Source organism: Pituophis catenifer, unplaced genomic scaffold (assembly GCF_029215685.1).
Source record: "Pituophis catenifer annectens isolate HBS135680 unplaced genomic scaffold, rPitCat1.0.hap2 SCAF_1, whole genome shotgun sequence".
NCBI classification, from domain to species: Eukaryota; Metazoa; Chordata; class Lepidosauria; order Squamata; family Colubridae; genus Pituophis; species Pituophis catenifer.
Genome location: NW_027256881.1, coordinates 240,240,515 through 240,307,914, shown reverse-complemented (window position 1 = coordinate 240,307,914; position 67,400 = coordinate 240,240,515). Strand labels below are relative to the sequence as shown.

Genomic DNA, 67,400 nt, shown 5'->3' with positions numbered 1-67,400 from the left:
AGGAGTGCCCCAAAGAGATTATCACCTGCAAAAGGTGAAGAGGCCAATTGCCACTTGGTCTTGGCGTCAGCCTGCCACTGGCTCTGCCAGAGCAGGCAATGGGAAGCCATGGAAGAACCAATTGCCTTGGCAGCAAAACAAGAGGCATTGAGAGTGGCATCCGCCGAATATTCGAGGCAGCCATAATTTTATTGACATCCTGTTGCGCCCTGGTGTCAGAGATAGGCAAATGCTCCTGAAGCTGCCTTAGCCAAAGGATAGATGCCCTATTAAAAAAAGAAGCAGCCATAGAGGCCTTGACTGACCAAGCAGCTGCCTGGTGGGCCTTAATCAGAGAATGCTTTGAATGTTTATCTTCAGGGCAAAGCTTCTCCTCAGGTGGACCTGTCAAAATAGAGGGGGCAGAAAGAAGGCACCACAGGTCAGGGGCCAGATTGTAAAGGCGCCTGTCTGAGGTGTTGAGGTTGGGGCCCGAGATAGGGGAAGACCACTGTCTCTGGACAACATCCTTGAACAATTTGGGGGCTGGAATTTCCTCAGCCTCAAAGGTGGGTTCCTCAAACAAGGAAACTGAGGAAGCAATTCCTTCCCCAAAAGGGGTAGGTGTTGGTCGGGCAACTCCCAGGTGGGTGGTGGTCTTGGCCTTGTGCAGGAGGGAACGGAAAAGTTGGGGTTTGAATAAGCCAACAAAGGATGATTGGTCTGGGGACAGATCCTTGTCCTCAGACATATCTTGGTCTCTCAAGTCCTCCCATGCCAGAGAGTCATGACTAGATGTGGTGGCTGAAGGGGCCTGAGCCTGGGAAGGAGCCTGGTCTACTGACAAATGGGACTTTGTCTGATCTTCCTGAGCTCTAGAAAGGTCAGACACCGAGGAGGAGGTCCTCTGCTGCATTTCAGAGGCAATGTCACCAGTGGTGGATTCCAACCAGTGTTACCCCCAGTTCTCTTCGTGCACGCTTTGTGTGCAATCGCCACATGCATGCTTGCTTCACTCGCATGTGTGCCGAACTTGCAGTCCACGCAAGCGCATTAGGTTTCTGCCCAGCTGAGGTGTGTGGCAATCCACTCTGCTGCGGCTATCAGCTGGGCTAAAAAACGAGAAATAAAGAGAGGAATAATGTGGGGGTGGGCAGAAGGGCCCAGCTCCCAGTCAAAGATGTCACATCATCACCACTACCGGCTCGCTCAAACCGGGCTGAACCGGGAGCAACCCACCACTGAATGCCACGCTGAATAGCCTCCTGAATGTAGAGAGCTAGATCGGGGGAATTAGAGGCCCAGCCCTGGTCCTGTCAATGGTCCCTGAGGTGCTTGCCAATGCAACTGCTGGCTGGACCTCTTGTGGCCTTGTAAGGCCTTGTGAAGCCTCTGATAGGGGCCCAAAAAGCAATTCACTAACCCCCACCAGCCTGGAAGTTGGAGATGGCTCCCCATCAGGAGACAGAGACAGAGTAGAGGCCTGGAGGACAGGGACTGCTGTCCCTTGTGCTGTTGCTGGGGTGCTAGGGGCAGGATCCTGGCAAGGAGGGGTCAGCTCCCTCCTAGAGGCCTCTTTAATGGCCTCCTCAATGGCCCTTTCGATGGCCTTGTGGCGCTTTACATCCTCCTTCTCTGAAGCTCTACTGGGCTTCCTGGCCTTTGGAGGAGGTTGAGAACTCCTGCTCTATTTAGCTGGACTGGAATGAGAAGGGCCAGCAATCTCCTTGTCTTGTAGACTGCGTTTAGAAGGCCTATCAGACCATCTTGGAAATAATCGAGGCGGAGTAGGCCTCTAAAAGAGCACGCAGCTGGGCCAAAATGGCGGCTGGTGCACAAGCCAAAGGGAGCTGAAGCGACCCTGGAGGCTATATCTGTAAAGAAAGTTAAAAGGAATCGCTGCTGAAGCAGCTCCTGATATGCCCTGCGGCTCCCCAGCGCCTCTGCAACCCCGTCCGGGGGGGGGGGGAGGGAGGAGAGGGAAGGAGGCGATCTTACTGGATTCTAAGATTCTAAATGAATCTTTGTCATTCTTAGCTGATTGCTGGGGAGAAGCAAGCCACTGCAGCAGTGATATCTGTGCTGTGCCACTGGGAAAGTGCGAATGTGATCGCTGTGCTAACCAGCACTCTGTAGAGGGGATGGGGAGGGGGATGGAAGCCTCCGATACCCCAAATAAAGCAGCCAGGCATATGGGCGAAGCCAGGAAAGCCGCTCTATATATCTGCCAGCCGACAGATATACCATGGATCTCCATGGCCCTCAGAGATTTCCGATTAAAAAATCATTCACGCTGGAAAGAAGGAAGGAGCCTTTCACCAGCAGAACTGGGAGGCTCCTTCAAACACTGTCAAAGCGGTCCACAGCGGAATCGGACATGAACCATTTGCACTGGACAGGCTTGGGCTCAACCGGAGAACTGGGAGCCCCCAGCCCTGGGATGCCGACTACTTTAAATCTGCTACTTTACTGTCTACTTTAAATCTGTCTAATCATTGTAAATAAGAGAACCATTGACAATTTTATCAGGGGTGAAATGTAAATTTTGTTACTACCAGTTCTGTGGGCATGGCTTGGGGGTGGTGGGGTTAATGTGACTGGGTGTGCGTGGCCAACTTTTTTTTAAAAAAACTTTTCAAAGCATTTTTTCTAATGCTTTGAAAAGCCTCTGCCAATCAGGCAACTCAGCTGGGATCGTCAGAGAGGCATTTTAAAAAATACCTCTCTGCCAATAAGGCAACTCAGCTGGGAGTTGCCAGAGACTTTTCAAAGCATTTTTTTTTACCACCTCTTCGGCCAAAAGGTTGCAGAAAAAAATGCTTTGAAAAGCCTCTGATGATCCCAGCTGAGCTGCGCGATCATCAGAGGCTTTTTTTTTTAACTTTAAAAGCATTTTTTCATTGGAAGAGGTTGTAGAAAAAATGCTTTTAAAAGTAAAAAAAAAAAAAGCCTCTGATGATCATGCAGCTCAGCTGGGCATGGGGTGGGGGGCACAGGGATTTTTGCTACCGGTTCTCGGCTCCCGCTGCCATCACTACCAGATTGGACGATCCAGTCCGAACCAGGAGAATTTCACCCCTGAACTTTATCTTTTGCCACCAGTTATTCTCTTAATTTTATTTACCTAACTTTCCCCCTTTCCCCCTCCCCTGCCAGTGATGCCCAGACTCCTTCAGGTGGCTACAGGAACAGAAAAGAGAAGGGGATTGGTGGCAGTGAGAACATATTCACCAGGCAATCTTTTTTGTGCTCTTTCTGGCTGCAGCATACTCTCGTAAACCAGTGCCTAAGAGGAGCCTCCCTCAGTTGTGAACTTACTGCATCTGCAAAAGCTGTGAGGATGGGCTTGCACTTGTAGTGAACACCATGCTTGGCACACTGAGATTTGATCAGAGGAGCACCTTGTAATAATTGCATTGAGGCATGGTGGGGAAAAGGCTGCAAGAAGAAAAGAGGGTGTCAGGTGACTATCCCAGACATTTTGCTAGGTCTAAAACATGGCAGACCTACTTAACATCAGCAATGTGTGATGTATGACTGCCCTGAAGGCCTCCCCCTCCCACACACATTTATATGGTCTGGCTTCTTCTCCAGTTTATACTCACTGATGCTCAATCTGGAAGTTCAGGTGCCCAGTGAACCAGTCATTGCATCAGGAATGGTCAACACTGCATGTTGATGAGGCCTAAGGGAGAAAGAGACAGCGGGTGAAGCCCTCCTATCATCCCTTTCTTTCTAACCACGGTTGCTTCCTATCATAGGGAGGCTCTGTAACAGGTAACACTTAATACTAGAGCCCTTAAAGGCCAGACTGTAGACTCCATCTTACAGGCAGTTAGACGGACAGCCAAAGCTTGCATTTTGTTGCACAACTTTTGGAGATGACCTTTTTATTAGTTCAGGGGGAAAAGCTACAGAAATATTTTATTTCCTTGCTTGCTGCATTCCTTTATTCTTCACTCTGGAGTCAAGGCAAAGTTTTTAAAAGGGATAGAGATTGGAGAGCAGAAGTAGAGTTTAGTTTTAGCACCTAACTGGGATAATGGAGGGGGAGGAAAGTCTGCCTCTTACAGTTTTTTTGGGGGAAGAAATTTAGCTTTCTTTGGGGGGGGGAGAATGGAGGGAGGCGATTAAACAAGGGACAGATTTGGGGAATTTCATTCTGAAGCTGCCTTTTATGCAAGGGCTGACTTCCCAAAGCCAGGCAAAAAGCAGGACAGCTTTGCAGTCTCCTTATGGCCAGTTGGTAGGGGGCCAGCTGATCAGTTCAGAAAGCAGTGCTTTCCTTCCCCATTGTTTTCCCCTAGAAAAACAGTCAACAGTGTGGTGGGTCTCCATGCAGGGTGTGGTAGGCTTTGAGAGGCTTGAAACAAACGGGCTTGTGCCTGTGCTAGGCCTCCCAGGAACTCCCCCACCCCTCAGCTCCACTTAATTGTTTAGCAAATGCATTGGAGAAATCAGTGATGACTGGTCATTGTTTGAGGCAGTTCATTTAATGTTGTCTTGACCTTCCACCGTAGAGGACAGGCAGTTTTTAAGATGAAACTTCCAGCACATCACTCAGATTCCAAGTATGCATGTCACTCAAAAGTGTTATTGGCAACTGCACTCTTTCTTTTCACCTAACAGCCTTTTGTCCTTTTGCCATCTTTTGGCAAATGATGACAAATAGATAAGGAGAAGATGTTCACCTACTGACCCTGTGTCTATTTCTCACCTGCCCTATGATTAGTTATATGAGAGTCTGTTTTTAAGAGATGAAGTTTCTTGTACTTTCCTCTCTTCAAGGTATAGTTCATATAGAAGTGAGGCTTTCTTTTTCCATAAACTGAAATTGAACAGCTGGTATTTTTGACAGTTGGGCTAAACTTGCACTGTGCATCCAAGATAATGATAATCGAGAAGAATATCATTCTGTTATATAAATAGCAACCTGCATATTTGCATATATGCAAATAGTCTGCATATGCTGAGCATGCTCTCTAACAAAGGGTGCCTGCTGAATTTGAATTCCCAGGAAAGTGGGGTCCTAGCAGTGAGCTCCACTGATTTCAAAAGAATTTGTTCTTAGGAAGATGAAATGTGTTACTAAAATCTTAGCATTTAGTATTAATTTAGGCAATAGCTTCAGGCAAACTAATACTTTCTGTCATGTGAGTTTCGTTATGCTGGCTATTCTTTTCTGTATCTATGTGGAAGCACCATGAATACACCAAAACTCTATACTGCTGCTGAGTACTCTTATGCTTCTGCTTTAGCATCAGATCAGAAGCTGCTGACATAATCAAAGTCAGGCTTTAATGATCCCTCATTATGTTCTGCATCAGCTTCAGCATCCTCCTGCTGAAATCTTTCCATGTACTTCATTTTCTTTCATTTCTTGGAGAATCTCTCCTATGCCTTAATAATTTCTTGCATAGATTATTTGCTTCAATCTTTCTTCACCCTTCTTTTTCCTTTGCAACAGAATCCCATTTTATAGCTGGTAAGGCAATGAGCTAATCCAGGCAAAGAATCAGGGCTCTTTCCCAGTGGTTTTGGTGACCAGACAACTTAGTTGGCAGTCATGAAAATGCTGTATTCAAAGATCCGGTGCTCCAAAGCATTAATGGATTAAGTGAAAGATGGTGCCTCTAAGCAGAAAAATGGAAATGTTCTCACTTAAGCAGGGAAATGGCTCATATGAGACATCCAGATAAACCAGATGGCTTCCATACTGAAATAAGTAATGAGAAATAAAATAATAGTAATTAGAAAATACACTGAGAAAATTCACTTTTTGATATTTTTAAATAGGCTGTCTGGGACAAACTTGCTTATTTTATTAAGGGTTTTCTAGAAGAGTTGATTTATAACTTTAAGAGTTGATTTATAAGAAAAGCTTTCCTGACAAACCTCACTTGTCTCCAGACTTTCCTCTTTTCTGCTCTCTTTTCCTTTACAAACATCCCATTTGTTACCTTCCAGTGGAAGACAGGTAAGAAAATGGGAGTAAGATACTCAGTAACCATTGCCTGTAAATATGTCTTATTTGGGGAGGTATTTATTTTATTATACTTCAAACTTTTAAGGTCTCCCAATGCACAGAGAAGCATTATTCCCAGGGATAGTAATACTGTGAAAGTCCTGATGTCAGATTTTCATTCTCAATCCAGAGCAATGAATCATCTCAATTCTTTACCAGTATCAACTTACTGTTGGCTTATTGCCTATGAACCACCCATCTGCTGGTGCCAAAAAGAGTTTTAGAGAAGGAAGCTGTGGGAAAGTTCATTGTGCCTCAAGATTTAGAAACATTAAGTACTGATTATATGCCATCAAATTGGGATATAGTTTATTAGTGATATATCTCTGTCAGCCCACCCCCCACCATTCCCTGCAAGCTACCAGTAAGATGTGTGTTTTGTTTGCCACTATAATGCTTAAACAAATGAAAGCTGTTTCAGATTGTGTCAGTCTCCTTTCGGTATAGCGAGGAGAAATTCTCAACCTGTGGTATTCCAGAAATGGAAAGAAGGCAGACAGTAACAGTAACAGAGTTGGAAAGGACCTTGGAGGTCATCTAGTCCAACCCCTTGCTCACGCAGGAGACCTGTACTAGGGATTCGAACCTCCGAACTTTCTGATCGACAAGCTCAGTGTCTTAGCCACTCAGCCACCTAGTCTACAGTGACTCTTAGAATCCCACCTCAGTTTGTTCTCCAAAATAAACAATTACTGGCACAGCTGATTTCCGTCCCATCATTACCAAGCTGAGGAGGGCAACTTTTCAAAAAACTATGACTCACACCGGCCGGCAGCCTGCTTCTCCTTCCTACTCGAAAAGCCGAACATGTTAGACTCGGCCGAGTTGCTTTTTCGGAGTTTCCCAGTCTGCGTTTGTCCCACGAGAGCAGCGCCAGTGAAACTCTGTCGGCCAATCGAAGGCGAAGAAAGTGGGAAACTCCCTCGCTCGGATTCGCCCAGTCCGCCCTCCCGATGGTGCTGAAAAGGACAGTGCCAAGTTCCTGAAGCCTCAGTCGGAGGGGAGATGGCTTCCCAGGAAAGCGAAACCGAGGGCAGGAGGAGGAGGGAGGCTGATCCCGCGGCCTATCTATCCTGGCCTTCGCGGTTGTTTACCTGGGAAGAGATCGGGCTGCGGACTGGCCAGGGAGACCCGCCACGGGAGCGCTGGCTGGTGATTGACAGGAAAGTCTATGACATCAGCCGGTTCTACAAGAGGCACCCGGGGGGCTCTCGGACCATCGGCTGCTATGCAGGGCAGGACGCCACGGTAAGGCGCGCGGCAGGTGCCGAGACGAAGACTCCGGTGGTCACAGTTTCTTTCGCTTCCATAGAGTGTCACAGGGAATACCATAGCTCACACAATTATGATATTTGTAGTTATGGGCATGGCATTTAAATATCTTTCCCAAGGCTTCTGTGGTAGCTCTACTAAGTGCTAGTCTGATTTATTGATTGCTTCAGGGTTGATTCTAAAAGGCAGAAGCTATTTGTCATTTTCAGTATTTTCACTGTCGATGTCGTTGTACATTGTTGTAATTAGCTTGGTCTTCTTTATATATTTAATTTTAATCCCATTTTCCACTCTGCTCCTCGACTTTTATTATTAAAACTTGCAGATTTTCTGTATATTCAGCTTCAGGGTAGGGCTATCAGCATAATATAGGCTATTCATGTTTCTTCCTCCAGTGTTAAAACCAGTTCCCCTTAATATATATTCAGCATATAGGTTGGATATAAGGGTCACGTACACAGCCTTGTATCCCTTTGCTAACCTAGAGTCAGTCTGTTTTACCATGCTCTGCCTGTACTGTGGCTTCCTGACTTGTATGTAAGTTTCTCATGAGGACAGTGAGATTCTGGCATTCCTATTTTTCTGAACACTTTTCCAAAGTCTTTCTATAATATATGAAGCACATATTGACTCCTTTTTGCTAGTCTTTTGCTAGTCTTCTTGGTTATATACAAAGCATTCCATTTATTCTGCTCTTTGTTCAGTTTGTGGAGCTACACTTTAAAAAAGGTCCAAAAGAGTTGGAACAGGAGCTACAAAGAGTGATATGGTTGCTGAAGGAATTGTTAAACTGAACTATTTAGCCTAAAGAGGAAAACTCTTAAGTGGGACTCAGTAAACAGGCTTCAGTTATAGGATTCCTGCTTAATGTTGAGGAAGCAAGTGGTGTGTGAGAATGGAATTATTGATTGAGTAAAGATGTGGGCTTCCTTTTTCGATGTCTTCAGGCAGAGACAGGGCAGCCTTCCATTAAGGAGGATTCACACATAAGAAGAGAAGTTTGACATAATGGCCTACATGGTCCTTTTAAAAATCCATTATGTTATGAGTCTGTGATTTTCCCAACTCTGAAGGACTTTAAGTAGAAGTGAGAGAAATAAAACAGGAATCCTACTTACAAAATGGTGCAGTGAAATCAGCACACAGATTCTCTTTCTTTTACGTTCACACTCACCTGTTATTCCTGATATACGCTATGCTTTTAGAACAACAACAACAAAAAAGAATTAAGAAAAAACAATTTAAACCTATGATCTATAGGTTAGCTTTTCTTAGAATTGTTGGTAAAACACTGCAATTTTCTTGTTTTTACAGTTTCACCAAAAACAAAAGTGAAAATCAGAACAAGAAGCAATTATATTTAAGTGTAATTATTAAATCATAACCCATTATTGTGGCAATTAAATAATCAATTTGTAAGTTTTTAATTAACCATATACAACTTTTATTTATTTTTTTATTTTTATTTTTATTTAATTTGTATACCGCCCTTCTTCAACAGGACTCAGGGCGGTGAACAGCCATGGTAAAACATAACATATAAAATTTAAAAGCAATTTAAAAAACATTAAATAATTTTGGCTATCCATTTAAAACAACCAGGATTAAAACCAATTGCAAATTAAAACCGAAGGAATGGGATCAAGCCAGCCCGGCTAGGTGAAAAAGATATGTTTTCAGGGCCCGACGAAAAGTCTGGAGGTCTGGTATCGTGCGTATCTCTGGGGGTAGGTCGTTCCAGAGGGCAGGTGCCGCCACAGAGAAGGCTCTCCCCCTGGGGGTCGCCAGCCGACATTGTCTGGCTGACGGCACCCTGAGGAGTCCCTCTCTGTGGGAGCGTACTGGCCGGTGGGAGGCTATTGGCGGCAGAACGGTCTCATAAATACCCCGGCCCTAAGCCATGGAGTGCTTTAAAGGTGGTCACCAACACCTTGAAGTGCACCCTGAAGACCACAGGAAGCCAGTGCAGCTCGCGCAGGAGAGGTGTCACATGGGAGTGCCCCGTCGCTCCCATAATCCCCTGCGCGGCCACATTCTGGACCAACTGGAGCCTCCGGGTGCACCCCAAGGGGAGCCCCAAGTAGAGAGCATTGCAGTAGTCCAGACGGGAAGTGACGAGTGCTTAAGTGACCGTGCGTAGGGAGTCCCGATCTAGAAAGGGACGCAACTGGCATATCAGGCGAACCTGATAAAAAACCCCCCTGGCCCCGGCCGTCATATGCTCTTCTAAAGACAGCCGTGTATCCAGGAGGAGACCCAAGTTGTGAGCCCTTTCTGTAGGGGCCAATGATTTGCCCCCAATAACCAGTGATGGCACCAGCTGGCTATATCGGGACGCCGGAAGCCACAGCCACTCGGTCTTGGAAGGGTTGAGTCGGAGCCTGTTTCTCCCCATCCAGGCCCGCACGGCCTCCAGGCACCGGGACATCACTTCAAGGGCATCATTGGGGTGGCCTGGGGTGGAGATGTACAGCTGAGTATCATCAGCGTACTGATGGAACTCTACCCCAAATCCACAGATGATCTCACCCAGCGGCTTCACATAAATGTTGAACAGAAGGGGCGAGAGGACTAACCCTTGCGGCATCCCACAAACAAGGTGCCTCGGGGTCGACCGCTGCCCCCCTGCCAACACAGATTGCGACCGGTCAGAGAGGTAGGAGAACTACTGCAAAATGGTGCCCCCCACTCCCAACCCCTCCAACCGGTGCAACATGATACCATGGTCGATGGTATCAAAAACCACTGAGAGATCTAACAGGACCATAATAGAGGAACAACCCCTATCCCGAGCCCTCCAGAGATCATCCACCAATGCGACCAATGCCCTTTCCGTGCTGTGCCCAGGCCTGAAGCCGGACTGGAGCAGATCTAGATAGACAGCTTCATCCAGGTACTGTGGAAGCTGCCGCGCCACCACACTCTCAACAACCTTCGCAATAAAACAAAGGTTGGAGACTGGACGATAATTAGCCAAAACAGCCAGATCCAGAGAGGGCTGCTTGAGGAGGGGCCTCACCACCGCCTCTTTCAAGGTGGCCGGCAGGATACCCTCACTCAAGGAAGCATTAATAATCCTCTGGAGCCAGCCTCGTGTAACCTCCCGGGAAGCCAGCACCAACCAGGAGGGACATAGGTCCAATAAACATGTGGTCGCATTCAGCCATCCCAGAATCCTGTCCATGTCCTCAGGAGCCACAGGATTGAACTCCTCCCAGATAACATTCTCAAGACCTGCCTCAGTCATCCGTCTGGACTTACTCAGTCAGAGGCCAGGCCTTCCCGAATCTGAGCGATCTTGTCATGCAGATACTGCACAAAATCCTCAGCTCGACCCTGCAAGGGATCATCCCGCGCTCCCAGATGTAGGAGGGAGCGGGTCACCCTAAACAGGGCGGCTGGGTGATTATCTGATGATGCAATAAGGGCAGCAAAATAGCTAGATTTTGCCGCTTTTATCACCATTAGGTAGGTCTTAATATGAGACCTCACCAGCGTTTGGTCGGATTCGGAACGGCTGGTCCTCCAACCGCTCTCCAGGTGTCTTTTCTGGCACTTCATCTCCCTCAGCTCCTCGGAGAACCAAGGAGCTAGGTGAGTTCGGTGCCGGGTCAGAGGCCGCAAAGGCATGACCCGGTCCAAAGCTCCAGCGGCCGCACTGTCCCAGGTGGCCACCAGGTCTTCAGCCGAGTCATGAGCCAGAGTCTCAGGAAATGGCCCAAGCTCCATCTGGAACCTATCAGGATCCATCAGGTGCCTGGGGCGGAACCATCTAGTCGGTCCCGCCTCCCTGCGGCGGGGTGCAGCGGTTAGAAAGTCAAGTCGAAGGAGCGAGTGGTCAGACCATGACAAGGGTTTGATGATCCCCTGTATCAAGGCCACTCGACCACTGACCAGAGATAAAAACTAAGTCCAGAGTGTGCCCACCCGAGTGAGTAGGGCCATGAATTAACTGAGTCAGGTCCATGGCCGTCATGAAAGCCATGAACTCCCGAGCCACCTCAGACGTTTCACTGATAGATGGCAGGTTGAAATCCCCCATGACCAAAAGTCTGGGGATATCAACCGCCACCTCGGCTATGACGTTAAGCAGCTCAGGCAGGGTCGTTGCCACGCGGCAGGGAGCCAGGTACGTGAGCAACAAACCCATCTGCACTCCACGGCCCCACTTCACAAGAAGGGACTCACATCCGGCTATCTGTGGAACAGTGGCCTCCCTCGGATCAAGACCTTCCTTTATAATAACCACCCCCCCGCCCCTGCCCTGAGCTCTCGGCTGGTGGAATGCGCGGAAGCCTGGTGGGCACATATCTACGAGGGGAACTCCCCCCTCCTGGCCCAACCAGGTCTCCGTAATGCCTGCCAGGTCCGCTCCCCTCTCCTGAATAAGATCACAGATGAGGGGGGCTTTATTTACCACAGACCTGGCATTGCACAACAACAGCCGAAGGCTCGGGCCCTGAGAGTCTGAACAGCCTGGGAAACAAGAAGGGCTATGGGGACCGGGGTGTGCCACCGCTCGAAGGTAGCGAGTGTGTGCCCCCACCACATGATATGGTTCCCTGCTCCCGCCATATCTGCCCCTCCCATTCAGCGTAGTGATGGTAAAGCCCTCGGCAGAATGAACTCTGCTGCCCCCCTTACCCCTGGAATCAGTACCCTCCATGGCCCGACTGGCAGCTGGGCCAGATCCCTCCCCTTGTGGGTTAACCCTCAAACCCACACAACCCTCCCGCCCCTTAAAACCTCTTAAAAATCTGTCTAAAAATTTCCCCAGAAAACCCCTCAATCCCCTTTTTGCAGCATGCCACCTCTTGGGATGCCAAAGCCCGTCATAAAGGTAGGCCCTTGATAGAGTGGAGGGCCACACCTGCGAGAGGGGGGAGTCTTGCAGAATAAGAAGCTCCACTGGTGAATACATCTAAATAATCGGGGGAAACCCACGGCCAGGGGCTAATCAAGCTGGTCCCAATTCCGGAAAAGGGATATCCAATCATGTCCAAGTCAATCACTCCACTGCTCTCTCACAGCAGTGGATGGAGTCTTAAGCCATTTCATGGCCAGATGTCAACACCGGCTGACCTCTCACGAAAACTGGGAAGGGCCAAGAACCGCAGTCATCGTCCAGACTTGAAATCCAGGGTATATCTCTCTACAATAGGAGAGCAATTGATGACAACCACCAATCTACAGGATCACGGGCCAGGCAGAGACTCTGGTGGCTGCACCTTAGGCGGATCGGGAGGCCAAAAAGTCCATGGGAGGCAGATGTCACATTGTCCAGAGGTCACCTCCAGGTGATAAATAGCCTCACAGAGGCTAATAGACCATATGAGGCATGGAAGACCTGGCCAGAGATGTTTCACGGCCAATAAAGTCCACAATGCCTCTAGCTCTAGCTCACCCCCATCCACATGAGGGAGGGGGGAGAGCCTCTGAAACGACCAGGGGTGGGCCCTCTCCAAGTGGGTCACCGCCCCCATGGCCGCACAGGAAGTCCCAAAAACAGTGTTGGTAGCATAGATGGTATAATGGTCGGAGTGCCCCTCGCTCTCCCAATGCTCTCCCTCTTCGCCCTCTCTGATGTCATTCCCCGCAGCCGCTTGTCCCAGCGTCGTAGCCAGCGCCAACATTGGCATCACCAGCCCTCCGAAGTCACCCCCATCGACCGTTGGGTCTCGCAGGAACTCCCACCGTCCCAACGGCCTCCCCTGGAGCGTCAACAAAGGGCAGCATCGCTTTAACTTTAACAAGGAGCCAGTAGTTCAGTCATGCAATACTATCCCGTCTGTCTTCCCTTTTGCAAAGAGAGAAACTAGATCTATACCACGTGATTATTTGAAGACGCACATACTTCTACCCCCTTTTTGGTTAGTTAGGAAAACCAGTATCTGGCCTCTGTTAATACAGAGTAGGAGCTCACAAAACAAAACACATCTCTCTCTCACACACACAACAATCTGGATGTGGAAAATAAGAAGATAAGATATAAGTTATGAATTCACATGGACTGGAGCCAGTTTGGTGTAGTGATTAAGGCCTCATGCTAGACATTGGGAGATTGTGAATTCAAGTGCTGCCTTGTGCATGAAGCTGGCTGGATGATCTTAGACTAGTCATTTTCTCTCAGCCCTAGGAAGAAAGCAGTGGCAAGTCACTTCTGAAAAACCTTGCCAAGGAAAATGCAGGGACTTATCCAATAGTCCCTTAGAATTGGACACGATTGAACAGAAGAAAATAATAACAATTTTATCATCATTTTAAAAATAAGACTGCATCCAATAACTATAAACGACTTTCAAAGCAGATTATTATTTCTTTCTGTTGCCTTTTACTTACTTTTTAATTAAAAAAAATATATAAAAAGATTTTCAGTACAGTAGTAAAATCAAATGCAAATTAAACTCAGAAAAATAAAAAAGAGAAAGAATTTAAAAAATTGAAGTGTGTAAAGGTTGAATCACTGGACCAAATTTTGTTAATCTGAGATATTTCATTGCTCAGCCAAGCAACGTCATCAGTCAGAGTAAAAATTACTTAGGCAGAGAGTCAGAGAGTCATTGGAATGTACCACTCTTGCCGCACCGATTTCAGGTGCTTTTCCCCAAAATGAGTTGCAATGAAGATTCAATCATCCAGGCCAAAGGTGACTAAAGTTAGAATTATGGCAACTGGACCAAACTTTGTTAATCTGAGATGTTAATCTGAGAGTCAGAGAGTCAAGATTCAAATGAAATTGGTGTGGCAAGGGTTGGAACATTCCAACGATTCTCTGCCTAACTAATTTTTACTTTGACTGATGAAGTTGCTTGGATGAGCAACGAAGCATCTCAGATTAACAAAGTTTGGTCCAGTTGCTATGATTCCACCTTTAGACACCTTTGGCCTGGATGATTGAGTCTTCATTGACATACATTAAAAAATGGGGAAAAAATAGAAAAACAAAAGGGAAAGAAGTAGAATAAATAAAAAGAAAAGAAATATATAAAGAAGTGACTTCCAATCTTGCCAGGTATGCCAAGTAAAAAGAAATTTTACCTGCTATAAAGTTACAAATAAATATCTATCTTCCCAAAACCCATCCTTCTACATGCATAATGCTAAATGATCAACTTTTCAATCCTGTCGTCAGCAAAAAGCCCATAAAAGAGTTACCAGAGATTTATAAAAAGTATGTCTTATTTTAATCTTGATCAAACAGGACAACTTTATATTCCTTTCTTTTATTTCTAATACTCTTGGTCTTTAATTCATTCAGATTTTTCTTGTTGTATCACAGAGGTTTCTTCAAGTCTTTAGCAGACCTCTTTTGTAGATCCATGGAAAGTCATTATCCAGATCATTATTTTGATTTGTTTTTTGTATTTCTCCTTTCTTTTTCAAAGCCTTAAGCAGCTTCTTCCATGTCTTTTGTTTAATTGGTCCACATATTATATTTTTGAAAGTTTTACATTTTTTAGGTTTATACTTTCTACAAATGTCTTTAAAAAGCAATATAGATTTTTTCTCAACTTTAAAATTAAATAAAAGTTAATGCAGAACTAAGCAAGTTGTGCATGTTCCACCTACAAATAAATTGAAATGAGAGCAGAAAAGCAGGAATTCTATCCGCAGAGTAAAGCAGTAAAGCTGGTTTATATTGCTGAGAAAAACTATTTATAAATACTACTTTGTAGAAAAAAAGTATTAAACAATTAAATTATGTGATTTATACATTTTTCTGTCTTTGATGTTTTTTGCAAAACACTGCAGTTTATTTGTCATCATCTTTGCTCCAGACTTTAATTGAAGTTAAAATCATTTTCTGAATAATTATAGTTTAGAATTAATCATAACCCTTCAGAGCCAATTTCTGAAATAATAGTGCAAGTGTCACAATATCTTCGGTCAAACACCTCCTGGGAATTATGTCTGTCATGCTTTGAATTGGAGGGAAGAAAGATAAGAATCAAATATTATTTATAAGCCTAAACATGTTTCTTCCAGGTTGCCTTTAAGATGATTCTTATAATATTTCATTGTCTTTTTTTTTTATGTTTTGGCATTAGGATCCATTCACAGCCTTTCACCTTGACAAGACTCTAGTAAGGAAGCACATGACATCACTTTTGATTGGGGAATTGGCACCTGATCAGCCCAGCTTTGAACCCAGTAAAAATGTAAGTTAATCTTCAAGGTCTTAAATATTATAGGGCTTGACTCAGTGATCACCTTTGTCATTAAAACTGATCTGCTATTTAGGCCAACAAAAGAGATTTTATAAGGTGCCCCTGAGTCTTTCTGCATTGTCCTTGTATTTCACTCCAATCTCTTGGCATTTAGTTTGGGCAAGTAAGCTCAGTTCTTTCAGGCTGCCTTCCTCAGCCTCCACTTAATCAATCCCAGCCTGTCTTCTCAAGATTATTAAGCAGGTGGTTGCAATGCAGCCTCAGAGAGTCTGGAGAAAATGGTTTATCTGGATCCTTTTCAGTCAGGTTTCAGACCTGGGCAAAGCACTGAAACAGAATTGATCATGCTTGGGAATGACCTGTGGTGAGACTTCTGGCCAATGGGTATCTACTGATGTCAATGATGGAAGTCATTGAATGGGCAGCTTTATAAAGTGATTAAAGTAGGTAAATAGATACCAATAGCAGTTCCATAAATATTTAATCAGAATAATAATTAACATTAATTCATAATATTAATTACATATTTTATAACAGTAATAAAATACTACATTTAAATAAATATTAATGAAGTTGGAATATAGTGTAAATGTGTTCTATAAATGAATTTAATGTGCAAATATATTACAATAAATATATAAATAAAAATAGTACTGAATAACACAACACTCAGTGGTTTTGTTTAAACTAATAATTCTCCAGCTATAGATTAGTATGTGCATTGGAGGAGTATATAGAGTGGTGCCACCTTGTGGACACTCAATAAAGCTATACCAAACTATACCAAGCTATACCATAAAATCATCTTCAGCCATACCAGTTATTTCTCTCTCTCTCTCTCCGTCTCTCTCTCTCTCTCTCTCCCTCCCTCCCTCCCTCCCTCCCTCCCTCCCTCCCTCCCTCTCTCTCTCTCTCTCTCTTTCCCCATTAGTGCTTTTTGCCAAGATTATTAAATCCAGATAGACATTGATTTCTAGTGTCCCAAACATGAGCTGTAAGTTGTCTAGCAGTCACTAAGAAGAAAAACAGTTTATTTATGCAACAATTATTCATTTGTTTTCTTCCACATTTACTATTTTTAAAAGAATATTTGTCAAATTTTGGGGTCACATGCTTTCTTCTTCATTCCCCTATAAAAAGTTTGGAAAGAAAAGGATAGTTTGGAGGGCAATTCCACCAAGACTTCTTGGTGTTAACTGTCTAGCTATGCTGTATACATAAAATCAAAACATCTGCAAATTTTCTGAATTTTTTCCCCATAGAAATTATTAGTAGAAGATTTTCGGGAACTGCTGTCCACTGCTAAAATGATGGGACTCTTCAAGCCAAACCAATTCTTCTTTTTCCTGATCTTGCTCCATATTTTACTGCTGGATGCTGCTGGCTGGTTTGTGCTGTGGTATTTTGGGATATCTACAACATCATTTCTTATTGCCACAGTGTTGCTGACCGTTTCTCAGGTAATTTTCTTGCCTTTATTTTGAGGCAAAATTGCATTTTTCATTAGATTGACTTCCTACAGCAGAATGTCTTTCAGCCAAATTAAAATAATTTCTTTATAGGGAAAATAACACAGATTCAATTGTCACTGGCCTTCAGAAGATGGCATTCAATTGTCTGGAGGAATAAGGATTGAAGAAGGCTAAGCAATTCAGTTACATAAAAAGCCACTTCTATTTTGCCCAACAAATGATTCTGTAGAAAAGAAGGATATTGGAGCCTTTTAGGAAGAGACTGGGCAGCCATTTATCTTAGAAGACCTGCAAGATCCCTTCCAACTCTGTTATTATATGTTCTATAATGCCATGTCATCTTATATCTCAACCCTTCCATTCTGAAGCAATGGAACAAAATTAGAGCATTAAAAAGCAACTATGTCTTCTCACTGTCTATCACACAATATCAGATACGGTCGTGGAAGATATCTGTGGTTATATTGTAGAATTGCTTTCTTGTGCCTATCCAGTTTGGAATGTTTCTCTGGGTGGCTGAACCTTTGATTGAAAAAAAAAATCTTAGAATGAATGAGCCTTTATTCTATCTATCCTAGCAGTTCTTGCATAGCTATTACAAATACTATTGGATATAAATTGCAGGGGTGACACAAAAAGTGGTCCTTCTGTTGTGAACCATCCTTTTCTTTTAGTCTCAAGCAGGCTGGCTCCAACATGATTTGGGACATCTTTCAGTCTTCAGTAATCCAAAATGGAACCATCTTTTTCAGGAATTTGTGATGTGCCATTTAAAGGTAAGTAAGGTGTATTATTCTTAAAATCTTCCACAGAATTGAAGGGAAAGAATATGGAATGTTGCAAATGTACATGAAAACGTTTCATCAGTAAATATCAAATGTGTTGTGTTATTTATTACAGAGGTGTCAAGTGGGATTCTCATTTTCCCATTCCCACTCAAAGAACACAGAGAGTTCTCTTATGTTAAATCAAACTATTTGTTTGTCTATCTCATTACTAACTGCAGACCAAGAATGGAATTTCACTTGTAATAAACAAGATGAATGTGCAAATTAACCAAAAGCCAATCCCAATTTCAGATCTGAAGGTGGCGAGATCCAATTCTTACAGATCAAGATCATGTTAAATAAATTCAAGAAAGTTATGACTTGAATGGGAAAGCATCAAAGTGCCTATAAATGTTTCATTTGGTGTATAGAATAAAATGAGAATAACATAGCAGATATCTTTGAGGGTATCAACTCTGCAAAGTTTGAATGAATAGGCTGAAAGAGTTGTACAGAATTCTGATATAAATTTTGACACATTCCTCTTCTACTGTTTTAAGGCAGAAATAATAAGAATGAAAAAAAAGAGCAGCACAGTCTCGATTGTCCAACAAAGAATCTAGAGATCAGTCATACTGAAGTAAAACAGAAAACACTCTAGTCAAATTTAATTAGAAAAAGCAGGTTATATGCTATTGTGACTACTTAAAAAAAAAAAGACTGAAGAATGTTTCTGAATGAGAAGGAAAGTCAGAGTTGGGGGAACAAAGTCAAGAGAGGAATCATCCTGGAGTCGTTATGTTCCCACAAGCAGTCCAAGTCCAGCCATCCTTGAATTCCATTAACTCTTATCCAGTGCCAACTTAGTGTAGACCATAAGGTCAATATGGCATGGAAAAAATAGTGTTTTAAAAGTAGACATTCCATTCCATAAGTTTCTAAATAATGTAATTGTTTTCAGAGGTACCAGAGTTTTGTATGTTTACAGTATATCCTAATACTGTCCATCCAATCAAAGGTGCTGTATATGTATATTCCAAGGTTGCCCAAATTGGAAAATTGACCCCAATTATTAGCTTTCACTATTTAATACTTGACAATAGGTAAGCATGATAGTTCTAAAAACTGAATCCTCATTAATTACAGGAAATTGGATTTCCTGTAAAGATATTCTCAGAATCAAAGAACTCCATCAAAATGTTGTAAAGAAGGAATTTATTTTCTGAAAATATTTTCCAGTTTTTTAGACTGGAATTCCTCTCAGAATATAAATTTATCTGGCAATAACATACATTTTGAGATCATTCACCTTTTCCCCAAAGAGTAAGGTTTAATGATCCCCATCTATTGATATCTGAAGAAACATGCCTTCCACAATTTTATTTATATTACATGTTGTATCCTTTGGTATATATATTTAATGGATTCGGTGCAAATATGGAATTGATATTTAGTGAATGGGTGATCCAATTTTTACCTATTACCATCAGTTCTGATTTGGACAATAGAATATTCTGTTATTTTGCATCAATACTAAAATAACAAAATGAGGTTTAGAAATAAACAAAAAAATGTGGGCATTTGTATTCAACTGAGTTACTGTATGTAGTACTCCATAGATCTGTGATGGCAAACCTATGGCACGCGTGCCACAGGTGGCATGTGGAGCCATATCGGTGGGCACACGAGCATTGCCCTAGCTCAGCTGCAGCACACATGAGCGCGCAGGCCAACTGATTTTTGGGCCTTCTAGGCAAACCGGAAGTTGGCAAACGAGCCATTTCTGGCCTCCAGAGAGCCTCCAGGGGGGTGGGGAAGGCCATTTTCACTCCTAGAAAGGAGCCTGGTGAGGGCGAAAAAAGGGCCTACCGGGCCGACCAGGCCTTCATGTGCCATAAACAGGGGGAGCACAGGGGGGTCACGCATGCATGCGCAGGGTGGGGTGCATTGAATTGTGGGTGTGGGCACGCACACACGTAACCCCCCCCTGCTTCCCACACTTTTGGCACGCAATGGCAAAAAGGTTAGCCATCACTGCCATAGATATTTCTATGTTGTCTAATAGCACAAACCAAAAGTTATTAAATATCAATAATTACATTGATTATTAAATATTGATTGAAGTATTAATAAATGTAGATATTAAAAAGCAAAGTGAAACTGGACATCAGTGTCTAGTTTCTCTAAATAGTGGAAAAGTGGGAGAAAACATCATTAAAATTTACTTTAGAAGTAGATATAATATTCTTAATCCATTTAATGAATTCCAAGGGATTTTCAGATCTATTTAATATAATAAACAGGTATTGTTTGTGTATTTTATCAAACGTTTTTCAGCATCTAATAATGAGATTACAAGCTGACCTTTATTTTAAGTCTATGATATCTACAATGAATCCTATATTATCTGTTGCATGTCTAGTTTTTTCTTTCACCCTGCTTGATCGTTCTTAATAACAAATGGTATCACTTTGCTATAATCTATTTCTTAACACACTATTAAAATCTTTGAATACTGTGGTAGTAAATAGTCAAGTAATTTTTTAAAAGAGCCTGAATGTTTTCTTTCACTCTTCCTCTACAGGGACTTTCAGCTAATTGGTGGTCTTTGCACCATTCCCAGCATCATGCTAAACCCAACTGTTTCCAGAAGGACCCAGACGTTTCATTTCATCCCGTTATTTTGTCATTAGGGGAAATTCTTTCTGTGGAGGTAAGAAGCAACTGCTTAGATAACAACATATTTTATTGAACCCTGACTACTCTCCTTTCAGATCAGCTTTCAGAACAGAAACTGTTAAGCCATTGTCAAAGGTTAGAGTTGAACACAATATAATGATTCTGGATCTATTATTTGTATTTATTAGCAGCGTTTGATAAAACAAATCTCACAGGGATAGTACATTAGTAGGGCTGGACAAAATGTTCACCCAAGGTGGCCACAACAAAAGTATATTTCCCTTTCTAAGCCTGAGGTCAGGGTGGCTTTGTCCAAGGAGAGACTCCAGTTTCTAGCCTGATGCCTTAAGTGGCAACTCCTGTTGTAGCTGTTTCCGTATTTATATTGCAGGGCTTAGTTCTAAAGCTATCTCACTCTGCCATGTGTTTCTGCATCTGAAAATAAAGATTGCAGTCTATTCTATCTACCACAATTACAATCTATTATTGTGACAGCTGTGTGCATCTCACTTTTTTTCCTTTTTTCCTGCCTGAGTATTTATTTCACAGAACAGCTGAAAAGGATGTTAAAGAAATGGAGCCTTAAGTTATAATTACCTAATGAAAGTTATTTGTTTTTTTCATGACTTACTTTCTTTTACAGTTGGGTTTGCAGAAAAAGAAATACATGCCTTATAACTATCAGCACAAGTATTTTTTCTTCAGTGAGTATCTATTCCCCCCTGCCTCCTGTTAAGATGCAAATGAACTTTTTCTTGTGTAAAAAAAAAGCAACTTTCGCAAAAAAGCTCTGGATCATCTTCGGACTCTTATTTTTTCCACCATGAGCTCATGGACAGATGACATATGCATTCTATATAATCCCCAACACATTGCAGATCAATAACAACTCTTTTTTATTAATGATAAGATAAAGAGGAGGAGGGAAGACAGAGAGCAGAGGCAGCAACTGCAGAACATTGCAGAGAATGAGGAGGAATTCTTTCCTTTCTCAGAACACAGTTTCCCATGAGTTTAATATACATATTTAAGGTGGAGGGAGGCATCCTGATTCTAAGTCCACATGGTCAAAAACAGACTATGCCTAAACAGTGCAAAGAGAGAAATGGCAAACAGGAGAGGGTACTGCACTTTCTCATGCAACTACTCAATTATTTGATGTTCTATAGCCGCGATGGCAAACCTATGGCATGCGTGCCCGAAGTGGCACGCAGACCCATGTTGCCTGGCATGCGCGGCATCGCCCATTCCTCTTCTGGGTTTCTGGTGTACATACACACTCAATGATCAGTTGGCCTTTTTGCATGTGGCAGTGCTGGTAACTAGAAGAGCTGGTCTTCCGTTTTCCTGTATGAGCATGTGCGCTGCCCAGCTGATCGTCGCGTGTGCATGCACACCAGAAACCCGGAAGAGTAGCTGGCTGAAACCAGAAATTCAGTAGCTGAAACTGGAAGTTCATTTTCGGGTGTGTGCATGTGCCCTGGGCAACTCCTCTTCCAGGTTGCAGCCCTGACAAGTGTGCCAAAAAGGTTCGCCATCACTGGTCTATGGGCACGACTGAAGACCATCCATAAATCAAATTAGAGTGGAAGAAAATTGCCATGGAAGGAAAACAGGACAATAATGGAAAGGATATTCCATTCTCTTCACCAGCAGATACTTTTCTTTTTGAAACTATTTTATTCTTAAGAGCATAAATGGTGCCTGCTGGATTGAACCCCTGGCCCATCAAGCTCAGCAGTCCATTCTCACAATAACCAACCAAGGAAATCCACTGGTTTTCCTTCAGATGGCCTTCAGAGGCTACCATACTGCCATCCAAGCTAATAGCCATTGAATCTCATGAATTCCATGAGTTGGCCCATCCTTTCTTGAAGCCAGCAAAGCTAATGCCCACCATCACTAACTGCTTACAGCAGTTCAGAGGGGACCCCTGTCATAAGATTTTTTTTTAACTGTCTCCAATTAGATTGAGTGTTGAGTCTGAGTCTCAAGAACCACAAAAGCATTGAACTCTGAACAAGGTTTTTTTTAAAAAAATATCTTCCTACAAGGGTTAGGTAGTTATTTTATTTTGGAAGAAACCCAAGATATAAAAGCAAAATGTGAAACTTACAAGTTTATATGTGTTTTCTATTGCCTCTACTTTACATTGTATTCTATTGCTATTTCTATATTGCTATATTAATTACAATTATTATAATGATTACAATTATTATAGACTATTACAATACCGTATTCTGTGGTACTATTATATAATAATGTTTTCTTCTTACAAACACTGTTCTCCCTTAATTTCTCTCTCTGGAATTTCTTCTCCTTTTCTTCTCTGCTATTGGCCAGCAAGTAGAATACTACTTGCAACTTTCCTTGTTGTGCCTCTATGCTTCTTTTCCTCTGGACTATTAACCCCTCCCCCCTTTTGAAGGAAAAATGCCTTTTATTTGGGTGATTCCAATAGAAGAGAATATTTGTAGCTCAGGGTAGAACTGTGGGGTCCTTGGTGCTCCCTGAGCTCACTAGTTTACTTGCAGACATTTCATTACCCAATTAGGTAACATCATTGATGCTAGAAGGTAGTGGGGTTTGTTGTCTTTATATTTACTAGTAGCTTGCCCTGTCTCTAGTTTTAGGTTTCATATTGTTGTAAGTCACCCGGAGTTGTATTTTACAAGATGGGCAGTTTTACAAGATGTCTCTTATAAATGAATACATAAACACTTGAAAGCTGGTCTCACTGGATTTACCAGGACTTTCTTCTAAATAAACCTGAATAGATTAAGATAGTATTGTCCACTTATCACGAGGAATAACAGAGTTTCCTTTAGCTCATTCAAGTGTATTTTAGTCAGTTGGTTCTAATGGAGCCAACACAAATAGTTTGAGTGGCACAATTCAGGCAGTGTCTGCCATGTACATGTTTTGGGGTTGATTTATTTTTGATGACGAGATTCTCAAGTACAATTATAATTGTTAAATAAAATGTTAAATACAAAACATTTTGAGGAGTGTGGTTGATGCTTCCTTTATGCTTAGAAAGGACAGTTAATGGCTATATGCATCTTGTTTCCTTCTGCAGCATTGCCACTTATAGTAGTGCCAACTTTTCAACTTTACTCATTGTACTTTATACTCCAACGCAAACTCTGGAGGGTGAGTACACAAATAATCCATACCAAATATTAAAATACTGAGATCCCCCCCCCAATGGTATGTTTCTAGGTTTAGAATTTTATTTCCTTAAGAGGATATGAAAAGACCAGACCATTTTTAGGTGGGTATAAAAGTTGGCATGGGGATATTGTTAATGGGAAAGTCAATGCCACCCAATTCCAAAGTGCTTCCAGAGGACTATTGCTGGCTATCAAAAGGCCTTTCATGAAGAAGGCATTCATCTTTTATCTGGGAAATCAAACGTGTAGAAGGCATGAAGGGGAAACTTTAGAGGCAATTGGACAATGACATCGGTTGAACTAAGAATGTACAAGAATTACAATCGAGTTTTCTTAAGTCGTGATTTTGAGGGCTTTGATTCAGAAATGATTTATGGTGGCTTGAATACAACTATAAAGTTATGGTTCATCTTTCTTTGTAAAAAAGGATCTAGAGGGATTGGAAATGGGGTTGGACTTATTTTTTTCTAGTAAAGAAGATGGCAGAAGAGACTTCCCCAGCCTTATTTAAAGTGGGAATTTGTCGTGCACTATTGTCAAGTATTCTCACCTGATATCACATAAACATGTCAGTTACTGAAAATAATGTTTTTACTTTATGTTACATACACAGCAACACTGGTGCTTACAACCACACCTGGTCTCTTGTATTGATCATCACTATATAAAAAGCTTGTCTTCCCTGATTAATTAAAAAAAACCTTATAACAACATGCAAAGAAACTTCTCTCCTTCTCCATCACTTTCTGGAATGATGTGAGCTCAAAATATTGTAGTTTTTTTTAAAAAAACAAGCATACTCAGTCTTGTCTAGTGAATTTTTCTATAGCTCTTTTCAATCAGTTAAATCTGTTTAAGCAGCCAGGGTAGAAAATGGTTCTGTAAAAGTGGGCAGTAAACAGAGCAGAGTTTCCAGAAAATATACATCTGGATCTCAGTAAGATTCTTTGTAGGGTGTCTACTTGGAGCAAGGAAAGATGCTATTCTAATGTCCATTCCTTTTCTTCTCTTCTACAGGAAATGGCATGGACTCTGGCATATTTTATCCGATTCTTTATTTTCTTCAACCCCATATTGGGATTCAAGGGTGTTTTGGGATACCTCTTTCTTTTGAAGTACTGTTCATCTTATGTACTATTTTCTTTGTGTTTCTCTATTCTTTCACAGACTCTGACTTTTCTCTAGATTATCCTTTCCCAAACTTGTCCACTTCCATATGTATTGGCTTCAACTCTACCATTGGCAGTAATGGCTTTGTTGGCTGGGGAATTCTGGGAGTGCCCAGGCTGTGGAAGGCTGTTCTGAACTTACCTCCTCATTTTTAGGACATCCAAACCAGTGGTGGGTTGCCCCCGGTTCGGACCAGTTCTATAGAACTGGTAGTAAAACCGGCAGAAGGCTCCGCCCACTGACCCAGACATCATCAGAAGTGATCTGTGCATGCGCAGAAGCTTCTGCACATGTGCAGAAGAGTGCGCGTAAGCGTGAGCGAAGCGAGTGTGCATGCGTGCGTGGGCACAATGCGAACCGGTAGTAAAGGTAAATAGAACCCCTCCCTGACCCAAACTCATTTTCTTTCTGTTGAGGACTGGTGCAACTGCATTCATCACTTACTGACTGCAGCATACATCATTTTACAATCTGCATATGTGAATCAACCACCACATATATGCAAAGCATCAAAGAGGTTCTTTATTTTGACTGAACATTAGATGAAGTGCCACTTTGATGTAACTCCATGAAATGAAGCAGTCCTCAGTTCTAAGGGCCATATTGAATTTCCTGCTTCAAAAGGCAATCATTTTCCAAGGATTTGAGCACAGGGAGACAATAGGGACTAGCCAACTTTCTCCCAATAGCAGCAGAGATTTTCAAAGAATACTAAGTTTGCAAACAGTACTTTCTAATCGCTTTCAGAAATTGCTGATTAACTAATTCTAAGCTATTAGAATTACAAGTTTGAAAATGTTAGATAAATTTGCCTTTCATATGGAACAGAAGAAAGTTTTAATGATAAGCTTAAGAATTTAAAAAATCTAAAATAATCAACCAAAAGTTAAAAATGATTTTGATCTTAGAAAGTTACAGATGGACTAAAGGTCCAGATAAAATTGGAATATTATATCTTTTGCACTAATATTTTGGAATTAATTATAAAGTAAGTACAAATAGCTTGTCAGGGTTCCAAGTAACACCCCCAACGAAATCAAACTCCGAGGCTTGAAGTTCCTCAATGCTAACTTTTATTAGAATGTCATATTGGCACATCTGGGAAAACCCGAATCTGAAAGCTTCCGGGTTTTCCTCACCCACAAGAGAGTTCAAGGCCTTGCCCGCATCTCCCACGTGTCCATACAGCTCCAATCAGTTCTTTCCTGAACAGAAGACATCCTCCAATTTCTCCCTTGCACAGCTGCCAGACACCATGGCCTTGAACTTCTCTTAGAGAAGTTTGTTATGACTATTTCTACTTCACTCATGCAACCCCCCCCTCCCGACTCCCCACGGTATGATTGTGGCAGGCCTGGATCCTCAAGGCACACAGGTAATATGGCTTCCAGGCATGACACAGCTTCTTTATGAGAAATAGACCTTGTTTTGGTTTTACAGAACATAACATAGATAAATAATTTCATGATTTCAAAAACTCGACGGAAGAGGGGAAGAAAGATTTTAAGTAGAGGAAAGATATACAGATCTGTATATGCAAGATAGTAAAAAATGTTATGAAAATAAAACCACTTTGTAGAACTGAATTAGAAACTAGTAGCTATAATAAGTAATGATTATGCTTTAATGGAGAGACTATATTCAAAGGATGTTATCGAAGAAATGCCATTTTCAGAACAAATTTTGACAAGTTGGAGACAATATAGAAACTGGATTTATAACTGATAGGCTAAGAGAATAATTTAGAAAAGGAAGTTCCGCTGGATCTTCAAAAGAAACTGGCTGAGGTTTTAAATTTTAAAAATGAAATTCAAATGAAAAACCAAGACAATGAACTGGATACACTTTTCCAGCTGGAATTTAAGATGAGCCTTGTTAAAACCTTGAATAATTTTGTGTGATAGGACAAAAAGAAATGAAGAGAAATAAAATATTGCAATATTTGAATGAGCTAAAGCAGGATTCCCCATCTGGGCTTTGAGCTGTTCGGAACTGGGCTGTGGAAGTGGTAGGCAAGTGTTCATGTGTGCATGCATCCCCACTTGTGTGAGCAGTGGATGAGTGTGTGCATGAGCTTGCTGGCCACTCATGCAGAACCATCCACTCTCCCCTCTCCCCCCACCCCCTCCCTGGTCCACAAAGCCAGAAAGGTTGGGGAATTCTGAGCTAAAGATTAAGTAAAAGGAAGGAATATAAAGTTGATTTCTTTGATCAATGTTAAAATAAGATAAATTATAAGATAAGCTATCCTTTTTGGACTTTCTGCTGACACTGGACTGAAAAGGATAATGTTTTATCGATTTGTTTATAGATAAGATATGGAATGAAGAGATAAATGTGAATTTACAAAAGTTGAAGAGTTATTAAATTTGTTTATACTTTGTGATGAAGGTTGGAAATAACCTCTTTATGTATTTCTTTTCTCTTTATTATATTCTTTCTTTTCTTGCACTTTTTATTCTTTCTATTCTCTTTTATTTCTTTAAGTTGAGTTTATACAGTCATTTAAAAATGATAAAGAGTATCGTGAAGGGCTGGAGGGAATAGTAAGAACAACCTCACCAATTTGCCTTCCTCTAAGAAGGTCATATGTCACCATATGTCATTATATAGCTATCTGGGATATAGCCAAGCCACTCTGTAGGGATCAGTTTCCATGGTATCTGGTCAACCTTCCAAATTTGTCCATTAACTCAGAAAGATTGAGGGTCCTGATCTTTGGTTTGGATCTGGCTCATTGTCACTGGGGGAGTGTTAGAAATGAATTGGTTTCCATAGAAAGGCATCATTAGGTCTAGTAAATGACTTGCATTCTAAGTCTAACAAACAAACCAATAAATTTGTCCCACTATTCTACTTAACAGCTTATTTGTGTATAGTTTCACTTTGCCTCATTTACCTGACTTTGCCTCATTTTTGTCTCTCAGTCTTCTTGAGAGTATCCTATTTACATGGATATCACAGATGAGTCATCTTCCTATGCACATTGATCATGATAAAAACATGGATTGGTTCTCTACACAGGTAACAGAGCAGTGGTGGGATTTAAGGTTTTTTTTACTACTGGTTCTGTGGGTGTGGCTTGGTGGGCATAGCATGGCTTGGTGTGTGTGGCTTAGTGTGCGTGGCAGGGGAAGGTTACTGCAAAATCCTCATTTCCTCCCGATCAGCTGGGACTTGGAAGCAGAGAATAGATGGGGGCGGGGCCAGTCAAAGGTGGTATTTACCAGTTCTCTGAACTACTCAAAATGTCCGCTACCGGTTCTCCAGAACTGGTCGGAACCTGCTGAAACCCACCTCTGTAACAGAGATCTCAAAGATAAAATTGTTGGCTGTACATAATTAAACTTTAGCTTGTCTGTGTAATTTTATTATATGACAATAATTCACAGATCCACAATAATCCAATTACCACAGGATCAACTATAATTTGCATATGTGAAAACTGAATTCCTTTTTGGAAGTTATTTTTACCAATTATTTTTTTTTTACAGTGCTTTTCCTATCATAGAAAAGTTTAAAGTGTGTTTAGAAATACCATGTTTATGATTGCCCTCACTTTTGTTTAGACTTTATAAAAATGGAAATGAGATGAGTGGAACAAATATCCTTTGGCCTCAATTTAAGATAATAGCACTAACTTAAAGGGAAACTGGCCAGTGCAGGAATCAATTCTCTCTTTTCCATTCCCAGCATCAGGTTTTCATTCAGATCAGGACATTCTTTTAAGAAAAGGAGGCCTGTGACTTCAAATCGTATCAGACAACTTGGTTCAGTCTGGAATAAGTAAGGGGAAGATTTGAAAGTAACTGCTGAAAAGAAATGTTTCACAAAATGAAAAATAAATATATTACTAGAAGTACATTTTAATTCTCGGTGTTTTCAAAACTGTACACTGATTTGATACCAAATGAATAGAATAGAATAGAATAGAATTTTTTATTGACGAAGTGTGATTGTAACATACATTTTTTATTGACGAAGACAATTTAAACTCTACTATTAGGGTAATATAATTTAAGATTCCCAAAATTCAATATATTTGTCTAGAAATACTAGTTATACACCAATACATACATACAAACCAACACGAATATAAATCATGGACATTTGCTTGTTCTTCCTTCGTTCACAGTATGTTTGGCCTAAAACCTGTTTTTCTTTCTTCTTCCAGCTTCAGGCAACATGCAATGTGAATCAATCTTTTTTCAATGACTGGGTAACGGGGCACCTGAATTTTCAAATTGAGCACCAGTGAGTACTGATTTAGGGCAATAAGAAAGATTTTAAGATATCAGTAAGAAACTGCTTCATAGTTCGAATAAGACAAAAAGATAGTAAAGGATCACAACTTCTTTGCCTTCCTTTCTGCCTATAGTCTCTTCCCTACGATGCCTCGGCACAACTTTTGGAAGGTGGCTCCTTTGGTGAAATCCATGTGTGCCAAACACGGTATTGAATATCAATCAAAACCCCTGTTCACTGGCTTTGCTGACATTGTGCAGTAAGTATCAGACTGCAAAGACTATCAGGTCAGAAGAGGAGTTGGGGATCTAGGAAACATTCAATTTATAAAGGTTAACCAAACAGCAAATCAAATGAAGGATCTGCCTGGTTTTGCTCTTAAGGACATGGGAAAGGTGAACATGCAATGATATAGACATACTTATATACATGTGAATATGTCAACTGAACATTGTCCTTTGGGTAGAGGCTTCAAAAGCGATCTGGTGTGCAAAGTATGAAGCTGTTAATGCGAACAAAGATTTTGAATCCATTAAAAGAATAAAAATAAGCCTAATATCAGAAAGAGAGAGATGCTAGTTATTAAGCATATGTTCTATCACATGCATTTTTCATAAAGTTAGTATTAAATAATTAGTTATTAGTTAACATCAAAGAGCCTTCCATAGGTGGCAGCACCCAGCTGTACTTGGGTGATCTTGAAAAAAGCTAAGCAGCATCTAAGTTGGTAATATTTTGATAGAAGCCATCAGGAAAAGGATGCAAACTAAACTGTTAAGCTGCAAAAGTAATGTAGAAACAAGCAATGGCAAACTATTTCCATGTTGCTTGCATGAAAATTACATACCCAGGTGGCCTCCTAAAGATAGGCAGACTCTGCCTCTCCACCATGACTGAAATTTGGGTGCTTGGATAAAGTCCTACTTTATGATAATCCATATAAAGCATCAATGCAAGCTAGAGATAACTGTCAAGACATGTCAAATACCTAAAAGAAGTATCACTCACTGAGAGATTTTTGGGCCACTCTCTCTGTTCTCAATTTACTGCACTTGAATTCACTTCTCTGCTTGAATCTGAGGCATGCTTTTTCTAAGTAGGACTTAACTCTCATGGCATTGAAGAGAATCTTATTTTCTGTTATTTTCAGTTCCTTGAAGGTTGCGGGTCAAATCTGGTTCAAAGCATATCATCTTGAACAGAAAACACAAAATCCTGAAATCTGCCTTCCACAAGGGAAGAAGGGTGAAGAGACAAGATAGATCTGAGAGGGACTTGACAGGCTTCAGGCATAGAAAACTTAAAGTAATTTGTAAATGAAACAGAATGCTGGAGAGCCTCCGCTCAACTTTTGGCATGTTTCCTAATGAATATAAGCATTGCAAGCAACACATTTGTTTTCCTTTTCTGCTTCTGTTGTCTTGGATGTATCATAAATAAATAAAGTTTCTTAATACTTTTCATTGAATTGCTTTGTTTCTGCTTTTTACACTTGACCTCTGTTTTGCGATGGTCATGAAAATAAACTTAATATCTGTTCCTGTGGATTCTGGATTATGATATGAGATTAAACTGTGTCAGCAGATACAGAACGCAGCTAAGAAACCAAGCCATATTTCTTCTACTTTACTTTTGGAGATTCCATATTATTTACCTGATGTTTCTCTCACCCAGGGCTTCCAATATTGGGAGAAATCGAGAAATGAAAAAGTATCTTGCACCACCAAACAAATAATATCACCAAGATGGCCATGCACATCTATATTTTTGTGCTTTTCTTCATTCTAGGGCAGTGATGGCTAACCTTTTTGCCATCGCGTGCCAGGAGAGGGGGGGTGGGGGAGGGTCGTGCACACACGTGCCCACATGCATATGTACGCAACCGCCTCCCCATTCCCCCCTGCTCCTGGCACATGATGGCCTGGTAGGCCCATTTTTCTTTCTTACCTGGTTCCAGATCCTCTCTGTGTATCTGGGAATGGCGAAAACAGCCTTTCCCACTCCCTTGGAGACCCTACAGAGGCTGAAAAGGCCCATTTCCCAACTCCCGGTGGGACAGGAAGTGACATTTTTTGCTGTCCCCAGCCTCCAGAACCTCTCTAGGTGTCTGTAGGAGCCTCTCTAGGAGTCTGTAGGAGCCTCTCTAGGAGTCTCTGGAGGCAGGGGACAGGAAAAAACGTCACTTCCTGTCCCACCGGGAGTGGGGAAATGGGCCCTTTGAGCCTCCGTAGGGCCTCCAAGGGAGTGGGAAAGGCTGTTTTTGCCGTTCCCAGATACACAGAGAGGATCTGGAGCCAGGTAAGAAAGAAAAACGGGTCTTCCCCCCCCCAGGCCCTCCAGAGGCAGGAAACAGCCTGTTTCCCTACTTCTGGTGGGCCCAGAAGGCCCAAAAATCAGCGCATGCGCCCCAGAGCTGACCTGGCGTGCCCACTAATATGGCAAGCCATAGGTTCGCCATCACGGTTCTAGGGTCTTGTTCTTGGACTGGCAGGGTGACATAAATACAAGCTGAGAAATGGGGGCCGGGCAAACAGTTTTGTTGATGGAAACCCAGCACACAGGAGAAGCGTGTGTTCCAAGTTGGTGCTGAAAACAGAAAAAGAAGCTGGTTTTATGAGAGTGCAGAGGAAGTGGTGTTTTTTGGTGTTCGCAACATACTAATATTCCAGTACTGCTTCACAGCTGGCATCATGATATGGCCAGGGATATGTCCAACAGCAAATGCAAGATATAATCTTGGTGTTTAAAGACTTATAATAATCACAGGATTACGGTTGTTTTTAAATGTCCAGCCAGAACTAGAAAAAATGGTACATTAGAAGAAAAGAAAAGAAAAAAGTGAAATCAACCTAATCTGAAAAGTAATGAATAATTCTGAATAAATCTGAATAATTCACCTTGGATTAAGAATAAATCACTAAAGTAAAAGACCAAAAAGAGACACAAAATTTGCATTTTGTGTATCCATCTGGAATACAAAAATGAAATTAAAACAAAAAACTGAAATTAAAAAACAGTTATTAAAATGGACAATCGGAAATAGTTAAATGCACATTCCTATATATTTATTCAAAAGTAGCACAATTCAATGAAGTTTGCAAATCTAAATATATTTCCTAGGACTGTGATGGCAAATCCATGGCATGCATGCCAGAGGTGGCACACAGTGCCCTCTCTGTGGGTACACAAGCCGTCACCCCAGGTCAGCTCTGCCGTGCATGCGTTTGCACTTCCCGCTGGCCAACTGGTCTTTAGGTCTCTGTCACACATGCACAGGGGGCAGGTCGCATGTGTGGGGCTCCACGCACACATGCGTAGATGGTGGGGCGCATGCGGGGCACCACGTGTGCATGTAGGGGGGGCAGAATGCATGCATGGGGGTGCACACGCATTGTATTTTGTAGATTGGAGATTGATGATGTCATATCCCTCCCCCTCTGTTGAGAGGGGAGGATGTTCAATTTTGACACAAATGGCCTCTTTGACCCCACTTTCAAACCAGCAGTCCTCTCTGTCCAAAATGTGGACTTTGCTGTCTTCAAAAGAGTGGTCTTTGTCTTTTAAGTGCATTTGTACTGCTGAATCTAGTTGTGATGCGTTTGTTTTCCTATGTTGTGCCATGATGATTGTGTAGCATCCCTGCAGTTGTAAGTGTTGCTTGGCCAGACGGGTGACTGAGGTTTTCCAAATTATGGAAGTCTTAGGCTGCTTTGGAGGGCTGGGTAGATGGTAGAAGATTCCTAGGCGGCAGCAACTTCGGGACAGGCGGGTAGCTGAAGCTTTGCAATGTACGTTGGAGGTAAAATCTGGTCTGGATTTCAAGTGGCAAAAGAAGAAGACCCTGATGGTGCTACTTGAAAGGAGGAAGTTTATTTTCCAGAAATTCAAAATCTCTGGAAGGTAGACTACAACATAGGGAAGGCTCTTGTAACAATATTTATAGCATTCTAAATCGGTCTCTTAATTGTTTTTCCTTGTTTATTTTAGCATTCTTATTGACCCTTTAAAAGATTAAATCAAGTGATGATGGAATTGCTTCCTTTAAACTATACGTGTTATCATTAAGTTTACATAGTGCAAATTAAGTTTAATGTGGCTTTTTTACAATTTAAAATGAGTGTTTAATTATTTTTTATGTTTGACTAACTTCAAAGAATAACTTTGTGGAGACCTGGATCAGTTAACATATGATTCCCCATTCAATATTTCTAACATAGTTATAAAATTTATAAATTCTTCCCACATGTACTGCAGCATCCCTCCAACACACAGAGAGACTGTACCTGGCCTCCCAGGGCTTCCTCCACCACATTGAGGCACCCCATATTCCTTACATGGGACTCTGTCCATTTAATGGCTCAAAATTCTCACTTAACGACTGCAACCAGGAGTGCCAAGACTGTGGTTATTGAGCCAAGTGATCATTTCGCATTAAACTACTGTTTTACTCAATGATCAAGATTCAGTCCTAATTTTGTTTGTAAGGTGAGGACTGCTTAAAATAAAATAATTTTCAAGGAATTTATCTTCAAGTATACAAATCACAAAAAAAGCCTGAGAAGTCAGAATTATATAGTCACTCAGAACTATTTCAAAATCCTTCGGTTTCCATTTCAGTTTTTATTTCAGAATCTTTTAATTCATTGAAATCTCTCCACTTTCAAAGTATCCTAAAAAAAAAAAATCACCATTCTGGGAAAGCTTCATTCAAGGCAAAAGTAAAGGTGAAAATGAGACAGAAGTAGGAAACTTTGGTGGAATAACAACCTCAGTAGCTTACAAAAAAGAAAACAGCCATACAAATTCACTTCACTGTTTCTCACAGGCATATTTGACAGTGATATATTTCAATGTTACTATTTACTTCTCACTTCTCAAATTACTGAAAACTTTCATGAAAAAGCAAGATTACTCGGATTTGGCGCTGCTCAAAAGAAAAACTAAATGCTTCTATCTCTCCCTGAAATCAGGGGAAGTTTAAAACACTGCATCTAACTTTGTTAATGTACATTCTCATTGTACATGTTTGCAGAGCAAGGAATAGACCATGATGGCGAACCTATGGCACGCATGCCACAGGTGGCACACGGAGCCATATCTGTGGGCACGCGAGTGTTGCCCTAGCTCAGTTCCAGCGCACATGCGTGCGCCAGCCAGCTAATTTCCAGGCCTTCCGATCCCACCTGAAGTTGGGAAACGAGCCTTTTCCAGTCTCTGGGGGGTGAGGAAGGCTATTTTCGCCCTCCCCAGGCTCCAAGAAAGCCTCTGGAGCCTGGGGAGGGCAAAAGACGGGCCTACCTGGCCCACCGTGTCATCATATGCCAAAAGCAGGGAAAGCACAGTGGGGTCATGCACATATGCGTGGGGGGGGGGGCCCGCATTGAATTGTGGGTGTGGGCACACACACACGCAATCCCCCCACTCTCCCCCTGCTTTTGGCACACAACAGCAAAAAGGTTAGCCATCACTGGAATAGACTATCTTTTTTTTTTGCAAAAATCATCAAAATTAGCAAAAATTCAACAACAGCCTATTGATTTTTTCATTTTTAATAGAAGTCAAGCATGCATATTTCTGATAAACTCATGTGTCTATACATATAGTTTTTCTCCAATAATTTGCAATAAATTGCATTCTATTGCTTTTTATTTTCTTTAAAAAGTTATAAAAGTAAATAAACGTACATAAGTTATAAATCTGCATCTGTTATTTGAACATAATTAAGTATATATGCTGCCCAAATCAATAGATTTAATCTGGATTATTGGTGTCACAATTGAAAAATGCCTCTTTCCATGGCTGTGCTAATCGCCTACATTTGAACAGGTGGAAGACTATACTGGCCTGAAACTTATTGTCCCCATAGGTGATCCTTATTTGACTCTGTTGCCTCTTTTGTTTCATGTTTCAGACATGTTTCAGGACTACTAGGTAGATCAGACAGAACTAATGCTACAGAGGTCTAAAACTATTTTTATTGGAACAGCTTTAATAACAGAATCTTACAAGTCAGAATGTGCTTCTTCCTCTCTCTCTTTATTGTCATGTGAACCAGGGGGAGGCTTGTCTGACAGATTTTTTTAAAGTTGGGCTAAAGCCTCAACTATCTGACCTTGGCAGCAGCTCTTCCTCCTGCCTTTCACGTCCATTTCCTGTCCCCTTTCCATCACAGCAGCCACCAAACCTCCCTCCAATGTACTGCTGACAAAGCCTGAGCTTTTTAAAAAACATATTTTGATGCTGCCCTCAATTGTGTTAAAACAAAGGGGAAAATACTACTTTAAGACTGGCATGTAATGACTTCCAGCTGGTGTTGTGGTGAGATCGGACCCAAGGAGCAGGTCTCCATGCTCCTACACTGAGTTCTCCCAGTTGGAGGGCTCCAATCGGAATTAAAGCCATCCTGTAGGGGTGGAAAAGAAAAGAGGGGATGCCCTGTAGGTCACGGGGAGCCACAACTCTTTTGCTTGACTCAGGGCTTTTTCCCTCTTATCCACAATGAGGAGAAGAGGCAGCTATTATGGCAGCCGAGGAGCTGGGACAGCTGAGGCAACAAAGAAAGTGCAGGAGTGGTGTAGATGGACAGTGACTAGAGCTGGGTAAGAAGATTCCTTTTTTATTTAGACCCTAACTTTAAAAAGGAAAAAAAGAGAAAATCTATGAAAAGAGACTCTTTGAACTGTTTGTTAAAGTGCCAAACAATTATATAGAGAAAACCCTTAAACCCAAAAGAAAGGAACTAAGGGGAGAAAAACTAAAGACTTTTTAAAACATAGAAAATTGGACTTTCAAACTGGGTAGGCATTGTTTTGGAAAGACATTTTAAAATGCTGGAACTATCTACTTGAATAACTGACTTTGCTTCTACAAATTAAATTAAAATTGGATTAAATAATTTGTTACATTTGAAACAATGCTGAAACATAAGCTTACTGATGAATTGAAAATATACCATACCTCTACAAGCCTGGGAAAGTTTGTGATAAGAGAAATAAGAATGGAAACAAGATCCATTTAAAAGATTGTGATGATACCTAATGTTCTATAATTATCTACTTTATGATTACTGGAGACTCAACTGTGGGAATAAGGAAGACTCTTAAGTCAAGTCAAGTGACTTTTGATTTTTGGAAAGCTTCCTGGACTATCTAAATGGAACTGATTGAATAAGCTTGGAATAAGATGCTCCATTCAGGAAGAAATAAGTGAAATCTCAAAAGAAATGTGGTTGATGTTCCAAAGTATTAAGACACTATGACAAAGAATTACACGGAGATAAAGAACCTATTGCATGGCATAAATGGGAAAATAGAAAAGACCCTGCAACTAATAATGAATGAAGACCAAAAATTCAGGAAAGAGATGAGTCAACAGAAAAAATGGAAGAAAAGACAGAACAGAAAAACCAGCAAATAAAGCAAGAAGATGAGAAGGAGAAGATAATTGAGAGAAATAAGAATTATTCCTGTAAAAAGCATAACCTGAGTAACGCCATTTTAAATGCCATGTTTTACCTGATATAACCTGATTATATAACTTGGTAGTGAGGACATAAGAAAGGAAACTGTTGTTCCTGAGATGCTTGTTTTGCAGGATATGTGCTGCATATTTTTGAGGAAATGGATGTTCTGGTAACATTCTGAAATGGGCCTGAGGAAAAGCCTACAATTGACAATACCATTTAGCATGGAAACATCTGTGTAGGATATTTTCGAAGGGCATTGTTGGAGGGGAATTTAGAAAAGACCCTGCAAATAATAATGAAGGAAGACCAAAAATTCAGGAAAGAGATGAGTCAACGGAAAAAAATGGAAGAAAAAGACAGAACAGAAAAACCAGCAAATAAAGCAAGAAGATGAGAAGGAGAAGATAATAAAGATAATAATGACTGATGTAATAAACCAAGGGGAAAGTACTTTGAGAGATTTAAAAATAGAATTAGATAAACAGGAAGATACTTTTGAAAAGCTGGGCAGCATAGGAGGATAGAAATGAGAGAAATGTTTAGACTGAATAGTGAAGACACAGATGTAGGTCGAGATAAGGATCCAAGAGAGGAATATGGGAGGCAAGTTAAAAAGCGAATAAGAATTGAGGTATTAAAATGGGCAAGAGATGATGGATAGAAAGGAAATATTTTTTTTCACTCTTTCTTTTTTTTAGTATAATGATGGCCTGATTAAAAACTAGAATAGAGGTAGCAATAAGAATACACACTCTTATATAAAGTAATAGCTAGATGGAAAGATTAAAGGTCGAAAGATTATATTATTAAGTATGTTTAAATAATATGGTGAGTGGCACTAGAATGGTGCATTGAAACATTGAATAATTAAATAATAAAGGACAATATCTTAATATAAACATGTCTGTCAACACTAGGATCAGCAATGATGGCCTGATTAGAAGCCAGAATAGGGGTAGAAATAAGAAATAGAGGGAATATTAGCACACATATTTTTTATACAATAAAAGCAATTATTAGAGGGAAAGATTAGGGGTTAAAAGATGGCATTACTATGTAAGCTCAAATAATATTGTGATTGGCATTAAAATGGAACATTGAAATATTGAATAACTACTTTAAAACAAATGTATATATTAATACTAGGATTTCATAAATTTGATTAATGTAACAAGCATTATTAATATCATTATTGCCTCTTGTCCCAAAATGAATGATACCCAGATGCCGCACTGTTCATGTATTGATGTTGATATATATTTTAAAAATAAAAACCCAAAAGCTTTAAAAAAAAAACCTGGCATGTGACTTGTGGTTGCTTCATTCATGGGCTGCAGAGCAAGCAGACACAGCAGAAGGAAGATGATGTCAAAGCAAGTTTGTGCTGTAGCTAAGTGCAAATCAGGAAAAGTCCTGAGACAACACAAAGTGGAGATCCTGTTATAGATTTCTATCTGCTTGCTGACCGTGAAAAATATTTGGCCTACAGAGATTTTAGTAAGAGACAAAGCTTCCCTAATAAAGAATTTTAGTCTCTTTTATGGGGAACAAATGTGGGCATATTTTCTTGCTTGTGTGTGGATTTTAAAGAAGATAACCAGAGATTAAATCCTAACGTGATGATTGAACAAGGAAGAGGTAAGAAAACCCATGTGCTAGTCATCTGTGCCTTGTTCTTCTGCTTGTCCTCTCATTCCATATAATCTGCATATGTTGTGGTGATTAATGTTTGAGGATGATATGAGGACATGGCATCCAATAGAAAATATATTGCATCATCTTGTACCAGCTTTCAACGGATAGGTGAACACATTGCAGCCTTTTTAGAGCCACCCAATTTGTAATCTTGCTGATTGTGGAATAAGAAAATGAGGCCACTGTTCTACCAATCCTCTCTTTTGTCATCCATAGATTTCTCTGTGTGAAGCCAATTAAGAGATGTTTTTTTCTCATTACAGAGCTGTTTGTGGCTTTCCCCCCCCAAGGCAATTTAATTAAATGTCAGAGAAGTATTTGGATACAGATATAGAGAACAGAGATAAATATAATATCTTTGTACCCATTAGAGTACATAACACAAAATAATATGCTCAACATCATTGATTAGTATCTTAGCCCTTCATTTTAGAGAGAATAGAGGCCTGAATTCATAAGTATGTTATACCATATCTACTAATCCTGTTCTAATGTTGTATATGTTCCAAGGAGGCATGTCCAATGGAAAATAAACAGGTGTCTATGATATATTTTTTCAAATGTCATGTAGTGATTCTTTATGATTAATAATTAATACACATTTGTAAACATGACTTTAACATATGAGTAAAAAGAGTTTATGAATGGAAAGCAAAATCTTATGGTGTTGTATTTCCCATGACAGAGAGACAACACACATGCATAAACATTCATGATCTGAAAACAGTGTAGAATGTACAACCTTTTGGAAAATTCAGAGGAACTGTAGTCTTCTTCAGAAATCTATACATAACCATATTAAAACTTTTCTCAGCATTGAAATAAATAATAACAGCTGGATTCTGTTTATTTTGAATTATAATGAGTGCTTAATTAGGAGACCTCTTGTGGCATTTTGATGGCACCATATGAATCCAGCCTGAGTTTAATTTAATTTAATTTAATTAATTCAATTTATGAGTTGGGTGCACAATTTTGAAAAAGCAACCTGTAAACCATGGACTCAAATCACAGTTAAAATCTAGCATCCAGGGAAGAGGACTATAACTGAAATGTGGTACTTTGAAATCATTACTTTCTGATGTAACATGTTTAGCTAATCATGTTCTTCAAGGCTACATCCTAATAGATGGACATCCAAAACACCAAGCATTTATGTGTCTCATCATGATTTTCAGCACCTACTCATACCATTCCTTTGTCATTTTCAGATCCTATTTTACAAGATAAGTTGATCTGCACTATTATATGAGCACTAACTGTAATATTATGGTTTTAATTGTTAGGTGAACAGATTGCTATGTGTTTTATTGCAAATACAGGTGTAACACAGATTATACAACAGATGCCTGTGTAGTAGAGTTGTCCTTATTTCTTAGCTTTTGCAAGAAACATTTCCTAGTTGCTGGAAGCTAATTAAAATCCAAGAACATCCCCCCATTGATCTTCCCATAATTATGTCATTTGAATATTGTGTCCAGTTCTGGGTAATTCAATTCAAAAAGGACAATAACAATTGAAGCAAGTGCAGAGAAGGGCTAGCAAATTGTGGAAGAATCAGGAAACCAAGCACTACGGGGAATGTTTAAAGGACCTGTGTATCTTCAGTCTAGATCAGTGGTTCCCAACTTTTCTTTGGCCATGCCCCACCTAAGCATCTCTAAAATTCTGATGCCCTCCCTCCCCCCATGACATATATTTCTTACTATTCAAAAAATGAACTCCTACCCAGCGGAGGAAGCCTAAAAGGCCATTAACTTGCTTTAAACAAGGTTCCAAAGAACATGGCATCCGTGAAAGAGAAAAATAAAAGAATGAAAGACAGTAGAAGTACCGAGGAACTTAAAAAATAATAGTATGAAGGGATATGAAAAAACAGCAAATAAAGTTTCAAAACATATAATAGAGAGCTGAAATGCATAAATATAAAATAATTTTAATGAAAGCTTTTTCTGTAATACTTTAATCATATTAATTACTATACATATTAAAATAAAGGTACCTAACAAATTGAAAATACAATTTGAGCTCACCTCAAGATCATATTTACAATGCAATCCTATTCATATCTACTCAGAAGTAAGTACCATTGTCTTCAATGGGGCTTACTCCTGGGAAAATGTTGTAGGATTGCAGTTTTAGTCTACTTAAGTTAGTGAAATCCTAGTGCTTGATGCCTGCTGCAGAGAGATTTTATATTAGGCTCCAATTTAGTCAGCTTCATTCTCAAGTTTTCTCGTTCAGTGATATCCAGTCAATTTCTTTTCTTCAGTAGCAAATCATTTACAGCACTAAAGCCACATTCAGCTAAATATGAAGATGGGAACGGTAACAGCAGTTTTCTTGCAAAGTAGGTTGAATTTGGGTATTTAGTTTCTGTCTCATCACAAAGCCATGCTGAGGTAAGAATGAGGTAAAAATGAGGTAAATAAAAGGTGAATAAAAGAAATAATCATTCCAAGTCAGGTACATAAAGTCAGATCAAACTATGAACTCTGAATAAACTTTGAGTGAACTCCTCTATTCACATTAAGTATACGTGCTGGCTAAAGACAGCTGGACTCCATTATGGGTAAATATATCTTCTGATGAGGCTCAGCTGTCATCCAGCAGGAAAGCTAAGAGTGGAGTTCTGGTGAATGAAACTAAGCAATTAGTTCATGGATGTCCCCATAATTACTTGACCTATGGCTCTGTGTCAAACCCACTGATTCTATACATCTTCTTAATAGAATCAAATGTGAACATCTGGATGGATATACATGGGAGACAGAAGGTTACTTATTGTTTAAAGTATAGTCATAATTTCTGCATTTAAACATTACAGCACTTAAAGGACAGTTGTAAAACATAAAGTGATGGGTTAGTAAAAGTTGTAATAGTTTAATTATCAGTAAAAGATGGAGTAGTAAAAATGAGTAGCCAAAATAATTTTATTAACTAGTATATAATGGTTTGATAATTAGTAAAGTGTAATGTAAGTGTAATGTATTTTTAATGTAACCATATATGGAAGCTGGAAAGGCTCATAGAACTCTTTGTCTTGAAAACATATTTAAATTGTGGAATCATAATCATTCCTTGTTCAGTTTGCAATAACCAAACATAGCACTGAACCTTTGCGCAAATAAATGTATCTGTCTGACCCAGGAATGTGTTTCAGCCTCTCCTTTCTACAACATTTTCTGGCGTTACCACGAAGGGACTGAAGGACAAAGAAAATTGTTCTGCCTGACAGCTGCTCCGGCAGGGACCGACGCCTTCCCAGGGAAAGTTCACAGGCCGGCCACAAAGACTCCATTGAAGTCTATGGAATCTTTCGGTGAGAAGACGCCGTAAACCCTGCTGCCAGAAGCAGACCAGTCAAGGATCCTCAGGTCAGACCAGATCCTTAACTTTCCACAGGTGGCCACTGGGACAGGAGAAAGCCATCAGGCAAGTATAAGTAAAAAGGGTTACCTACCAATTTAGTGGTAGAAGAGGGGGGTCTGATCGTCCCCCTAGGAGGCAAGGTGTCGTCCTAAAGCCTCTAGTAAGGAATTTTTGGTGTGGGTGGTTAAACTTCTGCGGTTCTCATAGACGACTGTCGGGACGTCCAGCGTCGTGAGCCAGGAGTAGTGTTGTTAGAATGGGTGGAAGTAATAGTGTCCCCAGGACACGGTTACAATGTATGTTAGCCAATTTTAAAAGTTCCTATAGTGGAACTTATGGTGATTCCCCGTGTAATCCGGAAACCTTGAAGATGTTGTGTAAAAGTAACTGGCCTGCCCTTGGCATAGGGTGGTCAGAAGAAGGGTCATTGGATCCAATAGTGATATCCAAGGTACATCGGATTATTACCCGGGAGGGCCATTGGGACCAGTTTCCATACATAGATCAGTGGCAGATTGCTCAAAAGGCAGCCCCCTTTTGGCTTCAGAAATGTCAGCAGGAATGTGTGAAAGTGTGTTTGATGAAAGAGAAAAATAGAACCAACAGAAAGATATTTAAAAACAAAGTTTTCAGTCAGGAGGAAGAAGAAGAAGTTAGTCGCCCCCCCCACACTCCCCCTCATCCTATACCCCCAAGGCAAGATCTTCCCCCACCGCTGCCAGTAAATGCAACGCCAAGAACTATTCAACCTCAGAGACGTCATTTGCAAGTCAAAAGAGAAGTCAAAAGCGAAGGGGAAGAGACAGATGGAGAATCTCAACCTGTTAGCTCCTGAACTCGAAGCCAGACAAGTCTTAAGAAAGCAGAAATGCTGGCCCCTTTAAGGGAAATGTTAACTCATGACATGGATGGCCAAGGGCAACCTGCCATCCATTCTTTATTTCAATACCAGCCATTCACAACTACAGATCTCCTCAATTGGAAGCAGCAATATGGTCCGTTTAGTAGAAAACCCCATGAAATCATAGATCTTTTTAATACAATAATGCAAACACATAGACCCACCTGGGGAGATATCCAACAGCTGTTAAATACCTTACTCTCCATGGAAGATAGGGAAAAATTCAAGATTGCTAAAGAAAAGGTATTGACTCGTATGTTCCCTGATGGGAATCAAGTCGTTGATAAAGCTAGAGCAAAGGCTGAAACCAACCCCCATTGGGACGCGAACAATGCTCAGCATTTAACTCAATTAAATGATTACCGCCTCTTATGCGTAAACAGTTTACGAGATGCTGCAAAAGGTCCTGTTAATTACGCTAAGACAGCTACAGTACTTCAAGAAAAAGATGAAAGCCCTGAAGGCTTTTTAACTAGACTAGTAGAATCCTATAAAATCAATACTGGAATCAACATAGAAGACCCAGCAAATAGATTCATGTTGAATGAGCGCTTTATAAGCCAGAGTGCTCTGGACATTAGAAAAAAATTACAGAAGTTGGAAGGAGCATTGGGTAAGAATACCAGTGAACTCTTAGAAGTTGCTAGAAAAGTATATCTGAACAGAGAGAAAGAAGAGGAAAAACGGCAAGCTGCTAAAGAGAGAAAGAAGACGGAAATGTTAGCTCTGGCACTCGGGGGGCTCATTTTGGGACCCAACCAATGTGCAATTTGTAAAGAAGATGGACATTGGCAGAGAGAATGTTCCCGTAGAAGAAGGGAATCCAGAGAAGAATCCTATGGGCGTGGGTCACAGATGGTGAGAGGAAGTCAGAGAGGTGTTTTTCGAGGATGAAACATAAGAGGAAATAGAGGAGATTTCAGAGGAAGGAGGGGGCTGACAGGCTATTCATTCCACCCAGCCAGTCACACCAGAATGAGGAAGTAATCAGCCTAGCCAAAATGGAATGGGATGACTGAAGAGGCCAGGGCCCCACGGACCCACCCCCGGAGCCCATGATGGATTTATGGGTGGGAGGACGTCAAGTCTGCATGATGATCGATACCGGAGCCAGTCGATCAGTAATTAATAAACAAGTGGCCCCCTTATCAAAGGAGAAAGTCAGAGTCCAAGGAGTGTCAGGCACACCAGCCACACACAGCCTCCTGAAACCAGTTAAATGCAAGGTTGGGAATGGCCTAGTAGAACACCAATTCTTGTATATGCCTGAATGCCCAGTTCCGCTGTTAGGTAGAGATCTACTTTTTAAATTAAGAGCCACCATGTCCTTCAATGAAAGTGGACAGTACTTAACAGTGTCACATCCAGTGGAAGAAACTTGGCGATTAATGTTAATGCAAGACTCAACTCAGGAAAGTATATGGAAAGAATTTAATGTTCCTACCCTGTGGGCAGAGGATAACCCCCCTGGGCTAGCTAAATTTGCCTCCCCAGTGGAAGTTAAACTGAAATTGGGATACAAGCCCATCAGAGTACCTCAGTACTATGTTCCTCAAGAAGCGGCAGAAGCCATTCAAGTTTTAATTGACAAATACTTAGCCACCGGGATATTTAGAGAAACTCAATCCCCATGGAATACAGCAATTTTGCCCATAAAAAAAAACGGATGGGGGGTGGAGACCGGCACAAGATTTAAGGCCCCTCAATAATGCCGTGGTCATGCTACATGCAATAGTCCCGAATCCCTACATTTTGTTGGGGACCATCCCTCCTTCAGCCGCATGGTTTTCTGTTATAGACCTGAAAGACGCTTTCTTCACTATACCCTTACGCCCTGATAGCCAAGTCTTGTTTGCCTTTGAGTGGAAAGACTCTAAATTGCGTAGACATTGTCAGTATACCTGGACAAGATTACCCCAAGGCTTTAAGAACTCTCCTACCCTTTTTGGGCACGCCTTGGCTCAGGACTTGCAATACTTCCAACCTGTTCAGGAAGGGGACTGTCTCCTTCAGTATGTAGATGATGTGTTAGTAACAGGAACTGTTAGTAACAGGATAACTGTTTCAAAAATATCCAAACCCTCCTTGAATTACTGAAAGACTGTGGATACAGAGCTTCAAGGAAAAAGGCTCAATTAGTAAAGAAAGAGGTTACATATTTAGGATACACTCTGTCTCAAGGTCAGAGAAATTTAGGCTTGCCTAGGAAACAGGCGATCTGATTCATGGAGTTTGCTGTAAGATTGAGAGGAATAAAAGAAAATAACAGAGAGGATTTGAGAAGGGTTTGTGCTGATGCCCTGGCTGTGATGCTAAAAGCTAACCCTGAGGAGATTTTGTGCAAGATGGACAAGGTCTACAGAGTGAATTCTTGGGTGGCAAGGGAAAGGCAATTGCCTAGAGATGTGGTGATCTACTTTACAGATAGAAGAATAAGAAATGATATCTTGCAAAAGTCTTTTGTTTCTACTATTCAAGTGGATGGAAGGGAGATTGGGATTTACAAAGAGTTGCCACCTAAGATGCTAAGAGATAGAAAGGATTTTGGATTTTTGGTGACTGAATTAAAGAAACAACAAATCCCATTCAGATGGGATGCTCCATTTGGCATAATATTGAGGTATCAAGGAGAGAGATATTGATTAAATACTGTTGAAAAAGCGGAAGAATTTTACTTTAATATTTTTAAAACTGGCGCAACATCTCCACGTACATCCTCAGTGATAGACATAGAGGAGGACGATAAAGAGAAGCAATTTGAACAAGAGCTTGAAGAGCAGCGGAAACAGATGGAGGTGGAGGCAATGGAAACTCAAGGAGCAATAGGGGTTTTTTTGGATGAACTGTTGCTGGATCTTCCTTTAGAGGCTATAGGTGGACCACCCAAAAATACAAGAGATGTGGCAGTGGATCTCGAGTTGATGTCGTATAAAGCTAAAGATCAGCGTATAACTCGAGCAGCTTATAAAGAAATTCTAGAGAAACAACAACAGCAGAGGTCTAAGCCACCACAAGATAAGAAAGGAGCCAATGGTAAAACACAAAAATCCGAAGCTATGGGAGGAGCTAAGCCGAAGACTACCAGTTTGGAACAGAAACTTCAGCAAATGCTCTTAATGCTTCAGGAAACTACAAATGACAATTAAGTTTTTATCTTGGAATGTGAATGGATTGAACTCACCTCAGAAAAGAAGGAAAATATTTCATTATCTGAGACAATTTAATAATGATGTTATTTGTTTACAAGAAAGTCATATTAGAATACAAGATCAAAAATATTTGATAAATTCTAGATTAGGAGCACAGTTTATAGCCTCAAATCCGGAGAAAAAGAATGGTGTAGTGATTTATATAAATAAAAGATTGCCAGCTAAAATTATAGAAGCAGATGATTGTGGAAGATACATAGCAATTGAACTTTATACATATAATGGTCCAATTTTGGTGATTGGAATTTACGCTCCTAATCAGCAACAAGAAAATTTTTACAAAATATTGTACTCTAAAATATTACAATGGGACTATAGATCTATTTTACTTATGGGAGATTGGAATGGAGTAATAGATCCCCAAAAAAATAAAAAGAGTTTGGCAAAATCATGTGTTAAATTACCACAGATCTTTTTTGATATGAAAGAAGATTTGGAATTGAAAGATATATGGAGAGTGCATAACCCAAAAGAACTGGACTTTACTTTTTTCTCAGATAGACATAGATCCTTCTCTAGGATTGATTTTATCCTACTTATGGCTGATTTACTTCTAAAAACAAAGAAAACAAAGATATTTCTGAGGACTTTAACTGACCATAGCCCGGTATGGATAGAAATAGAAATGGGAAAGAATGAGAGAAGATTGTGGAGAGTAAATGAAAATTTGTTTAGATATGAAAAGAATGTAAATGAACTCAAAAAACAAATGAATGAATTTTTTGAAATGAATTTGAATAATCCTATTGAAATTGTTTGGGACGCGAGCAAGGCGTATATGTGGGGGGTACTGATCTACATGAATTCTAAACATAAATCAAATCGACAAAGAAAAAGATTAGAACTGGAAGGAGAGATAAAGAAAAAAGAACAGTTACTCATAAAAAATCCAACAGATGAAAAACTACAAGGAATTATAAAACTTTTGAAAGATCAATTTCAAATGCTCACAGCGGAACAAGCAGCAACTAATTTACAATTTGCGAAACATAATACATTTTGCAACGCTAATAAACCGGGCAGGTGGTTGGTTTACACACTGAGGAAGCAGCAGAGTACTCGGACTATTGGCAGTATTGAGTATGGAGGGAAGGAAGTTTTTCAACAAAGACTAATCAAAGAAGCCTTCTTAGATTATTATACCAAACTATATGCCAAAGATGATATACAGAATGAACTTATAAATAAATATCTAGAAGAAAGGAGAGTTACGAAAATTTCTAGTGATCAAAAGGAAAGAACGAGTCAACCAATAACAGCTGAGGAGATTGTCGTTGCTATTAAACAACTGAAAACAGCTAAAGCTTCAGGGATGGATGGTTTAACTGCGGTGTATTATAAAACTTTACAAGTAGAAATGATTGAACATCTTAAAGACTTATTTTGTAGCATACAACAAGGGGGTAAAATACCCCCTTCATGGAAAGCAGCTTTTGTTTCATTGATACCGAAAGAGGAAGCAGGTTCTACAAAACTGGAAAATTTTAGACCAATATCTCTCCTGAATATGGATTATAAATTTTTTGCAAAAGTATTAGCCAACAGATTAATGCCAGTTATCCAAGAGGTGATTCATCATGATCAAGCAGGATTTATAGAAGGCAGATACATGAAGGATAATGTGAAGCAAATTATAGATTTATTGGAATATCTTGAGAAGAATAAACAGATCTCTGCAGTGTTGGTGTTTTTGGATGCGGAGAAGGCCTTTGATCGAGTGAATTGGAACTTTCTATTAAAGACTTTAAGAAAGATGGATTTTGGGGATCAGTTTGTGCAGGCGGTTTCAGCAATTTATCAAGAGCAAACAGCACAAATTATCATTAATGGAAGCTTAACTACAAACTTCAGTATAGAAAAAGGCACAAGACAAGTGTGTCCGTTATCCCCGTTGTTGTTTATCTTAACTCTAGAAGTCTTGTTGAACACAATACGGGACTCGAGTACTTTGAATGGAATAGTTATAAGGCAAGAGGATTACAGAACAAGGGCATTTGCAGACGATCTGGTTGTTACCCTAACACGGCCGATGGAATCAATAATCCAGATGAAAGACATTATAGAAGAATATGGCATGGTATCAGGATTTAGACTGAATCAGAAAAAAACCAAGATGATAGTTAAAAATATGACAGAAGATCAAAAGAAGGAACTTGAAAGGAAGGCAGGCTTTGAAATAGTACCAAAGGTGAGATATCTAGGAGTCCAAGTTGCAGATTCAAATATAAAACTGTTTCAAAATAATTATGAGGTGTTGTGGCGAAAGGTACAAAAGGATATGGAAACTTGGAAAAAACTGCAGCTGTCTTTACTTGGAAGAATAGCAGCAGTTAAAATGAATGTTCTACCTAGATTTTTATTTTTGTTTCAAATGATTCCGGTGCTTAAAAATGATAAACAGCTGATGGAATGGCAAAAAGGAGTGAATAAGTTTGTTTGGAATGAGAAAAAGCCGAGAGTTAAACTGAAAATTATGCAAGATGTTCGTGAAAGGGGTGGCCTTAAACTTCCAAACCTATGACTGTATTATGAAGCAGCAGCGTTGACACAAGCAAGTGATTGGTTTGGAAGGACAAAGACTGGAATACTGAATATAGAAAGTCATGATCTTGAACTTGGTTGGCATGCATATTTGTTCTACGAAAATAAAGTGGATAAAGTATTCAACAGCCATATATTTAGAAACTCCTTGATGAGAATATGGAAGAAGCACCAGTTCAAATGGGATTATAAAATACCGTTGTGGTTGGATCTTGGTCATATTATATAAAGTCACTCGGGAGGGGGTTATACAAAGAAGTACTTTTTAATGATGGGGGCAGATGGCAACTAAAGACACTAAATACACTGTTGGAAGAAGGGATTAATTTAACTTGGTTACAGTATAATCAACTTCAATTGAGATGGAGAGAAGATCAAAAAACTGGTTTAATGTTGCATGAAGAAGAATTGGTAAGACAGATGAAAGAGAAAGGCCCAATGCACATCAAGAGGGTTTATAACGTTTTGTTAGAAAGAGATTCAGAAAATGAATTGGTTAAAGATTGAATGATTAAATGGGCACAAAACTTTGCAGAACCAGTTACGATGGAAACGTGGGAAAAAATATGGGTTCAGAATGTTAAATTTACACAGTCACAGAATTTGAGGGAAAATTTTTACAAAATGTTTTACAGGTGGCATCTAGATCTTAAGAAATTGTCGTGCATGTATCCTAATGTTCAACCAAAATGTTGGAGATGTGATTGTTTAGATGCTACATATTATCATATATGGTGGACTTGCAAGAAAGTGAAGGCTTTCTGGATAAAAATTTGGTGGGTTATGCAAAACGTTTTGAAGAAAAAACTCCAATTTTCTCCTCAATTGTTTTTATTGGGCATAGTTAAGGACTTTTCAATGGGTGAAACAAAATTGATATTGTATATGGTGACAGCAGCTAGGTTACTGATTGGTCAATATTGGAAAAGGGATGTTATGCCTACTGTTGAAGAATGGACTTTGAAGGTGGCCAGTTTTGCAGAAATGGTGAAGATATCAGCATACTTAAAAGACCGGACTCAAGAGACCTATGCATGGGAGTGGAAGAAATGGATAGATTATGTGCAGAATAAATATCAAACTAGGAAGTACCAGATAGCTTTTAGTTGAATGTTGTGTAGAAATGTATAGTATACAGGGGGTAGAATAGTTCAATGTCATCTAGAAATGTATAGTACACAGGGGGTAGAATAGATGTGCAGTAAAGTATGATGATATAATATGATTTGGATTTCACCTTGGGGAAGTCATGGGAGGAGGGGAGGGTTAGGGAGGCTTAGGGAGGGAAAGGGGGGGGAAATGGGAAAATTTGTACTTGTAAAACTTTTTCAATAAAAAAAAAGGATTATCCAATCCACATTCCCCCAAGGTGTCATGTGGGGTGCAGCTTCAGATGGCTCCATCCTTCTGGTATGTCAGGACTGTTGACCTTGACTTATGACCGCCTTCTGCTACCAATAGCCTCTCACCAACCAGTACGCTCCCATAGAGAGGGGCTCCTCAGGGTGCCGTCGGCCAAACAGTGTCGACTGGCTGCCCCCAGGGGGAGAGCCTTCTCTGTGGGGGCACCTACCATCTGGAACAAGCTCCCCCCAGAGATACGGAAGATCCCGGACCTGCGCACGTTTCGCCGTGCTCTCAAAACTTTTCTATTTCAGCAAGCCGGCCTGGCCTAACTCCCCTCTTTTAAATTTTTTAAATTTTTTAATTCGTGATTTTATAAATTGGGTGTTTTAATCTGTGTTTCGGCCAAAATATTTAATAATTTTAAGGGATTTTTAATATTTGTATTATCTGTATTTTATCTTGGCTGTTCACCGCTCTGAGTCCTTCAGGAGTAGGGCGGTATAGAAATTTGATTAAATAAATAAATAAATAAATAAATAAATAAATAAATAAATAAATAAATAAATAAATATTATCAGCATGCCTTCCAGCTGGAGAGAAAGCGCTGAGGAAAACTTTCTCCAATTCACTCCCTGTTACGAGACATCTCCACCAGCTCGCTTCCCCCCTGCCAAATACCCAGATAGCTCCCCCCTCCCCCCATTACAATGGCAGCTGAAGCAAGCAAGTAATATAGAGGCGGAGGCTGACACATAGTCAAGGTCTTTTTGTAGAGCAGCAGCATTGTCAGTGGTGTTGAATAGTTTTACATCATCAGCAAAGAGAACGCAGTAGCTTATAATATGATCGCAAAGGTCATTTATATGAAGTATAAAGATTGTGGATCCTAAAACGCTGCCTTGAGGGACACCGCTGTTAACAGGTGCAGGGTTAGATAAGGCATTCCCTATTTTGACTACTTGTTGCCTGTTGGATAGGAACACAGCTATCCACTTATGCAGGAATCTGGAAATGTCATAAGATTTTAGTTTTAGAAGTAGCTTGTCATGTACCACTGAATTGAGGCTTTACAGACGTCTATATAAATTGCATCTATTGATTTACCCTGGTCGAGTTTTGAAGTCCATATGTTTTTGCAGTGTAATAGTTGCAGATTGCAGGACAATTTTTTTCTAAAGCCAAATTGCTTGTTAGAGAGTAGGTTGTTAGTCTCTAAATAGAGGGTAATGGATTGGTTTATGATTGATTCCATGACTTTGCAGGTGACACAACATAATGATATTGGTCTGTAATTATCAACTAGGCTGGGGTCACCCTTTTAAAAGATAGGGATGACTGTGGCTTGTGACTATGTTAGGTAAGGAGCTGGTTCTGAAAGATATTTCGTAGATTATGTTAAGCAAAGCAAAGCTGGCTGAGGAATTCTGGGAGTTGAAGTCTACAAGTCTTAAAGTTGCCAAGGCTGGAGACTGTCAGGGTGGCAATTAATCCCATTCTGCTTTTGGGTAATTGCACCTTGATTAGAGAATGGATCGTGACTTTTTCCTTGAAGTATACTTAAGAAAATAAACCCAAGATATATTCTAATAAATACATTTTATTATAAAGAAGTAAAAACATATTACTAGCTAATTAATTACATCTTTTGCCGTACCTCTTGGCAGGCGAACAAAGAAAGTTAGAAGAAAGTGAGAATGTGGAAGAAAGAATGTGGACATGCGCAGTGGCATTCTGAGATAAGAGTCAAATCAGTCTACCGTAAGTCTCAGAATGGGAGCCCAGCTGACAAATACAAAAATGCAGTGACAATCCCCTTCTTTTGTCAGTTGAGCGGACATCAGGTACATCATCAAATAAGGCACATCTTCTTACGCAGGTACTCGTGTTGAGCTGCTGGAAGTGGTTTGTTGAGCATATCAACAATCTGATCATGTGTAGATACATACTGCAATTTAACAAAATCTTTTTTCACTAATTGTTTTATGTTTTGATAACGGATGTCAATGTGTCTGGACCTAGAACCTGTGAAATGTGATTCAGAAATATAAACCACCGATTCATTGTCTTCCATCACGGTGATTGGTCGGATCGGACGTGTCCAGATATCTCTGACCAAAACATCAAACCATGTTAGAGAATTACATGCATCTGAAACACAAGCATATTCAGCTTCAGTAGATGAACAAGAAACAAAATTCTGCTTACACACTTGCCAATAAACAGGACATCCATTTAAGAACATCATATAACCTGAAGTATTTTTACGTGATTTCTTATCACTCGCCCAATCAGAATCTGCATAACAACATAATTCTGCATAATCAGTATGTGTTGGTTCTAACAATAACTTCATAAGTTTGGTGTGTTTTAGGTATTTCAATAATTTCTTAACACATGTCCAATGAAACTGTTTTGCCTTACCTATGTGTCAAGATAAGAGATTAACACTATGTGCAATGTCGGGTCTGGTCCAACTACTAATGTACAACAGTGACCCAATAACTGAATGATAAAGTGTTTGATCCTCGAACTCAGGACTTGGTTCATGTGTCAAGTTGTGAAAATCTGTTTGCATGGGTGTCTTTGTTGTGTTAGCATCCTTCATGTTGCAATGATGCAAAATTTGTTCTATTTTATCTTCTTGTGAAAGACTAAACCCCTTCTGTGTTTTGTCAATCTAAACACCTAAATAAGTATTAATGTGACCTAATGATTTCAATGTGAAATATCTCTGCAAAGCTTTGGCAAAAATTTCACTCATCTGCTTATTTGGACCAATGTAAACAATATCATCAACATAAACAAGAACTATCTCATATGTATTGTTAGATCTTTTTGTGAACATGCACGCATCAGTTTCGGACTTAATAAAGCCCATTGAATTTAGTTCGTCAGTAAGACATAAGTACCACATTAAACCAGACTGTTTCAGACCATAAAGACTTTAGTTTAGAAACCAGGTATCCCCTTCTTGCTTTCGGAACCCTGGAGGACCTCTCACGTAGATCTCTTCATCTAGGTCAGTATGTAGATAAGCCGTGTCAACATCGAACTGGAAAACTTCTAAACCAAGAATAGTAGCTGTTGCTAAAGCAATTTTTACACTCTCAGTTCGGACTGTTGGTGAGTAGGTATTTGTGTAGTCCTCAGGATAACGTTGAGCGAAACCCTGAGCTACAAGTCTGGCCTTGTACAGTGACTCACCATTTGGCTTCTTTTTGATTCTGTAGACCCATCAAGTTCCAATGACCCTTTTGTTTGCTGGAGGTTTTGCAGGTGTAAACACATTAAGTTTCTTTAGACTGTCCATTTCAGCCTGCATTGCCTCATACCATTTGTCTTGCTCTGAATAAGGAAGATGTTTGATTTGTGTGAACGTATCAGGTGGAAGTGTAACATTGCAAATCAAAGGCAAGAGTGTTTTTGTCAGTTGCCACAAATATCGTTGTGGAGGGATTCCCTTTGTGACCCTCTTGGAACTTCTCGGAACAATAGTCCATTCTTCTTCTGCTTCATCCTCATCCTCACATTCATCACTAGCGTCAGCATCCGCGGCTTGCAAAGACGGAACATCAGGTTGAGAAGAACTAGTGGAATCTTGATCATCAGGCTGTGTGGCATCAGCAGTATCATCTCTAGGAAAATAAACTCCAGGATCATTGGAATGAATCTGGATCAGTCAACATCTTCCTCAAAATTAGCAGATTGGGAAATCACAATTACATGTTTAGAGTCAATAAATTTGCTCCATTTTGAGTTATCATCAATGCCCATAAATCTCAGTCTCTTTGCTGTTGGACCTCCTTTTCTTCTTTGAGCTAAGGGAATGTTCACCATAGCATATGAACCAAAAATATGGATGTTTTTGAGATGGGCTTGTAGCCATACAACATGAAGAAAGTAGTCTGATTTATTACACTGCTCCAAGTACGGTTGACAATGTAATTTGCATATTTGATAGCTTCTCCCCAGTATGGCATACTAAGGTTGGTGTCTTCTAGGAGACAACACATCATGGTTTGCAGGACCCCTTGTCATTGTTCTGCGATCCCGTTGTGAGCCGGTGTGTAAGGAGCCAACGTCTGATGAAGAATTCCATTCTTACGCATCCAGTCCTGGAAATCACTCTGGATTCTGGCGATGTGAACTTGGTGTTGGGTAGAAACAAGAGCTGCAAAGTCTTTAAATATCTGAAAAGTCTCAGATTTTTCTTTCATAGGATATACATATCCATATCTAGAATAATTATCAACAATTGTTAGAAAATATTTTCTACCACCAAGTGTTGGCGGAAAAGGACCAACTATGTCAGTGTGAACCAAATCAAAAATGCATGTTGACAGGCGTGTAGCGCGTTTGGGAATTGCTGCTGCTTTGGATTTGGCCTTTTTGCAGACAGCACAATCCAAAAACACCTTACACCCCTTTAGATCCAAACCTTTTGCGAACTCTGGCATCTTCCTAAGAACACGGAAACTGGCATGCCCCAATCTTCTATGCCACTTATGGATACACCTGGAATGCAAAGGTTTACCAGTTAGTGAATTCTCAATATTAACAGTTTTATGAGGAATCTCAGGCTTGCTCTGAGCAACCTATTTCCTTATTTTCTTTTTGTTGGCTTTAGGAGTCTTTGGAGTAGCAACAGGATATCTCCCTGGAACATCTCTCCCTGGGCCTGTGCTCTCCCTTTTTGGAGCTTGCATACTTGCCTGTGTTTGCGGTTTAGGCTTTGGCTTTAAGTAATAAACACCACCAATTAACATGGTTTCAGCAACAATATCTCCATTTTGAACTATGTAACTAGCTTTTTCAAGGTGGTGAACCTGGAACTTTAACATTCTAGACAAGTGACTCTGACTAAGTAAATTATTATTTGCTGTTGGTATATAATAAACATCAGGAATGAAGGCATCGAGCTCTTCAACATAAACAGTTCCTTTTCCTTTGACCTAACAAGGATGATTGGAAAAAGAATAAAGTTCACGTAGTTCAGGTTCAGGCTCGTGCATCTCTGTAAAAAGTTCCTTTCTGTAGGTAACATGCAATGCTGCACCATTGTCCAAAGTCCACAGGAGTTGTCTATCGTACTTGGTTGAGGTTGTGGATCATTGGTTAAAGCCAATGTGGCGAGTGAAGCTTGACAATGGGAAGGGGTATAATATAGAATAGAAGGGAAAAATTGAATTTGATTAAGATTAGAGATGAGGATGAAGGGTAATATTGGTTTTTTACAAAAATAGATGAGGAATAAATATGGCAAAAAGGAAATATAGAAATTGTAAATTTAATTGAAATGACTAAACACTGTTTAAGTTTGTGAACCGGCCAAATACTCTGTTCAAAGAAAATACATTGTATGTTTGTATGTGTGTTTCTAATTATTATTTATTCATATTTGTTCTCTTTTATTCTTTAAAGTTTAACAATTCATTCTTTATCTTAATATCTTTATATTTGTTTGGGGTTGGCTTTCTTCCCTTTCATCTTTTTTATTGTACAGCAATCTTTCTCCTCAAACCTACCACCTCTCTCTTTTCTTTCCTTCTTACTTTCTCTTCCTCCCCCTCTTCTTCTCCTCCCTACTTCCTCTTCCTTTCTCCTTCTCCTCCTCTCTTCCTCCCTCTCTTACCCTCACTCCTACTCTAATTTCCCTTCCCTTCCTTCATCCCTCTCTATTGCTGTATCCTTTTATGCATATGGACTACTCAGAGGGCTGAAAAAGTTATTTCTGACTGGTCCTTGCACTTTTGACCAGTCCTCGAACTTACAACTGTCCTCACATTTTACGTTTTTGCCCTATCTTGTCACCATGGTGAAGAGAAGCAGTTGTGAAATGAGTGACACGGTTGCTAAGAATGCTACAATGGGCATAAATGATGACCAGTCATAAGTGTGAGGACCGGTCAAAAGTGCGAGGCCCAGTCAGAAATGACTTTTTTCAGCCCTCTGAGTAGTCCCTATGCACATAGCCACGCCCACCTGGTCACATGACGAACTACCCACGCCTATACAGTCACGTGACCAGCTAGCCATGCCCACCCAGTCACATGATTGCCAAGCCACACCCCCAACTAAGCCACGCCCACAGAACCTGTTGTTAAAAAAATTGAATCCCACCACTGGTGAAAGGGCCTCATAAGTGGAATAGCCTAGGGCCTCTTTTCATCTAAATCCGGCCCTGTATGTAATACTTGAAAGTGTTGATGTAAACTGCGATGCATTTCAGCTTTCTCTAGGAAATTACTTTTTCCAGCAGATGGTGCTGCTGCACCTTTAGTTTCGGGCAGCTCAGATAATTTTTCTGCCTTTGTGGCATGTGTAATTTGAGGAGAAACCAGATCACGAGGCAAATGTTACGTGAGTACAGCTCTCTGTTCTGATTTGCCTGACACAATATCCTCTAGGGCAGTGGTTCTCAACCTGTGGATCGGGACCCCTTTGGGGGTCGAACGACCCTTTCACAAGGGTCGCCTAAGACCATCCAAAAACACATATTTTCAATGGTTTTAGAAATAATTTTATGGTTGGGGGTCACCACAACATGAGGAACTGTATTAAAGAGTCGTGGCATTAGGAAGGTTGAGACCCACTGCTCTAGGGCGTGTGTCTTAGGCTTCGAAGAAGAAGCTAAGATGTTGGTTTCAGGAATTTTAAAAGCATGAGACTCTCTCTTATCTTGCTCGACCATAGATAAAGCCATTTTTGCCTGGGATAGCTCATGTTCAAAAAAATTTATATGGTCATGATAGCTTCTTATAGCTTTCTCACGCTGGGTGAGCTCAGAGCTTCGAGGAGAATAATATATTACTCCTCTCTCTGTGTGGGAGGGAAAATGCTCGGCAGTTTGTGAAAACTTTGGCCTTGCACCAAGCGTTTCAAATTCAGAGGACTGTTTGAGAGCATGCATATTCAGAAGGAGAGGTCACTGACCTTAATTGCAGCACATTGCCTTCAAAAGCAGCTTTTCTGTTATCTTCCTCCTGAAGTCTCTGTAAGAGCATTTCATCTGTTTCTTCTACTCCCACGGCTCCTTCTAGCCGGGTGGCTGAGGTGAGCGGCTGGAAATTTGAAAACTTCCTTTTTGCCTCTTCTTCGTAGGAGAGGTTTAAATCATTAATAGAGAATGCTCTGAGTTTCATTTTTCCTTTTTTCCTCTTGTTTGGCATTGTTGCAGTAATTAAATTAGCGTTCCGCAGTCGCAAAAATAATCATCTGTCTAAACTAGCCTAGAGGTCTAATCATCAAAGTAACAAGCAAGGAAAAAAGCCATAAATCAATCCAAGCCAACCTTCTGCTACCATGTGTCAGGATGGCAATTAATCCCATTCCGCTTTTGGGTAATTGCACCTTGATTAGAGAATGGATCGTGGCTTTTTCCTTGAAGTATACTTAAGAAAATAAACCCGAGATATATTCTAATAAACACATTTTATTATAAAGAAGTAAAAACATTTTACTAGTTAATTAATTACATCTTGGCAGCGTTCCTGCCGTACCTCTTGACAGGCGAACAAAGGAAGTTAGAAGAAAGTGAAAGAATGTGGAAGAAAGAATGTGGACATGCACAGTGGCATTCTGAGATAAGAGTCAAATCAGTCTACCGTAAGTCTCAGAATGGGAGCCCAGCTGACAAATACAAAAACGCAGTGACAGAGACTCCTGTTCAATTGGGTAAGTTTTTTCCCCTTTGGGAGCTTTAAAAAAAATAGTTAATTGGGGGGTTTTTTAGTTGTTCTTTTTTTAGACCTAGCCATTTAAAGTTTAGGAAGTTTTAAATTTAACTGCTTTTATATAAAAATAAAAATAAATTAAATAAAAATAAATTAAATAAAATAATATTTGTGCAGCTTTTTGAGATTTAGTGTGTTTCTGTAGTGTTTCACTCTAACTACACAATCACACAAAATCTCACAAAACTGTATGTGGAATTTTGTGTGTGTAAAGTGAGAAAGTTGGTTTTTTGGGCTTTTTGTGGCTGTGTGAGGTTCCTGCTTTTTGCAGGGGCCATTTTGGGTCTAGCACAGCTACTTTTATATTGTGGGTGAGCCAGTTGTGTTGTGTTGTGTTTTGTAGGTTAAAAAAGGGCAAAGAAGTGACATTGACTTGGCCACGCCCACCTGACCAACAAGCCATGCCCTCCCAGTCACCTTATCACCAAGCTACGCCCACTAATTAAGCCACACCCACAGAACTGGTAGCAAAAAAAAATAGATTTCACCCCTGTTGCAATTCCTCTAATATATGCTTTCATTGTATCCCATACATTTTGAAGTTACGTATCTTCTTTTTTGTTTATTCTGAAGAAAGCTTCCAACTCCATTTCCATAATTTTTTTAAATTCTTTTTCATTTAATATTGTTGTGTTCAAAGTCCATCATGTCTTTTTCTTTTGGCCTTTCCATATTATTGTCATTGGGTTATGATCTGCCCATATATTTGAGCCAATGTTTACTTCTTGTACTGTTTCTATGAGTCCAGATGACATCCATATCATATCTATCCTTGACCATGATAAATGTCTATTTGAGTAAAAACTATATTGACTCTCTTTCAAATGTTTTTGTCTCCAAATATCTTGAACACATAATTCTTCTGTCATTTAAAAAAAAAGATTTCGGCAGTGTTCTTCTGCATTTTTTATTTGTCTTCACTGTTTTGTAGTCCAACTCTTGGTCTGTTATAGCATTAAAATCTCCCATTATACATACATTTTCATATTTCAGTTCTATAATTTTTCTATGTAGTCACCAATAAAACTCTTCCTGTTTTTAATTTGGAGGGTATAGTGCTATTAAAAGTATTTGTTTATAGTTCATTTTTATTTCCACCATCAAAATCCTACCTTCCCCATTTTCAAATATTAATTTAGGTTCTAATTTTTCTTTGATATATAATACCACACCTCTTTTACTTTGTTGTATTAATGATGTAAATAAAATTCCTAAGTTTGGATATTGTAATAGTTTTATATGTTGTTTTCTAATATGAACTTCTTGTAAACATGTAATGTCCATTTTCAAACTATTTAATTTTTTCAATACTCTGTTTCTTTTAATCGCCGCATACAATCCATTTACATTTAAAGATATTGCTTTTATTTCTTCTTCCATATTTACTTACTGCTAGTTTTTAACTTCATCACTCTAGTCCAGTGTTGGCAAACCTTTTTCTCGTGGCGTGCCAGAATTGTGTATGTGCGCGCGCAACAGCTCGCATGCGTGCCAGCACCCATAATGCAATGCGAACCCTCCCAGATGTGCATGTGCACATGACCACCCGCACATACACCCCACATTGCGCATATGCACCCTGCACATGCAGTTCGCCCCCCCCTATTTTGGGCCTGGAAAGTCATTATTCTGAGGGCAGTCCAGGGCTTCCCTGTCTTCCCACCCAAGCAGACTTCTGGCATAGCCCCAGGCTTCTGGGGAGAGGGAGGGAGGGAAGCCCTGGCCTGCTGCTCCTGCCGCCAACACTCCCTTTCCCCCAGCAAGAGTGGTTCTCATGCTGCCACTTTTCCGGCAGTACCAGCAACTGCCGGGGCAGAGAGGGCAGGGGCAAGCTGTGGTGGCAGGCCATTCACACCAGGTAACAGACAGACTGCTCCTGGAGCAGGCAGGAGAAGGAGAAGACACCAGCGGGGAGGCGAGCGGCCCCAGGAGGACTGGAGGAGAGTGCAGCTCCTCACTCATGGAGATCCACCAGTGGGGAAGTGGTCGTGGAAAATGGTAAGAAATGCACGAGTCAGGAAGCGGTCATGCTCCCTGGCAGGAGAGGGTTGCACGTTCACTCCAGCAAAGGTTTGTGCAACCCTCTCCAGCCAGGGAGCATGACTGCTTCCTGACTCGTGCATTTCTTACCATTTTCCACGACCACTTCCCCACTGGTGGATCTCCATGAGTGAGGAGCTGCACTCTCCTCTGGTCCTCCTGGGGCAGCTTGCCTCCCCGCTGGCAGCTTCTCCTTCTGGCTGCTCCAGGAGCAGCCTGAGACTCTGCTTTCCTTGGCAAAGCAATTCATTATTGCAGGGCAGGGGACACGGGCGGTGTTAGGTTGTTCAGGCAATATATGTGTTCTATAACTTTAAATGAGTTCTGTAACTCTAAGATGTAATGCTGAGTAATTGTACTGCTGAGTCATTGTAATGACTAATGACTGCTGACTGAATGCTGACTGCAATTATCATAATTGTACTGTTGAGTCATTGCACTGCTGACTTCACTTATCTTAAGTGGATAATTACTAGTGTAAATTGTATATAAGAAGGAAGCCAAGCTATAGTCATTGTTGGACCTGCTCTCATCATTGCTTGACTTGCTGCTTGACTGGAACTGTTGATTGGAACTGTTACTGACGTGTGTGAAGATGTGGATGGATCTGCTACCATCGTGATTTGTTACCAGCATTGAATTGCTGTTTGTTTGGTAAGAAGATATCTGTAACTTCGGACAGATTTGAATGGCTAAAGACTTGGATTGATTAAAAGACTATGCAATTGTTTTTCACTACAAAGTAAAAGCTTTGTTAAACCAGTTTGTATGTTTTGTATTCATTGCTCTCAGTACCGTTTCTCTGTGCACTTACTCTGCTGGTTGGTAACACAACAATATCCTTAACAGGCGGCACCAGGGGATCCGTGCAGTTACTATCCCACCCCTCCTCAGCCTCAGTCATGCCGCGAGCTCCAATTCAAGGAGGAGAAGACAGAGGAAGGGGGGAAGTCCAAATGGCAGCTACCTCAAGCAAGCCGCAGCACTATTATGCAGGGCTCTGAGTGGTTGGAGAAGAGGCAGAAACAGCAGCCAGGGCTGCACTTTCAGCGAGTAAGCAACGCTGCCTTTGCTGCAAGGAACTTTGGAGAGAGAGGGCGGGGGCAGGTGTGGCCATTCTCGCCATCTAAGAGAGAGGGCAAGGGGGTGGTGGCGGCAGGAGCAGCAGGCCAGGCTTCCCTCCCTCTGGAGGCCTGGGGCTATGCCAGAAGTCTGCTTGGGTGGGGAGACAGGGAAGATCTGGACTGCTCATCCTTGCCACCATCATGCCCTCGCCCTTGGTGTCAGCGGTTCTCGCACAGCCACTTCCCTGGCAGTGGCAGGAGCAGCTAGCAGGGGAGAGGGGATGATGGCAGGCTGCGGCAGCAGACAGTTCAAACCGGCTAAGAGGCAACGTTCCTCCTCCTGCAGTATCCAGCCAGCCATACCTGGCCTCCCCCTGTGGCAGCCCATGTGGATCCCTGGCAGTGCAACTTCGGGGCCTTTCCTCATGGTGGCGGTAATGAGGCAGGTAGGCAGCCGGGTGTACGGGAGCGAATGGCGGCAGCGCTCCTGGCTGGCAAAGGGTGGAGTCCCAGGGCTGCATGCAGGTAATGATGGCATGGCCAGTGTGCATGCGCACTAAGACATTAAAGCCAGCTGATTGTCGCACACACATGTGCACCAGTAGCCAGCAGACTAGCTGGCTGGTGCACATGCATGCCCTGGAAACCCGGAAGAAGAATGGGCGATGCCATGCATACTGGGCAACATGGCTCTGCGTGCCACTTCCGGCACGCGTGCCATAGGTTCGCCAACATGGCCCTAGTCTCTCTTTGTTCCAGTGGGTCTTTGGATCTCGCCCCTTCTCTTAGGGCCCATTCCTCTTTAGCTTTCTCATCTTTAACTTTCCCTTCTTTCTCTTTTATGATGTCTACAGCTCCTAAATCTTCCTCCAATGATCCACAGTATTGTTGATAGAATAATTCCGCTTTCTCAGTTGAATCAAGTCTGTGTCTTTGTCCTTGCCAGGTCACCATAACCCCTTCAGGTACCAGCCATCTAACACTTGCTCCTTTAGATATTAAAAAATTAGTTAAAAATTGATATTCTCTCCTCAGATCCCTAACTCTTCTAGGTACTTGACATAAGATCACAAGTTCTTTGTCTTTATGCTTCAGAACTGTATTCCTTGCTACTTGTAATATCTCTGTTTTCATTGCCCTTTTTGTAAATCTTACATGAACTTCTCTTGGTAGTTTATTTCTTGTTGCATAACTAGTATACTGTATATTCTGAATGCTTCATCAATCTCATTTAAGATCTGTTCCTTGGGTTTTTCCAAGACTTTGGCTAAGATTTCTGCAATTATCTCTGGTAGATTTTCTTCCTTTTCTTCTTCTATATTTTGAAATCATAGGTAAAATTCAGAGTGATCCATTTCTAAGAAAAATTGTTCTCTGTTGGAATTTATTTGTAGAAATCATTTTTTCTTCTAATTTCTCAACCTTTTTTTCTGTTGTTTCTGCTTTTTCTTCCACTTTCTGTATTTTCTCCTTGTTCTTCCCCATAATTCCTTTCATTTCTTTTAGTTACTGTTTTATCTCAACAAGAAGAGATTGCATTAAATTCTGTAGTTCCATTATCTCTGAAGTTTTCTGGATTTCTGCCGCTGAGGGGCTTGATATAGGCGGGGTATGTTTCCTCATTTTTATTTTTCTGGGTATTTGTAATCCACTTGTGATTAAATTTATATTTCAAATATCAAGTTCAACCAATGATTAAATTTACAAAAAAGAAAAGAAAAAAAAAGAAGAAAATAGATTTCTGTGAAGTAAAGCAAAAGGTCTGGAATCTTCCCTGCCTTCTACATTATATAAAAAAGAAAAAAAGAAAAAAAATAAGATAGTCAAATTAGAAGAGAGGTAAAATAAAGTAAAGATGCAATTAAAAAGTATAAATTAAAATGTAAAAAAAGTGAGAAAGGCTGAAAAATAATGTTTTGGAGTCAAAATCAAAAATCAGAATTCATAAGAAAGTCAATTTAGTAAAAAAGGGAGAAAAATGGGAAAATTGAACAATAAAAATTTAAAGAAGAAGAATTCTTCTCACTCTTCAAGTCTTAATCCATGGGGAAACAAACTTTAGGAGTCCAATTTAATTTAATTCAATCCAAGGAGAATAAAAAATCAAAATTCAAGCCAAAAATCTTCTCTTTTTAATTTTCAACACAAAACTTGTCAACTCAAAAAAGAAGATGAAAAATACAAAATCACAGTCCGCACAGCCAAGAAGAAAAAAGGGAAAACAATACAAGAACATAAACAAAAAAGCTTCCAAAACACAGTTAATCTTCACTTCATTCTCCACAGCTGTTCTATTTATCTTCTAGCCAGAATGTCAAGGTCAGTTATTTATTCAATAGTCTTCAAAGTAAAAAAGTCATTTTTTTTCTGTCACTAGATGGCATTGCAGAGTTCAACACTTTTCGATTCTTACTTTTGTTTAAACAAAGTATCGCGGAGCAATCAACAATGTAACAATCCAAACGGGAAAAATGTATATTCAATTCAGTCATTTAAAGCCTTACTATACAGTAATTATAACAGTCCTTAGTCTTCTTTTCTTTTTCTTCAGTTAAAGGTTAAAAATTAGTCAGAGTTTAATGGGCTCTCAAACATGCTTTCTTTGCTGCCCCAGTTTCAGGATATGGGTGTGGATACAGACCCACACCCATTCCTCATTCTCAGCCACGCTTCTCTACCCTATCCATCTTCCAGGTAGATAAGAGAGATTCTTTTTTTTTTTTTTTTTTGAGGTAATAAAATTGAATTGATCTCACCTCACCAATGTCACAGGCTGCTTCTTAACTTTCTCTTTTTGATTCGGCTGCCCCAGCTTTTCAGCGACTTCGTGGTCACTTTCCCTCGGTGCTCAATTTGAGGAGCTTCTTCCGACCTCTCCTGGGAGTTTGCCACCTCCCTAGGTTGATCGGTACGTGTTCTTCTTGGTGGTCATCCCTACAGAACGACTTAGGTCACAGTGGACCCTCAGGCAGCGGGAATATCAACGACTCTTTGGGAGCTCCAAAGAGTTTGTCTTGCCACTGCAGCATTGGCTCTGCCTCCCCCTCTATATTGCACCAATATAACAATACAGATGAATGTTAGTCAAAGTAATTTAAAATATTTCTGTATTCAAAATATCCAAGCCATGAAAAAATGTAAAAGGAAAATTTGGGGCTTTTGTACATGAATTGTCTGAACTGTCAGATCAATTTGGATCAACCTATCACATCTAATGCTTTGATTAAACCTATTTAATTTTGAAATGTAATTGAACCTCCATTGAATCATCTCTTAGTTTTTAAAACTAGTCAAAGCTTTCCAAATCCTTATCGCTTTGTATGGATCACAAGATATTAAATGCTTTCTGATCTCATTACAGTTGTCTTCAACTAACAATCATAGTTGAGCCAAAATTCCTGTTGTTAAGTGAGACATTTCTTAAGTGAATTTTGCCCCATTTTACAACCTTTCTTGTCACAGCTGTTAAGTGACAGCTTAACAACTGCAGTGGTTAAGTAAATAACATAATTGTTAAGTGAATCTGGCTTTCCCATTGATTTTGCTTATCAGTAGGTTGCAAAAGGTAATCACATGACACAGCAACAGTCATAAATATGAACCAGTTACCAAGCATCTGAATTTTGATCACAGGATCATGGGAATGCTGCAAGGTCATAAGTCTGAAAAATGGTCATAAGTCACTTTTTTCAGTGATGCAACTTCGAACAGTCACTAAATGAACTGTTGTAAGTCGAAGACTCCCTGTATATGCCTGGGAATAATGAAAGCATAACAAAGCAAGAGTGGTGAAAATGAGGGGATGAACTGTTGGCACAAGGAAGGAACTCTTCAATAATTCTATCAATCAAGCAGAATAGAGCTGGAAGGGACCTTGGAGGTCTTCTAGTACAAACCCTTGCTCAAGCAGGAGACTCTGTACCCGGGATGGCGAACCTATGGCACATGTGCCACAGGTGGCACGCGGATCCATATCTGCCCTAGCTCAGCTCCAGCATGCATGTGTGCACCAGCCAGCTGGTTTTTGGGCCTTCCGGGCCCACCGGAAGTTGGGAAACGGGCTGTTTCCATCCTCCGGAGGGCCTCCAGTGGGTGAGGAAGGCTCCAAGAAAGCCTCTAGAGCCTGGGGAGGGCAAAAAAAACGGGCCTACCAGGCCCACCAGTAACCTTTTTCCCCATCATGTGCCAAAAGCGGAAGTTGCGCGAGGGGGTTGCATGCGCATGCACGGAGCGGGGCACGGGGAGGAATTGAATTATGGGTGTGGGCACACGCGTGCATGACCCCACCCCCACACTCCCCCTGCTTTCGGCACATGACGGCAAAAAGGTTAGCCATCACTGCCCTATACCATTTAACACAGTGGTGGGATTCAATTTTTTTAACAACAGGTTCTGTGGGCGTGGCTTAGTTGGGGGTGTGGCTTGGCAATCATGTGACTGGGTGGGCGTGGCTAGATGGTCATGTGGCTGTGTAGGCGTGGCTAGATGGTCATGTGGCTGTGTAGGCGTGGCTAGCTGGTCATGTGACCGGGTGGGTGTGGTTATGTGCATAGGGACTACGCAGAGGGCTGAAAAAAGTCATTTCTGACTGGGCCTCGCACTTTTGACCAGTCCTCACACTTATGACCATCCTCACATTTATGCCCATGCAGCTTTCTTAACAACCATGTCACTCATTTCACAACTGCTTCTCTTCACCATGGTGACAAGTTAGGGCAAAAACGTAAAATGTGAGGACAGTCATAAATTCGAGGACTGGTCAAAAGTGCGAGGACCAGTCAAAAATAACTTTTTCAGCCCTCTGAGTAGTCCATATGCACAAAAGGACTACCCAGAGAGCTTAAAAAAGTGACATGGTCATGTGGCTGTGTAGGCGTGGCTAGATGGTCATGTGGCTGTGTAGGCGTGGCTAGCTGGTCATGTGACCGGGTGGGTGTGGTTATGTGCATAGGGACTACTCAGAGGGCTGAAAAAAGTCATTTCTGACAGGTCCTCGCACTTTTGACCGGTCTTCGCACTTATGACTGTCATCATTTATGCCCATTGCAGCATTCTTAACAACCATAGCACTCATTTCACAACTGCTTCTCTTCACCATGGTGACAAGATAGGGCAAAAACGTAAAATGTGAGGACAGTCGTAAGTTCGAGGACTGGTCAAAAGTGCAAGGACCAGTCAGAAATAACTTTTTCAGCCTTCTGAGTAGGCCATATGCATAAAAGGATACAGCAATAGAGAGGGATGAAGGAAGGGAAGGGAAATTAGAGTAGGAGGGAGGTAAGAGAGGGAGGAAGAGAGGAGGAGAAGGAGAAAGGAAGAGGAAGTAGAGAGGAGAAGAAGAGGGGGAGGAAGAGAAAGTAAGAAGGAAAGAAAAGAGAGAGGTGGTAGGTTTGAGGAGAAAGATTGCTTTACAATAAAAAAGATGAAAGGGAAGAAAGCCAACCCCAAACAAATATAAAGATATTAAGATAAAGAATGAATTGTTAAACTTTAAAGAATAAAAGAGAACAAATATGAATAAATAACAATAATTAGAAACACACATACAAACATACAATGTATTTTCTTTGAACAGAGTATTTGGCCGGTTCACAAATTTAAACAGTGTTTAATCATTTCAATTAAATTTACAATTTCTATATTTCCTTTTTGCCATATTTATTCCTCATCTATTTTTGTAAAAAACCAATATTACCCTTCATCCTCATCTCTAATCTTAATCAAATTCAATTTTTCCCTTCTATTCTATATTATACCCCTTCCCATTGTCATCTATTTTTATATCCATCCTCACATTGGTTAATTATGTAATATTACAGTTGTTTAATATAAATTCAACATTTTAATATAAATCAATTAGTTATATAACTATCTTTTTTGTATATTAATCAATATGAACATGACTATTCCAATTATTTCCATGCAATCCAATTTCTTACAAATCAATTAATTATATTTACCAATAATAATAAACCAAATAATTTCCCCCATATATTCCTCCCAACCACAACTTAACATTTCTGCTTTCAGAAATATACAATTAATAGTATCTCAATTATTACAATTCCCTAGTTAAATAGAGCTTTTTTTCTTTTGTGTTTTAAAATCTTGAACTCTCCTCTTTTTCCCTAAATTTCCCATTGTTTGCACCTACCTTTTTTGGTGAGGAAAAAGAAAAGAAATCTGCCTGCCTAATTTTCCAACCTTGCAGCAACAGCAAAGCAGTTTCAGTTTCGTTTTTCACCATAGCTAGGGGAAAAAAATTTGCTCCAGGACTCTTTGCAAGGAAGCAGCAGAGCCCTGAGCAAAACAGCTGAGACAAATCAACTGAGAGTCGGGAGCCGATCTAATCAAGGGCTAATTAGCCTATGCTGAAGCTCAGTAGGCCAATAAAATTACAAAAAAACACTGAACCATTTGTTAAATTGCTGGCTCGCCCACCCCTCGCCCACCACTATTTATTGGCAATAAATAGTGGTGCGGAGGTGCGGGGCAAGCCAGCAATTTAACAAACGGTTCGGCTCCTAGAACTGGCAGAATCCCACCACTGGCTATAGGACGGCCCTTTGAAGCTCCGCGGCAAGAATTTGAACAGTTTTTTTTCCTCTAGCCATCAGCTGGGACTCCGGAGGCAGCAATAGATTGGGAGTGGGCGGGATAAGCGAACGGCCGGTGATCCAACAGAGCAGAGAGTGAGGGTGAGTGAAGGCATGGGGGGGGTGAGAGAGGGCTTTGGCGACCCCTGTGAAATGGCCGTTCGACCCCCAAAGGGGTCACGACCCCCAGGTTGAGAACCGCTGGTTTAATGCTCTGGAAGTTTTTCTCTCCCAGGCAAGAAGCAGCAGGGGACAGAAGCAGCAGCCACTGACTTGCAGACCACATGGAGCCGTTCACGTGTTCTCCGGCAAGCTGCTTTCTCCATCCTGCTCTCTTGCGTCCGGAGCCGGTGGGGAACCACGTGGCAGCCCATGTGGATCCCAGGCAGCGGAACTCAGGCTAGGGAAGGGTTGGGCAATTGTGGCTCTTTTACAACCTGTGGCCTTCAACTCCCAGAATTCCTGAGACAGCCAAGCTGTCTCCCAC

At 40.7% G+C, this 67,400-nt stretch overlaps 1 protein-coding gene across 1 annotated transcript; it reads left to right on the top strand.

Moving 5' to 3' along the window:
- The first annotated feature begins 7,009 nt into the window (after window positions 1-7,009).
- LOC139308475 (acyl-CoA (8-3)-desaturase-like) lies at window positions 7,010-30,397 on the top strand. The gene is made up of 12 exons (XM_070932014.1): window positions 7,010-7,252; window positions 15,325-15,435; window positions 16,707-16,904; window positions 17,591-17,692; window positions 20,268-20,396; window positions 21,006-21,066; window positions 23,442-23,515; window positions 24,553-24,650; window positions 27,633-27,729; window positions 28,880-28,959; window positions 29,084-29,209; window positions 30,101-30,397. Exons 1-12 carry the CDS (start codon window positions 7,010-7,012, stop codon window positions 30,210-30,212), a joined length of 1,431 nt encoding a protein of 476 aa, XP_070788115.1. The 3' UTR covers window positions 30,213-30,397.
- Window positions 30,398-67,400: the final 37,003 nt, after the last annotated feature.

Excerpts from the sequence above, each read along its gene's own strand:
- LOC139308475 (XM_070932014.1), top strand. The coding sequence starts at position 7,010 with ATGGCTTCCCAGGAAAGCGAAACCGAGGGCAGGAGGAGGAGGGAGGCT. Across the intron at positions 7,253-15,324 it reads ATGCAGGGCAGGACGCCACG|GATCCATTCACAGCCTTTCA; the intron begins GTAAGGCGCGCG and ends TTTTGGCATTAG. Across the intron at positions 24,651-27,632 it reads GGATACCTCTTTCTTTTGAA|TCTTCTTGAGAGTATCCTAT; the intron begins GTACTGTTCATC and ends TTTGTCTCTCAG.